Below are 61,766 nucleotides of genomic sequence, written 5' to 3'. Positions count from 1 at the left end.
ATCTGTTGTTCTTGAAGGTGTTATGGGATTACAATTTTGTTCTGCTACTCCACACTAATATGGCTTCCCAGCAAAAACTACCAATAATCCTTTTACTCACAGAGGTGTTTGTAAATCTCTTTGCTTATCAAACTGCAGTTGAATAATGAAGAATACTTTGCAGCCGAGGCATTTAGTCCTGGAAAGATTGATGTTGCAAACAAAGGATTGAAGTATGAGCTCTTGAGAGAGTTGGATATAGTTACAGTCTTTGATCATTCCAAGCAGACTCTGCTTGGACACGAAATGTAATCCCTTTGGTTGGGTTGTTCTTTAGATGTCCTCCAAAGAGGTTCTTCCAGATTCTCCCTTTGAAACCGAAACTATTGAGGCTCACTGTACTGAGGCTACAAACTCACTGTAGACAGATAAGGCGACCATCTGTTCCTTAATCTTATACCTTTGCAGAGGTGGCATGTTTGTGCAGAATATTACTCTAAGGCAGAGGTGTATTTAAATCCTTAAAGCATGTGAAAAATCCTCTAGTCAGAAGTGGATTTCCATGATTGCCTAGTGAAGATCTACTGATGGAATCTGAAGATGTAGGCTTAAGGACTGCCTCCTCCCATATGAACCTACCTGTACACTCTGGTCATCTTTGGAGGCCATGCTTCTGTTGTCCCTGCCATCTGAAGCTAGATCAACGGCAACCCGAGAAAGGGCCTTCTCACCTAGGGCCCCAAAGGTTTGGAACTTCCTTCCCAAGAAGGTTTGTCTGGCTCCTTGTAACAGTGCTTTCGCCAGCTGGTTAAGACTTTTTATTGTTGTTGTTTCATCTGGCATACTGAGTCCACCTGTCAAATCCCAAACAACAGAACATCCAGACAGAGTCGTCTAAGAAGCAGTTTATTTGGGAAGCATAAGGTGGATAGCAGCAACTTACAGGAAAAGGTACGAGGACTCAAGTGGGGGGAAGCGGGCAGGTTGAAACATATACATCAGAAAGGCACCGTTGGATACCAGGCTGAGCCTGGTTCCCATGATAGAAAAATATGAAATCTTAAAGAAATACATTGGGGGGGGGGGTTAAATCTCCCCCCAATAAAAGAGCTTGCACACACAAACAACGCAACTACCTTGATTCTATAGAGTGGGCCGTGGCAGATTCTGGGAGCTGTTTCAGGCCTGGTGGTGGCTGACTCTGGGAGTTCTGGGCCCACATACAGTGGTAGTGGACTCTGGGGGCCACTCCAGGCTCCCAGACACTGCTGCCTCTGCACCTGGGCTCAGAGGTGGGTAGTGAGGTCTGTAGATGTGTTGGGCTTGCCAATGGGGGGTGGGAGATAGGATTCATCCCCTGTGAGTTTCGCAGGGCCCCCCACTTGTATGTGTGTTTGTAAGAGCAAAATCTTCCCACAACGCATAGTTAAATTCTTCACACAACACATACTTAAATTGTGGACCTCCCTGCCCCAGGATGTGGTGATGGCTGCCAACTTGGAACTCTTTAAGAGGGGAGTGGACCTGTTTGTGGAGGAGAGGGGTATTTATTCATGGCTGCTAGTAAAAATGGATACTAGTCGTGATGCACACCTATTCTCTTCAGGATCAGAGGAGCGTGCCTATTATATTAGGTACTGTGGAACACAGGCAAGATAATGCTGCTGCAGTTGTCTTGTTTGTGGGCTTCCTAGAGGCACCTGGTTGGCCACTGTGTGAACAGACTGCTGGACTTGATGGACCTTGGTCTGATCCAGCATGGCCTTTCTTATCTTCTCGAAATGTATATAAGATTGTAAAGAATCTGAAAATCGCATATTTCAACTACGCATAAAAAGAATTTGAGTTCTCCCAACGATTCCTGGCTTATCCATTTCCCATTTATAATAAAACAGTTTAGTAAGGAGTGCCACTGTCTGTATCTGCTTAGACCAAAAACTTAGAGCCCCCAGGATTGGAAGGACTGCATTTTTTAAAAAAGATAATCCTGGATATTTACCAACAGTTCTCAAAACGTCTGTCTTTCTTGTATCTGGATGGTGTCGGATTGTTCACCTCAAGGTGTATATGAGACCTCTGAAGATGTCTTTGTGAGGAAGAGAAAGGTTTGAAGCCACTTGGTGGCAGTAAAAGCTAACACCACCAAAAACATTGGATCTGGGAATAAGGAAACTGCTAGGCTGGAAAGTGTTGGGTTTTTTTCTTTTTTAAAGTCTCTCTCAAGAGAGAATTTTTTTGTTTTTCTTTCCTTTAGGAAAAATAACCTAATAATAATAGATCAAGATGGGTAGCCCGTGTTAATCTCTCAATAGCAGTAGAAAAGAGCAAGAGTCCAGTAGCACCTTAAAGACTAACAAAATTTCTTAGTCTTTAAGGTGCTACTGGACTCTTGCTCTTTACTACTACTACTAATAATAATCTCTGCTTTGGATACAGAATTGCTTGAGGAAGTCAATCTCACCCAGTAGGTGGGTGGAGCTTCAGTGGTGCAGCAAGACAGGAAGGGATATTTATAAAACAGAATAACATACTGAGGTGGTGAGTTCAGTCCTCATGTGGAGTCCACTTTTTAAGGGGATGAGTAATGGAATATCCCAGGTCTTGTATGCAGGAAGTCCGAGCTCAGTCCTTGGCATTGCCGTTTCAAAGATCCCAGGAAGTAGGGGATGGGAAATATATTTTCCCTGCCTGGATCCCTGGAAAGCTACTGCCAATTAAAGTAGATGATATTATGCCAGTGTAGTTTAGTGGTTAGAGTGTTAGATTAGGAACTGGAAGACCCAGGTTCGAATCCCCACTCTGCCGTGGAACCTTGCTTGGTGATCTTGGGCCAGTCAGATACTCTCAGCCTAAACTACCTCACAGGGTCGTTGTGAGGATAAAATAGAGGAGAGGAGATTGAAGCAAGCCATGTTGGGCTCCCGCTGGGGAGGAAAGGGTTATAAATTAAGTAATTATTTACTTCATTACTTAATTTATAACCTTTTTCTCCCCAGGGGGAGCACAACATGGCTTGCTTCAATCTTTTCAATTTCAATTGCTTCAATTTATAATACATTGGATAGACCAAAATAAAGGGGGAGTAGTTATCCAATAATATTTAAAAGGTGATTATTTCTGTCCCAAAAGATGGTGTTTGTTTTGGGTAAGGGAAGAGATGCATCTCGAAGAATGTGTTTAAGAAGAGAGCTATCCCCAGGTGCAATCCACACATTATCTTTTATTAGGACCAAACAAATGACACATAATTGTTATAACAAAAGAGTTAAATCTTCTGGATTGGTCACTCCTTTGGTCTTGCGTTAACTCTCTGCTAAGGCAAGCCCCCACAGTTTTGTGTACTGCAAAGAGGTAGCACTGTAGGGGTTAGAATGCTGGACCAGGAACTAGGAGATCCCTGTTTGAATCTGCACTCTTTCAGGGAAGCTCACTGGGTGACCTTGGGACAATACCATTATCACAGCCAAACCTACCTCACAGGGTTGCTGTAAAGATAAAACAGAAGAGGGGAGAACAATGTTGTATGCAGGTTGGGTCCTTATTAGGGAGAAAAGTGGAGTATAAATATATAAATAAATACATTTGGGTACCAAAAGGATACCCTTATTTCTAAAACTGAGCAATTCCTTGCCCTGCTTCTGCTATGAAGAAATAATTAGATTATCTGTGGTATGTTTAACAATCCACAGTACAGGTAGATCTGGGGCAGCAGCAATATTTTGCTGCACCATTTGGCCACATTTGGACTACTTTCACCCCTGTGTTTTACACATCTGGGCATTGCCATCATAAAAGGCAAAAATGTGCCTTTCTCTCTTTGTCTGTAAATATGGCAAGTTTTAACGTAGCTTTTAAAAAGGTGTATTAACTTAAAGTTTAATTCTCTCATAGATGTCAAGGCAGAGGAATTCCAGGTCAATTGCCAGGAACTTTCATGAATGAAGTGAATGAATGAAGAAACGAACCAAGGAATGAATGAATGAGCAGCGTTATCCACAGCCTCTTCGTCCTGCAGAATCCCCATTTCCCATTCACGCCACAAATCCGTCCTCCAGTTTTAAAAGGGGGACTGCTAGCCCTCTGACCTCCTATTGCCACCCAACTCCGAACCCCTTCCCTATTGGCTTAACAATGAGCCCAAGAGAGAGAACCCAGGGTGCCAAGAGGGAGGGCAGAAAAGGAAAGGGGGGGGGGAGGGAGGGACGGAGGGAGAGTCATGATCTGTTTATTTTCAGGCTTCTGCTCCCTTCCTCACTTGGCTGCCGGTGCCTTAATGGGAAGAAGGCGATCCCCGGCCTGCTCCGCTGCGCATTTCTCCATCACTTCGTCGTCGGAGGGCGGCGCGGGGTAGGGTGGGCTGGAGGGGGGGGGAGTTGCCCGAGCAGAGGGTGGGTGCGGAGAGGGTGGCGAGTTTTGACAGCTCTGGGCCGGGAGGTGCAAGGAGCCAGGAGGACATCAAAGGCGAACCCGAGCGGGCCGCCCAGGTATAAAGCGCCGCTCGACGGGAGGGGAGAGGACCATTGGCGGAGCGCGGCCGGGGAGAGCGAGCGGTCCCCCCCCTCCGCCGCCCCTTCTGCAGCGATGCCCCCCAAGAGGACTCCGTCCGCCCCCGAGCTGCTCTGCTGGACCCTGGCCCTCCTGGAGCTGGCCAGCCCCGAGCCGTCGGGGCTCCTCCGCCGGGCCCCGTCCGCCCCCTCCGGACCTGCCCAGCGCCTCTCGGTGGCCCCGGGACGCCCCCTCCGGTACCCGGTCTACATGATGCAGCTCTACCGTTCCCTCCTGGCCGGGAGCCGTCCGGGAGGCCCCCCCGCCGACGCCCGGGCGCTGCAGGAGTCCGACTCGGTCCTCAGCTTGGAGGCGAAAAGTAAGTGTGGCTTCTCTGCCCCCCCCCCAACCCGGGACCCTTCCTCCTTTCTTGGGACTGAACCCCCCGGGCTGGCCCGTCCCCCCGGGCTGGGGTCTGCGGGGATGTCATTGACAGATGAGGCTTCTCCGTCGCGCCCCCGACCCCTGCTTTAAAGACCCCCCCCTCCCCTCTGGTTTGTGGATTGTGGCCTCAGACGTCTGCGAGGGAGGGAGGGAGGGAGGGAGGGAGGGAGACCCCCCAGGGAGACGCAAATCCACATCGCCGCGCGTTTGAAATCTGCCAGGAACAGGCTGGGGACAAAAAACAGGGGAAAAGAGGGGAAAGCCGGTTGTTCTGGCGTTTATCGAGGGCGATGGATGGAGAAGGGGCGGAAAGGGACCTCGGGCATCCATACCCCGGAGGGATGCAGGGGCTGCCCAGACCCAGGCGCTTGCCCTGGGAGGAATGGCTGGCGGCCTGAAGCGCTCGAGGCCAAAGCGGTACCCAAACTTTCACCGGCCACTCCAAGCCGACGGGGCGGGCTGCCGGCCGAGAAAGGGAAAGCCTGCCTGGCTAGGAGAGATCCGGGTCTTATCCCGCTTTGCCTGCGAGGAATTCAGGGCAGCCTGCGGTCCCTCGCCTCCTGGGGAACGGTTCGGGGACCGGCGCAGGTTCACACGGGGCCAAAACGCATGGGAGGTTTGGCCTTGGATTTGCCACTCTCTAAATGCACATTTTCCCCAGGACTCAAAAATAAGCCCTCATGCAGAGTTTTGAGAATTCAGATGGGGGAAATGTGCATCTACAGAGGGGCAGATCCAAAGCAAAACCTCCCAGGCGCTGAGAAGTTCCTGCGGGGTGGCGGGGAGGGGGGATTTGCTTTGACGCTCTCATCACTCCCCTCCTCTGCAGAGATGCGTTTCTTAAAAAGCGATAGGCAGACCCTGCCTGGAAGTTATACCTAGGCTGCTGCCCCCGATCTCAGATATTCAAGGTAAAGATTATGCAGTGAGGAGGAAATAGTATTTAATGCATACTCAGAGGTTCTCCTTCCTTAAGGCTTTACTCCTCTCAGGTCTGGGCTGTTGACATTCAGAGCAGTTTTTGGACAGGGCTCATCTTTGATGAACTGCCAGATTCTGCACTGGATCCCCCCCCCCCCAAGCTGAAGAGGATTCTCAGATTAGAACTGTGCCATCCTAGGGACTAGCGCCTAAAGAAGCTTTGGCATGCAGCAGCAATCTATTCCACGAGATGTATAAAGCAGGCTCTTCTTCCGAAAGGGCTTGCTGTGATAAACCAGATAGATAGATAATTTATTTACGGCTCTTAGCCAGATAAAACAGAAAACATGGGCTAATAAATTCTTACAAACAAAGAATTACAGTTCGAGTCTTATCACACTTAAAAGAAAATTACAGCTGGGACACATCTGTCAATTGCGCTAAGAGGCTGTTCTATGGCGTCGAATTTTCATTGCTGCCATGCAAAATTTCGCAACCTGAAGAATGATTGAAGGATTATCCCCTTGTAGGAGCATCTCAATCCTTTCTCCTGCCCTGTCAGGTCCCATTCTCGATAAGAGGGGCTCAGTAAACTTCGAACGGGGTAATGTATAAAAATTGCAGTTCAGGAGGGTATGCTCAACAGTTTCTAAGTCCCCTGATTTGCAAGGGCAGAATCTCTCCTCCCAGGATGTCTTCTTAAATTTCCCCTCTAGCATAGCAGAAGGTAAGGCTGCACATCTGGCCAGGGTAAAGGCCCTTCTATAATTATTTATCTCTAAATAGTGGAGATAGGCTGCTGGTGCTAGGATGTATTTAGAATGGAGGGGTGCCATGAATAGAGGCGCCCTTGCTAAATCTGCTTGTCTCTCAATGTCTTTAATCCTTTGGGATATAATTAATTTAGCTTGTTCCCACCCTAACTGAAGTAGTGCTAGGGGTGTAAAACCCAAGTTATTTAATTTGTCTTCTATGGCTATCACCCATTTTGACCTAAAGGTGTCACAAAGTATCAGTGGGAGAAGACCATTAGGGTTGAAGTTAATTTTTAGCCAGAGATAAATCGAGGACAGGACAATCCTTGCCTCCACCTTCACCATGCCAGTTTCTAAACAGATCAAAGCATTTGGAACACATCTTGGCAATTGTAGGGCAGCTCTAAGGAACTTGGATTGCACATGCTCAATGGGAGTAAGACAAGAGAGTGGAGAATCAAGTTGTGTTCCATATAGCATTTGTGCTAGGGTTTTCACCTGATAAAGTTTAAGTGCTGCTGGAATGTAATGTGCCCTTTTGGTCCAGAGGAAATTGATTATTAATCGAGCTGATCGTTCCCCTGCTGTGATAAACCAGTTAGTGTCTGAATTTGCTACTGCCATTTCAAAGCATTTCCCTACTAAATGGGTACTGTACAGATGATTTAATTTTAATTTAGTGGTGTGACTTGTTTTAATCTTTGGTAAACCCCTTTGACCACAGTGAAAAAGCAGGGCGTAAATGTTTTCAATAAATATATAAATGGGTTGTATCTATTTAAAACACGGTGGTGGGGCATCTGCTTGGCATGTAGAAGGTCCCAGTTCAGTCCCCAGCATCTCCAGTGGAAAGGATCAGGCGACGTGAAAGACTTCTACCTGAGACCCTGGAAAGCTGCTGCTGGGCAGACAGTACTGATCTTGATGGACCAATGATCTGACCCAATATAAGGCAGCTTCATGTGATGTCTCACAGTTACTGTGGAAAAGATATCTAAGATGGCTAAAATGCAGCTATTTGTAAGCATGGGTTATATGAAAACCACAAATTGTCATTATAATGGCATTCAGTAGGTAACAAGTCACAAAAGGGCAGACATAGCAACAGTAACCATCCCCATATAATGAATAAGCAAGGAAAATCCTACTGAAAAGGAAACAAATATGGTGCGGAAAATTATCCAAATGCTTGTAGAAATTAATAATATGTTTTCAGCCAAGTCAGTGTTGTGGCTAGTGTGTGGGACTGGGACAAGAACTGGGTTCAAATCGGTGCTCAGCTATGAAGTTCACTGGGAGACCTTAGGCCAGTCACACTCTCACACCTTATCCTACCTCACAGAGCTGTTGTGAGGATAAAATCACAGAGGAGAGAAGCCATGTATGCTATCCTTTGATGAACACAAGGATTTTAATTAGACGAAGAACTATGGTTAAGGCTGCCAACAACGTGGATTAAAAAAATGTCCTCTCATGTTAATGGTGGTTTACTGGAAAGAAATGGGCAGGTGAGGTAAATAACATCACAATAACCCTCTATTAAAGGGACTGAGCATTTGTAGGTAACCCTTCCTAGATACATATTTGGTGCCTGGTAAGTCTCTGTGGAGAAGTGTTTAAAAATAGTGGGTGTCCCCCCCCCCCGGCTTCTTCCTGTCAGATGACCAAAACTAGGGAACATTTGAGTCACAAGGTCAGGCTAATAACCTGCTACCTGCCCTGCTGTTTGAAGTGAAAAGCGTTTTTCAATTAGGTGACAATTGATTAGATTTTTGCCAAAAGAGTTAAAAGTGTTTATAAACAACCTTTTCATAATGTGAGGATCATTTCCTTTGCCACTCCATGTGATGACGTACTCTGTGTGACCCAGAAGCTAGCACGTGCCTTCTGCAGTAGAAGTCAGTCCCGATATAATTTTTGTCTCGTTTTGTTTTTGGTAAGCAGAGTGCAGACATGGGGGGGGGGAGAGAGAGATGTATGAGAAGGGAGATTAATGCCGTTCCTGTCAATGTTCTTCCACCCTGATTTTATTTTATTTTATTTTATTATGGGGGAAATGTATGAGCCTCTGTAATCCCCCCCATGTGAATAGAAGCAGGCTGGTGAAAGGAAAGCAGCATAAGTAGCCATCTCTACATATAGTCCCATCCCATACACATATGAGCTGGGGGGGGGCTTATTGTAATTGTGAAATAATATCAATACACCATTCCGGAGGAGTAGCTGTGTCAGTGTGTTGCAGCAAAATTAAACAGAAGTCCACCTTACAGAAGGGACCTTACAGACTAACAAAATCTATAATTTGTTTTTTTGAGTTAGAGCACCAGATTCATGAGTTGATAATGGGTCTACAATCTGGGTTGCCCCCCCCCTCGACTTGTAGGCCTTTGTAATGAATATCCCCTTGGCTTGGGCCCTGGTACCATTCCCTCCCTTTTAAAGTGCACCCCCCCATCCCATGGCTGCAGTCTGTATTCAAAACCATCAAGAAAATCACATCACTAGATATAACCTGGGCCTCTGTCTTCAGCGACAAGATAGCAGGCAACATTCTGGGTCTGGTAAAATTAGCCATAAATGGCTCACGGACAGGATGAGAGAGTGTGAGGAGATATCAAGGGAGATGCAAGAGAAGGCAACAAGAGAAGGCAACTTCCACAAAATGCTGCCAGCTCCAGCAACGGCTGTGGGTCTCCAGAAGGCCAAAACAACATTTATATGTCCACAATTTGGATTATAGGATTTCCCAGCAGAGGCAGGGAATATGAACGCCTTTACCATATATCCCTGTGAATGTGGATTTGTTCCCTTTTGCTTTCTTTCTCACTGGTGCTGAAAATGATTGTACGTGAACAGTTCCAGCACTTTCCCCGCGGTATCTTGTCAGCACTTCAAAAGCTGCTTAAAAGAACAAAAACAACACAATCTAGGTCTTAATGGGTGTGAACCTTTCCCAAGCATTCTACAAAGGCTTTTATATCAAAGGAATTGGGGTTTTTTAGTAGACCAAAGAACAACGAAATGTAATGAGATTTCAATCCCTCTGGTCTTTTCATCATCCATGATCTAATTAACCAATTAACTAATGGGATGTGTTGGGAAATAGATCTATAGATACTACCATAATGATTGTACGTATTGGGAATCAGTGTGGTTTAGTGGTTAAAGTATCAGACCAGAATCTTGGAGACCCAAGTTCGAATCCCCACTCTGCCATGGAAGCTCACTGGGTGACCTCGGGCCAGTCACACACTCTCAGCCCAACATACCTTACAGGATATTGTCGAAGGCTTTCACGGTCAGAGTTCGTTGGTTCTTGTAGGTTATCCGGCCTGTGTGACCGTGGTCTTGGTATTTTCTTTCCTGACGCTTCGCCAGCAGCTGTGGCAGGCATCTTCAGAGGAGTAACACTGAAGGACAGTGTCTCTCAGTGTTACTCCTCTGAAGATGCCTGCCACAGCTGCTGGCGAAACGTCAGGAAAGAAAATACCAAGACCACGGTCACACAGCCCGGATAACCTACAAGAACCAATACCTTACAGGGTTGTTGTGAAGATAAAACCGAGAGGAAAAGCCGCTTTGTGTCCCCATTGGGGAGAAGCTGTGGTGTAAATGAAGCAATTCATCTGTATACATATAAATTGTTTCTAAGCCACTATAAGGAGGGGCCTCTCTCTCTTTTTTAAGTGCCATGCTCATTGATGGCTCCATAGATATAAATAGTTGCTTGCATGGATAGTGTTGAAGTGATGCTGCCTGTCAGCTACCACTTAATTCATTTTCAAGACTCTGGATTTCTTTTGGCTATAGGTTGCAAAGGCTGTCAATGCCCCTTATTTAGAGAGAAAAGCATAAATGCCATCAAACTCTGTTGATTTCAGTGGGACTTTAACTCCGTTAACTTTTTCGAGCCAGCGTGGTGTAGTGGTTAAGAGTGGTGGTTTGGAGCACTGGACTCGAATCTGGAGAACCAGGTTTGACTCTCCACTCCTCCACATGAGCGGCGGAGGCTAATCTGGTGAACTGGATTTGTTTCCCCACTCCTACACTCGAAGCCAGCTGGGTGACCTTGGGCAAGTTACAGCTCTGTTAGAGCTCTCTCAGCCCCTCTTACCTCACAGGGTGTCTGTTGTGGGGAGGGGAAGGGAAGGTGATTGTAAGCTGTTTTGAGTCTCCCTTAAGTGGTAGAGAAAGTCGGCATATAAAAACCAACTCTTCTTCTTTCCCCCAATGTCCTTTTTCTGCCTTCCAGGTTCTTTCCAGTTTGCCAATCAGTGGGGCTTCTTTTTTGACATGACCTCCATTTCCAGCAACCATGAGGTAAGACTGGCTGAGCTCCGGGTTCACCTGCTGCCCTTCTCTCAGGCCAGAAACGTCACTGTGAGCATCTACCATAGCCATGGGTACAGATGTCATGGGAACCAGACCTGCACAGATAAATTCTTCCTCGGCTCCTTCATCAGCTATACCTCCTTCAGCCCTTCTTCCTGGAAGGTGTTTAACATCACCAGCATGCTCCGCTTCTGGCTCCACCAAGTTGCGAATTCTGGGGATGATAAGGACATTCCAGATGTTCAGGACTGGGAGGAGGGGGACTCCGCTGAGGACGGAACAGGAGCAGCCAGCTTGTTCCAGGGTAACTTTGGGCACAATGACTTCAGCCAGGGACGTATAATGATGACCCATAGTGTGGCCAATAGGGTCTTACTCATCATCTTCTCCAAAGATAAGTTCTCGGCGGCTTCCTCTCCTGGTCCGAGCCTCATCAGGACTGTGGAGATGTCAAAGCACATCATGTCGGACAGCAGCACTTCCAAAGAAATCGGAGGCCGTCGGCACCGGCGGAACAGGAAGCAAAAGCAGAGGATTAAAGATCTGCCCACCGCCAACTTTGGAGAGGAAGGCCGATCTCTGTGCAAGAGAGTGGACATGATGGTGGACTTTGAGCAGACTGGCTGGGGAAGCTGGATTGTGTACCCCAAGAAGTTCAACGCATACCGCTGTGAGGGGGACTGCCCGTCACCCGTGGATGAGACCTTCAAGCCGACCAATCATGCTTATATTCAGGTAGGAAGCAACTACTGTTCAAGGGCTGTTGTTGCTGTTTGTTTGTTTTAGTCCTTGAGACCTGGAAAATGGGTCTGTAAAAGTATAGGGAAGGGGAAACTAATTTCTTTTAGGTGGCTGAGAGTTCAAACCAGACGAAGCACTGGAAGATCCATATTCAGATCTCCCTGGCATTTTAAAAAGGGAAATAGCCGCTATGTAGGACTCGAGGTTGGATCAGGGCCATGATGCTAGGGAGGAGTTTAACTTTTACCAAACACAGTTTTGCCTGATAAAGAAGAAAAAGGGTGCTTTCACACATGCTGAATAATGCACTTTCAATCTACTTTGAATGCACTTTAATGATCGTTTGCAAGTGGATTTTGCTGTTTCACACAGTAAAACCCAGCTGCAAAGTGCATTGAAAGAGGATTGAAAGTGCATTATTCACCATGTGAAAGTGCCCAAAGAGTTCGTTTTTATACCCCGCTTTTCTCTACCTTTAAGGAGTCTCAAACTAGCTTACAATTGCCTTCCCTTCCTCTCCCCACAACAGACACCTTGTGAGGTAGGTGGGGCTGAGAGAGTTCGGAGAGAACTGTGACTAGCCCAAGGTCACCCAGCAGGCTTCATGTATAGGAATGGGTAAACCAACCAGGTTCAAAAGATTAGAGTTCATTGCTCATGTGGAGGAGTGGGGAATCAAACCCACTTCTCCAGATTAAAGTCCACTGCTCTTAACCACTACACCATGCTGACCATTCGGCCCAGATGTGTTATTAAGCCTGGAATGGGGGGAAAAGTCTCATTGGGCACTTTCACAGAGCCCAAATAATGCACTTTCAATCCACTTTCAGTGCACCTTAACGATCGTCTGCAAGTGGATGTTGCCAGTTCACACATTAAAATCCATCTTCAAAGTGCATTGAAAGTGGATTGAAAGCGCAGTATTTGGGCTCTGTGAAAGTGCCCATTGTCTCTTTTCCTGAGCTTTTTCACTTTTGGGTTGATAATGGGTGCATTTTGGTTGGCACTGAAATCACTTAAGGGGAAAGGGTTGTATTTATTCATTTTGTACATTTTTTACTTTGCCCATGATCCATGGAGCTCAGGGTGGCACAAATGGTTCCTTGCCCTTCTCCATTTTATCATCATACCTATGTAAGTGCCATCAAGTTGCAACTGACTTATGGTGACCCCAGCAAGTGAGAAGCAGAGGTGGTTTCCCATTGCTTTCCTCTTCCTCTACAGAGCCTTCCTTGGTGGTCTCCCATCCAAGTACAGACCCTGCTTAGCTTACAAGATTGGGCTATACCATACCATTTCCCAAACCTTTCATCCTTATAACACAGCCCAATTTCTTATGACGTCTGAATGCAGAAACCTGAGCAAGATGGAGTTTCTTTCCTACCCACAAATCAAGATTCTAAACTGGAATTAAGCCACAGTTGTGAATCCCAGTTTCTGGAGAGGAAACACGCCCCAGTTAGTCTTGGTGTGTATATTTGGAAGCCATGGTAAATTAGGGCTTGATTCAAGGCTTCTCAAACCAGAAAGACCCTCAGTCATGCCCCATGCAGGGCAGGTGAGGGAGGGAGAGGATGGATTGCGCAAACACAGTGAGATCTGCTGGAGATGTCTAGATGTGGCACACAGCTAAGACCTGAACACACATTGGTACCTTATACTGTGTCAGACCATTGGTCTCTCAAGATCAATGCTGTCTACTCTGAGTGGCAGGGGCTCTCCAAGAGCTAATGCAGAGGTCTTTCACATCAGGTCTTTCTGTCAGCAATGCCGATTCTATGACCTTAGGCAGTTCATGAGAGGGAGAGCGTCTTGGCCCTCTTCTGGGCATGGAGTAGGGGTCACTGGGTGTGTGTGGGGGAGGTAGTTGTGAGTTTTCTGCATTGGGCAGGGGGTTGGACTAGATGACCCTGGTGATCCCTTCCAACTCTATGATTCTATCACTTCTTACATGATTTTTTAAACTGGAGAGGCAGGTATTGAAGCTGGGACCTTCTGCACACAAAACAAATGCTCTACTACTGAGCCAAGATCCCATCTCCACGTGAAGGTGGGCCTGTCATGTTGTAATCTCTTGATATTTATACTGCTGCTTACAGTCCATGTGCTATTTTCCCTCCCTTTTGTCCCTCCCAGAGTTTGCTGAAGTTGTACCAGCCCGACCGAGTGCCTTGCCCAGCGTGCGCCCCGGTCAAAATGAGCCCGCTCTCCATGTTGTACTATGAGAAAGGGGAGGTGATGCTACATCATCATGAGGACATGATAATAGAGGAATGCGGCTGCAACTGACGTTTAGGGGACCTCCTTGGCTCTCTGATCAATGGAACGTCTAGGAAACAGCTCCCCAAGACCCTCTGGTCTTGCTACAGAGGCTGAGGGCAGGACAGATATCAGTCCAGAGCATCGATTTGACAACAGAGGGGACTCCTCGCCACATGGTGCGCAAGCTGTTTCTCTAGGCCATCTAGGGTTTTCTCCGCAGACTCCGTATCGGGGGAGAAGGCAGAAGGGAAGAGTTGTGGTAGGGACACATCTTTCACCCGAGAGCCTGCCCTTAGGTGGATCCTTCCAGAAATGTGGTCCCATAGGCCATCCACCATAAAGAATAAAATGTCCCTGTTCCAGTGTACAGAGCTTTACGGGGTGTAAATCGACAGAGTTATATTTTGTACATAGCACATAGGCGAACACTTCGTTCTGTGATCACCGTAGGAGTGGCAGTCACATGCAGAACCTCCGGTATAGATAGGGTTGCCAGCTCCGGGTTGGGAAATACCTGGAGATTTTGGGGGTGGAGTCTGAGGAGGGTGGGTTTTGGGGAGGGGCGGGACTTCAGTGGGGTATGATGCCATAGAGCAGCCATTTTCTCCAGGTGAACTGATCTCTGTCACCTGGAGATCAGTTGTAATCCTGGTGTGGGAGATCTTCAGCCACCACCTGGAGGTTGGCCACTCTGGGTATAGACGGGATCCAAGATGCTCAAGATATGGGGCTTACCTATGAGTCCCACAATGGGCTGAGGTTTGTGGCTTTGCTGGGCAGGGAAGTTTGGGATTATGGTGAAGAGGTACATGAATAACACAGTTAAGAAGGAGATAATGTTTGGAGGAGAGGCCATTGGCCTCCTGGTGGTGTCTGAGAAGCAGCAGCAGTATTGTTAAGGTGGCTGCTGGAGTTGTCACAGTTAGGGCCTGTAGGCCCAAGGTGCATAACATGGAAACAAACCTGTTGAGTCCCTTCCTAAGTAGCTGGGATCAGTTCTTTGAAGGAACCAGGAGGATTTTCCTAAATACCCATTACAACAAGGATCACTGACTCATCAGAAGAACCTCCTGGCTTATCAAACCCAACTTCTAGCTAGCAGCAGAAATAGGGTTGCCAAACTCCAAGTACTAGCTGGAGCTCTCCTGCTGTTACAACTGACCTCCAGCCGATAGAGATCAGTTCACCTGGAGAAAATGGCCGCTTTTGGCAATTGGACTCTATGGCACTGAAACCCCTCCCCTCCCCAAACCACGCCCTCCTCAGGCTCCGCCCCAAAACCTCCCACTGGTGACAAAGAGGGACCAGGCAACCTTAAGCAGAAACGCTCGGGAAAGCACCTTAAGTGGAACTAGGCATCTACAAAGATGGAGCTGGACCACAAAAGACCATTTCCACAAAGGATCACAAAGGACCACAAAAGACCATTTCCAGCCGCATGGATGGAAACAAATCCAGCCAAATTGTTGTTGAACTTGCTCTTAAAGACTTTTGGTGGTAAACACCACAACTCCAGACAAACTGTTTCAGTGATAACAGCAGACATTTTCCTGAAAGCATCATAAAGAAAAGCCCTCCAACCAGCTACCAGCTGTAGAGCTAGAAACGCCAACGAGAGTTGATCTTCTCCATGTGTGGATGTATTTCCAGTCTGTTCCTTCGGTGGTAAAGATTCTACCACAAATAGTCAGCTTTTTCTAGGACAAACCTCTTCCTGTGTATTTCGAATGGCCACTGCTGGCCTAGGTCAGTCTCAGATTGGTTAGAACGCAACACAGTTTGGCTGCATTCAAACATCACTTCTGTTTGCTCATGACGGGAAGCATTCAATTTGCCAGGCCATTCTGGTGCTGCAAACTGGAGTTTGTTTCCTCCCCACAAATCAAGATTCAAACCATGGTTTAGTCCCAGTTTGAAATCTCACTGGGTGAGGAAGAAACAAACTTCTGTTAGCTTGGGGGAGGGAGGGTATCACCATTCAGATGTCAGGGCTAATTGGTGTTTGTCTGTAGACCTCTATATGTGACCCGTCCCCTTCCCACATTCAGTCAGTGAGCAGAGAAGGAATGCAGGCACATGTGCACTGGGCCTAATCCCACTGCTTGCCTCTGCTCTGGCTTGTGAGCACAACATCTATGCGTGGAGGAAGTGTACTCACATTACCGGGATGGTGCCTCTGACAATACACTTCCTCTAAGCACTGGCTTCATGCTCACAGGCTGGCAATCGCAAGGGCTGGGCTAGAGCATTTGTGCATGCTCTCCCCCTCTCTGCATTGCCAGAAGGCAAGGAGTGGAGGTGTGCAGAGGGTCTACAGCTTATTAGCGTTCAGTGAGAATGGAATCTCCCTTGCGCAGAGTGAAGAAGGAGATCGGGAGGAGTGTGGAACTCGCCCCCTCAGGGTTTGCGAAAAGGGCCTGCATATTTAAAAGTACCTACAAGGCACAGAGCATACTATATTGCTGATCACTACCTCCTTCGGAGTTTTTTTTTTTTTTTTAAGTACAAGCTTAATTCTTGCAGTCTTTTATGCGTGGTTATTAAGAATTCTGCCCAGTTGAAGTCTGGATGAGAATAAAAGCAATTTTCCAAGGACGTCTGCTGTGCTATTTATTCACATTAAAAAAAACAACCCAAAACTTTGGTAAGCAATTTCTAAACAGTTGATGGGACTTGGATGTTTATCTTCAGCTGAAATGAACACAGCTAAGATGAATGATTGGGATCCAAATGTGAGAAATGAATATTAAAGAGAAGAAATACCATTCAGCCACAATTACAGCGGCTCCTTGATGCTGAGCTTCTCAGAAAACTTGGCAGCAGATCTGGAACCCAGTTAATGAAATCTTGCCACCCAATCTTGTAGTTGGAAGTCAACCCCATGGGGACTTATTGCCAAATAAGTGTACAGAGATCTGTGGCCTTACTCAATAAACCTGCAGAAATTGGCATATGAATCAAATGATATTTCTGGTGAGAATGCTTTGTTTTTAAGCAATGCCTGTATGTCCAACATAGGCCATCTTAAAAGATGAATTCCTCGCAGACTTCATTCTGCATTTCCTGGCATTTCCCCTAATATTGCCTCCCCCCACATCTGTATGTCTCTTTTGCTGGTTGAAAATTCACTCCACACATCGGATGTTGTGAGTTCTATCTCACCAACACTTATGCCACAATAAATCTGAGAGCCAGCATGGTGTAGTGGTTAAGAGTGGTGGTTTGAAGTGGTGGACTCTGATCTGGAGGATAGGGTTTGATTCCCCACTCCTCCACATGAGCGGTGGAGGCTAATCTGGTGAACTGGATTTGTTTCCCCACTCCTCCACATGAAGCCAGCTGGGTGACCTTGGGCAAGTCACAGCTCTGTTAGAGCTCTCTCAGCCTCACCTACCTCACAGGGTGTGTGTTGTGGGGAGGGGAAGGGAAGGCGATTGTAAGCCAGTTTGAGTCTCCCTTAAGTGGTAGAGAAAGTCGGCATATAAAAACCAACCCTTCTTCTTTAAGGTACTACAAGATTCTTAATTTTTTTTTCTGCCACAGACTTGATGGCTATTCCTCTGCCCCTTCCCTTCAACAGTCCTATATCCCACCCAGATTTCAAGTGCCTGACAGTGCACTCTTAACTCAGGATTATTATTTTTTTGCGTGTGTACTGTAACTGTGAAGAAACCCTCACCTCCCTGGGGGGCTGGACATCATCTGAAGTGGGAATTCAGACACCTATCCGTGGCTCAGCTGTGGGTGTTGGGAGGGAGGGGAATACCACTCCAGATCATTCACGCCAGATCATTCACGGTTGTAAACAGTTCCTTTAACATTCTTCCAAGGAGAAGTCAGAGAGTTGAGTTAGGGGTCACTTCACAGGTTGCCACAGGAAGACCCCCTGTAAATGATCCAAGTCCCTAATCACCAGGGAGCATGCATATTTTCTAAATAAAAGTCCAGTGGCACCTTAGAAATGAACACTGTTTATTCCAGGCTAAAGCTTTTGTAAGTCAGAGCTCACTTCATCAGGCACATGAGATGCTCATCCGTTACACTGAAGCATTTATACTCAACGCATATTTTCTGTTACTAGCCCCTAGTAAATCAACCTAGTAAATCAAAGAGTCAGTCAGAAAGGTAAATAAAGAAAAAGAGTTGTTTTTTATATGCCAACTTTCTCTACCACTTAAGGAAGAATCAAACCAGCTGGTGGGACTGAGAGAGCTCTAAGAGAACTATGACTAGCCCAAGGTCGCCCAGCTGGCTTCATGTGTTAGAGTGGGGAAACCAATCCAGTTCACCAGATTAGTGTCTACCCCTCTTGTGGAGGAGTGGGGAATCAAACTCAGTTTTCCAGAACAGAGTCCACCACTCCAAACCACCGCCCTTAACCACTGCACCATATCAATAAAGTTGATAAATAAAGTCAATAAATAAATTAAGTACACATGTTAAATAACCTCTCTTCCATTTATGCCAAGGTGCCTATTCAGGCAGTAAATATTAACGAGCGACTTGTAGCTAGTTTATAATAAACATAACCAGATCCCATGTGAGATTAAAAATGTAATTTACAATGCTTACCTTTTTTAAAAAATGAACTACTATGGTCAGTTTACTAATGTGTGTGTGTGTGTAAAGTGCTGTCAAGTCGCAGCTGACTTATGGCGACCCCTTTTTGGGGTTTTCGTGGCAAGAGACTAACAGAGGTGTTTTGCCAGTGCCTTCCTCTGCACAGCAACCCTGGCATTCCTTGGTGGTCTCCCATCCAAATACTAACCATGGCTGACCCTGCTTAGCTTCTGAGAAGATCAGGCTAGCCTGGGCCATCCAGGTCAGGGCCAGTTTACTAATACACCCATGTCAAAAGCTGTTAGGATAGGCTATTGCACAATAAGAGAATAAAGCATCTGAACCGCAACAGCCTGCTCAGTCCTGGCTTCTAAAGAAGATGGCTCAGTGTTGCATGAAGTTGTGTGCCAAGTGCATTCCCAACAGCATCTTCTTGTCTCTTCCAACAGAAGGATTATTTTATTTACTTACTTCATTTATACCCCACCTTTCTCCCCAATGGGGGCCCAAAGTGGTTTGCATCATTTTCCTCTCTTGCATTTTATCCTCACAACACCCCAGTGAAGTAGGTTAGGCTGAAAGGGTATGACTGACCAAAGGTCACCCAGCAAGCTTCCATGGCGGAGTGGGGATTCCAACCTTTCCGATCCTGATCTGACAGTCTGACAGCTACACCACACTGGTTCTCAATGAGAACTGCTTCAGCTTGTGGTGGTTTTGAATACTAGTTTGGTTTTTATGATGTCACGTGACCCACCTTGGGATCCCTTTCTGAAGAGGAAAAAACAGGGTGGAAATATTTGAAGAAATAAATCACAGAAGCAGTACATAACCTAGCTGTAGCTGTCTCAGCAGGTAAATGGGGATCCTTCTAAAAAAGGATGACATAGGTGCAACTCTAGAATCACCTTTGTTCTTTGGGAGGTTTCATTTGGGCATGTGCAATCCTTTTTTTTTTTTTTTAGGTGGGATGTTTCCTGGGACTTATGTCATCATTACATTTTCTTCTTTCCCCCTTTTTTGTTTCTTTGTCTTAACGACTAGCCAGTTGGGACCAATTCAAATCTTGCTCACTTCTTATGTGACTTTTTACCCAATTGTAATAGCAATAGCATACCGTTACCTTGACCCTTCTGATGTTTTTGCAGAGAAGAATGTGCTGTTACTACAGATGCTGTCAATTTTGTCTTGAACATGTTTGACAGTTGAACATGCTTTGTTCAGTTGTGATGATCAGACACGTGCCAACCATCAGGGCCTGTCAGATACCCCGAAAGCCAGCCAAATGTGTTTGTATCAGTCCCCCTCCCTCCAAAAAAACCTTGCAAATGTGCAAAAATGCCAGCAGATTGGCAGCCATTACCACCACTAAGGATGGTTGCCAATCTGCTGGCATTTTTGCACAGTTGCAAGGTTTTTTCTGATGAACATTTTGGATGAACATACTTAGATGAACATTGAACCATAGGATTTTTTTAAACACAGCATTTATTTATGACAGCTGTATATGATTTGTGACTGACTTAACTATTTAAATGATTGTTTGCTGAGCAGTGCAGTGATGCAGCAGGGCGGGGGGATAGAACTCAAGCAGGTTGAAGGGAAAAGGTGCGTGTATGAAAAGCTGATTGGCTGTACTGAGCCGTGAGGAATGAATACAGTGAAGCAACTTGATGAACAGCCATGAATCAGCTGGCGAACAGCCTCTAAAAAAAAAATGGTCTCCCCGTTTGCCTCAGCTGCAGTTTTAACTGAACTGATTTGCTATAAAAGAGAAATGAGGCGCCTCCATCAAGTAGATTGATAACGAATTGGTTTTCGTTGAGCGACTATTGGAATCTTAAATTTCTCGACCCTTGTACAAGCATATACAAGGTTCTCTTTGCTATGAAAAATAAAAAAAAAGATGACCGGATGAGAATTGGTACCCCGGAATGAAGGGATGGTCTATGTCTCTGTGGCAAAGCAGGCTTGTGCTAAGACGATCCTGTGACAAGCCGCTGTGTAGAAAGGAAGATGCTGTTTCAAGACAATTCCCCCGCCTCCCATCCACCACTGGGCCATTAGTTCCAATCCACATCTAGGCCTGCCGATAAACAAAGCATGTCTGCTTCTCACCCCTGAGGCCTGCCTCTGAGCAAGAGCCTATTCAGCCCACATTTCACACTGTGAGCCATTCAACAATTAAGGAGGGACTAGAAGCTCATTTGTGTATGTGGGGTTGGGGGCAGTTGTTTCCTAAAATGACTTCCCAGAAATAGTATCCCTTTTGCCCCCGAGCAGCATCCCACAGGGCGGACAAAGCTTAAAAAGATGGAAAGTTGTATCCCATCACACCCCAAACATCCCAGGGAAAGTAATGGCCCATCTGTTCCCTCTTTATCTTCATGGTGGAGGTGTCACTTGACAAATAGATCCTTCACAGGGACTGGCCTATGCCCTCCAGATACGCTCCAAAGGTTTCTTGGTCACCACAACAGGGGCGGTTTTCTAGTCCCTCATTGGAACCCCTTCAACGGAGGGCATTTAGGTTCGCCAGGCTGAATGCCCTCCCTTCGGCGGTACTAAATGGCAGGTTTAAAAATATTCCTTTTGAGAAAAGATTATGTGTATGTGGCTCGACTCAACATGATACGCTACAGCCTATAATCATAAATTGTCACCTGCACGACGGTCCTCGTAAAAAAAAATTTAAAAAAAATTCTATCCTTGATTGATAAAATGAAATCTAGCCAAGAATTCTCTGTATGCCGGTTTTTGTTGAATGATATTATTCCTGAAGTCACTTTAAAGTTGGCGGAATTTTTGATGGCAGTTGTCAATAATAAGACTAAAGTCTAAACCATATTTAAATTGAAAATGTATGGACAGCGAATTTTGTGTACTGCTTACGTCATGTTTCTGAGTATATGCCAATAAAGGTCAATTGATTGATTAGTCTTTCATTCTGGCAGACACCCCCCCCCCCATTTTTCGTTATTAGGGATGCTTTGTGACCTGTTTTAGTATAAGGACCAACTGACATGAGGCATTGGAGATCCCTTCTAGGAATTTTTTTAATTTATTTACTTCATTGATACTTTGCCATTCTCTATCAAGGGTGACCCCACAGCAACCTGCAGTCTCCTCCCTTCCATTTTATCCGCACTGTGAGGTACGACCCTCAGCAAGCTTCCATGGCAGAGTAGAGTTCTGAACCTGGGTCTCCCACACCCAACACTAGTCTAACAACCACACAACATTGGCTCAGTCTAAGTCATAGATTGGGTTAATGCTGACCTTTCCTCTCCTCAATTGTTACCAGGTCCATCAGCAACATTATTTGTTTGCCCTGCCGGCCAGATCCATTTTTGTTGTTGTTGTTCCAAAATATTCAGCCATCTCTCTCTTTCTCTCTGTGTGTAAAGTGCCGTCAAGTCGCAGCCGACTTATGGCGACCCCTTTTTTTGGGGGGGTTTCGTGGCAAGAGACTAACAGAGGTGGTTTGCCAGTGCCTTCCTCTGCACAGCAACCCTGGCGTTCCTTGGTGGTCTCCCATCCAAAGACTAACCAGGGCTGACCCTGCTTAGCTTCTGAGATCTGACGAGATGAGGCTAGCCTGGGCCACCCAGGTCAGGGCTCTCTCTTTCTCTCCTTGGTGAAAACCCTGGTTTATGCTCTGGTGACCTTCCACCATGCCTGCTGCAGTGTACTTTTCTCCAGCTTCTTTTCTTTGATACCTCTATGCAAAACTCTGCCCAGACTCCTCTCTTGTGGTCCCCTTCCCTCCGAGTCTTTCACTGGCTTCCTATCCCCTTGCCCATCCAGGCACACACTCTGTGCCCTTCACCTTTGCATCCAGCTCTTACTTCTGTGCCCGTGACTTCTGCTCCTCCAGTAGGATCTGGGCTCCTGCTCTCCATCATAACTCCACCCATTCTCATTTATTTATTTATTCATTGGACTTGTATGCCCCCCTTTCCCGACTTTCAGTCAGGCTCAGAGCGGCAGACAACCTTCGAGCAGAGTTAAAAACCCAACAATTTACAATTTAATAACACAAAATCTCCTTAGAATTTACCAGGTGCCCTAAAACCAATTGCAGTAAAAAATAGTGGGGACCCATTCAAAGGGAATCAGTAAATGCCCTCAGTAAGGGAAGGGATGGGAACTGCATAAATAGGACAGGTAAATAATAATAGGAAGGGGAGGGAGGCCACCCAGATGGAAATGGTCGCCGTCCCCAACCATAGGCCTGGTGGTTTGGAGTGGTGGTTTGGAGCGGTGGACTCTGATCTGGAGAACTGGGTTTGATTCCCCACTCCTCCACATGAGCAGCCAAAGCTAATCTGGTGAACTGAATTTGTTTCCCCACTCCTACACATGAAGCCAGCTGGGTGACCTTGGGCAAGTCACACTCTCTCAGCCCCACCTACCTCACAGGGTGTCTGTTGTGGGGAGGGGAAGGGTTGGCGATTGTAAGTTGTTTTGAGTCTCCCTTAAGTGGTAGAGAAAGTTGGCATATAAAAACCAACTCTTCTTCTTCTTCCCATTGTCTGTTTTAGGCTCAGTGAAGAGCTGCAGACAGGATCTCCACTCCATTTTCCTGTCAAATAGCTTCCAGTGTACATCTGGCACATGGTACAGGTGGTGGTGGTAATCTCCCCCGCTCCGGCACTTATTTTCTAACCTTCAACAGATTAAATTTGGAGGAAAGAGCCTGACTGTATTTTCCCCAGAACAGAAGCAAATAACAGCTCAGCAAGGCCATTTGGGGTTAAAAAAATGGTGCAGGTAATAAAGTTCACCACCTTGCCCCCAGTGCCTCAGTTCTGATGGGGCCATGGCTCAGTGGTAGACCACATGCTTTTCATGCAGAAGGTCCCAGATTCTATGGAAGTATTTCTTCACACAACGCACAGTTAAACTGTGGAACTCCCTGCCCCGGGATGTGGTGATGGCTGCAAACTTGGAAGGCTTTAAGACGGGAGTGGACATGTTCAAGGAGAGGGCTATTCATGGCCTCTAGTCAAAATGGATACTAGTCATGATGCATACCTATACCTATTACATTAGGTGCTGTGGAACACAGGCTGGATGGTGCTGCTGCAGTTGTCTTGTTTGTGGGCTTCCTAGAGGCACCTGGCTGGCCACTGTGTGAACAGACTGCTGGCCCTTGGTCTGATCCAGCATGGCTTTTCTTATGTCCAACACTGTAACCTGACTGGACCACACTGTCAATTGTTTAAAATAATTCTAGAAGTTATTGCTGTTTGTTAAAGATGATATAATACTCTAGAGGTGTGCTGGTGATCGGTCGCTACAGCAAAACACCAGAAATGAGTTTAGAGATGCATGCCATGAAATGCGCTCTGGGCCATGAAAGCTTCCGCCTCAACCTTGAAAGTTCCACAAGCTTCCATTTTTTTTGTTCAAAAACAGTTATTTTAGTAACATGTTTTAGTCATTTGCACAATGCTCTCTCCCCCCCCCCCCCAACTATAGCCTCATTCACATCACAATCAGCTCAAAGTATTTGGCTTTAAATCGGTTTAAACCCTATTGAATCCCAGTAATTCAGCTTACTTAATTTTGTGGATTGGGTTGTTAGGACAGCCCTTGTTTATTGACCCATCCAAGCATAAGTACTGGGAGACATGAATGGAAACAGCACACCAGCTGTCCTTTGATGGAGAAAAATAGTCCCCAAGGGACACCGGAATCCCCATTCTAACCCCTTTCCATATCATTGACTCCTGTGATTCTTAGAACAGTTCTTATCTAGCCTGCCTTCCCCTTCAGAGGAATACTGAGGCAGGACCTTTTCATGGGGCTCGACAGCTCTACATAGCATATTTTCTCAATGGGCAGGGTTGAGGAATCTGCTCAGAAAGGTGCTGGGCCCTTCTGGGCTCTAAGTGATAGGCCGCAGGTACCACAAAAAAGTACGTGGCGTTTGACTGCAGCTCAGGCAAAAGAGATAACAACAGAAGAAGAAGGAGGAGGAGGAGTTGGTTTTTATATGCCAACTTTCTCTACCACTTAAGGGAGACTCAAATCGGCTTACAATCACCTTCCCTTCCCCACAACAGACACCTGGTGAGGTGGGTGAGGCTGAGAGAGCGTGACTTGCCCAAGGTCACCCAGCTGGCTTGGTGTGTAGGAGTGGGAAAACAAATCCATTCCACCAGATTAGCCTCCACCGCTCATGTGGAGGAGTGGGGAATCAAACCCGGTTCTCCAGATCAGACTCCACCGCTCCAAACCACCGCTCTTAACCACTACACCACACTGGCTCTCACAAAGGTGGGAGGTGGATACACAGCACAGGTTTAAGCATGGTGTGAAAACTGATTATGCCCCCCCTCAATACTAAAACGCAGGAAGCACACAATGGCTTGGATTAGGGTTGCCAACCTCCAGGTGGTAGCTGGAGATCTCCTGCTATTACAAGTGAGCTCCAAGCAACAGAGATCAGCTCCCTTGGAGAAAATGGCCACTTTGGCAATTGGACTCTAAGGCATTATATCCCATTGACGTCCCTCCCCTCCTCAAACCCCGCCCTCCTCAGGCACCACCCCCAAAATCTCCAGGTATTTCCCAACCCGGAGCTGGCAACCCTAGCTTGGATCCATCAGAGATTTCCACCAATTGAAGGAATTTCTGCCTGTGAAGCAAGACTTCCCTGTTCCTCCCTTCTGTTGTTACCTCAACCCCCCCCCCCCCAATGCTCTTCCTGGGGAAAGGGGATCTCCTGGACAGCTGGGAGGGAGGGGAGGAGAGGAGATGATGAGAGGGAGGGCATCTTGGCCATCTTCTGGGGATGGAGTAGGGTGTGTGTGTGGGGGGGGTAGTTGTGAATTTCCTGCACTGTGCAGGGTTGGACTAGATTACCCTAGTGGTCCCTTCCAACTCTATTTTATTGGTTCTTGTAGGTTATTCGGGCTGTGTGACCGTGGTCTTGGTATTTTCTTTCCTGACGTTTCGCCAGCAGCTGTGGCAGGCATCTTCAGAGGACTAACACTGAAGGACAGGGTCTCTCTATGATTGTAGCAGGAAGGGGATATCAGCAAGAATGGCCTCCTCTTCCTCTTTGTGGAAGTCCCTTCACTGAATCCAGGCTATTGTATCTCATTAGAAATAGATTCAAGCTGGATCAAACAAAAGATTGCCTCTGAGTTGTACGCAACACCAAATGGATATGGTGCAAGTCACACCCCCTTTAGATGTCTTGAGAAGAAGAACTACAACTAGCCATCAATCTGCAAACAGAAGGCTACTCAGCTGAAATCTGAGATATTCACTTAGAAGTCGGAATGGAGTGTAAGCAGCAGGCGTTTCTTAAAAAAATGGGACAGGCGGTTTACTTGGGGTTTTATTGTTTCTGTGTTGTTGCTGTTTTTAAAAGTTGGAACTGTAAGACTCTTTGAATCACACAGGGAAGGTTGGGTGTAATTTTCATAAAGAAACAAACCTTTGCTGTTGCATTTTATGTGCTTAAAACCAGAAGCCACTGCACATCAGTACTTATCGCACAGTATTTATCACGGACATCGCGTATTTACCACCAAAGGAAGAAAAGCTGTTGATGGGCAATTCAAGGTGGAACAGGCTGCTAAACCCTCCGCTGCTTGTTAACTGCCCACCTTGTCCTCTGTCTGACAGACATGTAAGTGTTAAAATGCTTGAACCTGTCCCTTGAACCTTCAGGGCACTGACGTGCTTGACAAAGAATACACAAAGCAAGGAAGCGTATCTTAAAAGCTCTTTGCAAAGACTGCCCCAGTAGTAATTTATGCCAATTACCAACCAGGAGTGGACTGAAAACAAGAGAAAAGGGTCTGGTTTGTTGAAAGGTTGTAGCCTTTGTGAAAGGGTTCCATGTTGAGGGCTGTTGCTTCAGTATAAATTACTGAAATAGATTCTAGCTGGCTTAATTGCTTTTAGCTTGGTTTCTCATAGTCTAAAGGTAAAGGTAGTCCCCTGTGCAAGCACCGGGCCATTACTGACCCATGGGGTGACACCACATCCCGACATTTACTAGGCAGACTATGTTTACGGGGTGGTTTGCCATTGCCTTCCCCAGTCATCTACACTTTACCCCCAGGAAGCTGGGTACTCATTTTACCACCCTCGGAAGGATGAAGGCTGAGCAGCCTGGTAATTCCCACTCGTGCCATGGGCCACTCGCACATTCTCAGCCTAACCTACCTCACAAGGTTGTTGTGGGGCTAAAATGGAGGAGAGAACAGTGTAAGCTGCTTTGGGTGACCCTTGGGGAGAAAGGCGGAGCAGAAATGAAATAACTAAATAATTTGGCAAGCAGGATACCAGTACTTTGTTTCGGCAAGGCACCTAGATTCAGATTTCTGCCTTTCACCTCTATATGGTTCACTCCATCCAATTCAGAAATATTTTGCTTGATGTGCAAGTGGCCTGTAGAATTTGTCAGAAGCTGCTGAGAACACCAGCATGTCGATAATTTTAATGGGTAGTTTATATAGTTTGCAAAGAGTACAAACAACTTTTTTACTATTTGTATTAACCCGTGGGTAGAGCGTAACACTAAGGGTTTTAATGGTAAATTGTGAAGAACTGTACTGGTCTATGACTGTTTTTTTAAAATAAAGATTGTATTGATTGTATTGCTTGATGTGCAATAACTTCTTGTTGCCAGCTGCTGCAAACTTCACTAAAGAAAGATTTTTTTAAAAAAGGTTAAACAAACATAAGCAGTTCTGTTGGCAGGAAGCATATAGCTTTAAGAACAGTCACAGGTTAACTACAAATGATCCATTGGTATTTTGGTTTGACAAGCAAGATAATTAAGGAATAGGTCCAAAATGTGAATTTATATGCCGGGCATATTGTTATTTTACCGCTCCTAATGGCTAACTGGAGGGTGGAGTGCCTATCAGCTGCAAAGCAAACCCAGCTTATCCACAGGCAAGGTTTATGCATACTTGGAAGGGGGGGGGGGCTCTCCAGGTATGCAGAGTTTGCAAATTATCCAAAAGAAATAAAACCTTCCTAAAAGCAGCCTGATGGAATGCTAACAGATGCTAGTCAGTGAAAGGACAATCAAAGCAAAAGGAAATGGAAAGTTATCCTGCTCAAGCTCCGGAGAACGTACAGAATTCTGGATGGGGAGATTAAGGCATTTGGGTAAGGGAAAATGTCTAAGCTGTTTATCTCTCTCCTCTTTCATGCTCCTCCCAGCTTGAGCTCTTTAATAGCAAAGTTCATAGACAAATGCCTGTCACAAAACAACAAAAGAGGCCCATTTGCAGGCAAAGCTGGTGTTTTAAATGCTTAAGGAATTTCCTAGGCATGCAGAAAATATGAATATGTAAAATACCCCCCTTGCCCACCACATCTAATGAAGACTGAGCATGCTCATTGCCCTTGGAATGTTGAAAGGAGAAAACAAGGTGAGAAATCAGCTTGCTCATACCCCAAAGAGTTTATGGGATCATGTAAGGGGAAAAAAATCCTAATAGTTTAATCTTCCACTCTACAAATCCGTGTGGGACCCTATTTTTATTTTTACTAATTTTAAAATTTCGTATTGTCCTTTCTCACCATCAGTGCCCAAGGCTGCTGACTGGAGTTGATGGTATAAGACAAAGCTAAAAGGTAGAAACAGCAATCTACCCCAGAAAACACCCTGAGCTAAGAGTAATAATCAGGGAGGTAGAGTACGGAGCGCCCTGACCTGGATGGCCCAGGCTAGCCTGATCTCGTCAGATCTCAGAAGCTAAGCAGGGTCATCCCTGGTTAGTATTTGGATGGGAGACCACCAAGGAAGTCCAGGGTTGCTATACAGAGGAAGGCACTGGCAAACCACCTCTGTTAGTCTCTTGCCTTGAAAACCCCATAAGGGGTCGCCATAAATCGGCTGCGACTTGATGGCACTTTACACACACAGAGTAAGGAGCATTGGGGCGCAGAGTGGTAAGCTGCAGTACTGCAGTCAAAAGCTCTGCTCACAGTTCATGTGAGTTCATGAAAAAGACAAAACGCACACTACTCCAAAACTCAGATCAGTTTTAAAAGCATTAAAAAAAGTTTTTTTTTGGTGCAGTGGAGAATGTGTGCATCCCTACTTATCCAGGTGTAACCCCCACCTTTTTAAAGAAAAGTATTACAAGGCTACTAGCTTTCCCACTGCAATGCCCTCCCCATTGAAGAACATTTTTAACCATTTTAACCTTAGTCCACTTTTCTTTGATCAATGTACATCACCCGTTTCCAGCACATTCAAGAGCAAAATTGACCAGAACAACTGATATGAACTACTCAGCCTCATCAGTCCACTGATTGGTACTACAGGAAGGAAATCTGGACACTATACATCAACAGAAGTATAGTGTCCAGATCACGCGAAGTGATGGTATTGCTCTACTCTGCTCTGGTTAGACCTCACCTAGAGTATTGTGTTCAGTTTTGGGCCCCACAATTTAAGAAGGATGCAGACAAGCTGGAATGTGTCCAGAGAAGGGCAACAAAGGTGGTGAGGGGTCTGGAGACCAAGTCCTATGAGGAAAGGTTGAAGGAGCTGGGTATGTTTAGCCTGAAGAGGAGAAGACTGAGAGGCGATATGATAACCATGTTCAAGTACTTGAAGGGCTGTCATATAGAGGATGGTGCTGAGTTGTTTTCTGTTGCCCCAGAAGGTCAGACTAGAACTAAAAGGTTGAAATTAAATCAAAAGAGTTTCCGTCTAAACATTAGGAAGAATTTTCTAACAGTTAGAGTGGTTCCTCAATGGAACAGGCTTCCTCAGGAGGTGGTAAGTGCTCCTTCCCTGGAGGTTTTTAAGCAGAGGCTAGATGGCCATCTGTCAGCAATGCTGATTCTATGACCTAAGGCATTTCATGAGAGGGAGGGCACCTTGGCCATCTTCTGGGCATGTAGGGGGTCACTGGGTGTGTTTGGGGGAGGTAGTTATGAATTTCCTGCATTGTGCAGGAGGGTTGGACTAGATGACCCTGGTGGTCCCTTCCAACTCTATGATTCTATGAAAGTAGAATATATGGCTATAGAAAGTAAACTGGAGAAAAGTTTCTTCTACTCTCAACCATGGTCCCTTCTCAGTAGATATTTTAAACATTTATCAAAGCTACTGATGTTGAATGGGCACTAGAGCCATAGAGATGCACAAGGGAGATGACACTGTATAGGTTTATAAATACTGAGTCAGTACTCGACACTCCTTCCCCATCTCTTGTTAGGTTTGAGATACAGGCCACAGAATGCTTTGCACGTGACATTTATGAACAAGAAGAGACCCACAATTTTAAGTAATCATCCATATTCAGCATGATTTTTATTTCTCTCCTCACATCCAGTCCCTGGCCTTCAGAGCAACGGATACTGATGAACAGACAAAAGGCACAGGGATTCAAGATACAGAAGTTAAAGCATTCCACTCTCTTATGCCGATGGACATCACTGGCAGCACCGCCATCCCGTACAGAGAAACCTGCCACCGTTTTCACTCCTTACGCCACTGGAAATCGCCTTCCCCACTTCCGCGTTAAAAAATAAAAATGAGTGGACCTTCCAGATTGGAAAGCTTTGCAAAGCGTGGACTATTCTACAAGTCTCACTTGTTTTGGAAGCACTGCTGATTCTGCGTTTCCACTGGAGGGGAGAAAAAAAACCTCCTCGTATTCTCCGAACCAAAGCTTTAGATATCCATGTCAAACTGGGCTTCCTCACCTGTGTGAGAAGAAAATGAGAACCGATCAGGTCTGAAGTTCACATGCAGTATTCACTTGATGTGGCTCCTGCGGACATTTTTATTGCCCAAGTCTTTGAAAGCAAGTCAAACAAGTTGGCAGCCTACAATGCAGTCAGGCTATGAGCAAAGAGGGGACCCAAGGTTGGGTGGGAAGAAAGAAATATATAAATAATGAAAATACATAATTTATTAGAAACGCTATGTGAAGATTAAATACTTAAAAATGTTAAAATAGCACAATGGCATTTCCTAAGGTTGATGTCTGTCACCACATGCCAAACACGTTTCGGCCTCTATGGCCTTCCTCAGTGGTCTATTTGAAACCCATTTAAAATATGCACACATTTACAGATATATACATATACAGGCAATATAAAACAGACCAGGCATGTAATAGGTTGCATATATTACAATGTTTGACTAGGTTGTTACCTGCCCACATCTTATATGGGAGACATATACAGCCCAGCATAAAAACTATAGACAATCTTACCAGATGTTGGTGTAACTGATAATATATACAACTTATTACATGTCTAGTCTTTTTTATATTGCCTGTATATGCACATATATATCTGTAAATGTGTGCATGTTTTAAATGGGTTTCAAATAGACCACCGAGGAAGGCCATAGAGGCCGAAACGCGTTTGGCATGTGGTTAAGATATCAACCTTAGGAAATGCCATTGTGCTATTTGAACATTTTAAAATAATTTTAATCTTTACATAGTGCTTCTAATAAATTATATATTTTCATTATTTATATATTTCTTTCTTCCCACCTAACTTTGGGTACCCAACTTCTGTTTTCTAGGTTGGGTTATATTCCCCTCGATTTTTTTAAAAATTGTTTATTTTCCAACATATTATAAAACATACAAAAGGCATACAAACCACATGACGTAACAATTCTGCCTGTCAATACATCTCTAGGACAAGTTACAGAGGGAGCGATCCTGATGCTGTCCCCGAAGTTGCTCTGGGGTCCATACCCACCCCGAAAGTAGCTCTCACCAACCCAAAGGTTAGCTAACTCTGATTTAAACAATAATGCCTAAGGACATAAGGACATAAGAAAAGCCTTGCTGGATCAAGTCCAGCAGACTATTCACACAGTGGCCAACCAGGTGCCTCTAGGAAGCCCACAGTGGCCAACCAGGTGCCTCTAGGAAGTCTACAAACAAGACGACTGCAGCAGCATCCTGCCTTCTGATTAAAAGGATACATCAGAACAGCAATTCACGCAGGGATGTAGTGGGTAGTCTCCTACGGTAGGCAGGTGCTTATAGGATTACACACAAACACACAGAGTATATATAATTTATTTTTCATGGTGTGGTGGGTCTCATTACACACACTGGGAATTGCTTCAATGGAGCTTGGACTCTCCACTGCATGGGTATACCATTTATGGAGGGTGCACTAAGACAGCTGGAGCTGTGTTAATCCACTGATTGTGCGACTTGAGACCATGAGCATTTGGAGAATCAGCCTGCTGCCTTGTAGACAGGACTCTCGGCACATAGCAGAATCTCCTGTAATATTGCTGTGGTTATAGGAGCAACCTCAGCAATAGATACAGGCCCTCCAAGTAAGTCACATTTTAATGCCTCTTTTCCAGGTCAGTACAACTTGGGACCCTCTAAGGCTCGAGAGAACCCCTCAGCCACATATTGGTTTTATAATGATGAGAGCCAGTGTGTAGTGGTTAAGAGCTGTTGACTCTAATCTGGAGAACCGGGTCTGACTCCCCACTCCTCCACATGAAGCCAGCTGGGTGACTTTGGGCTAGTCACAGTTTCTCCGAACTCTCTCAGCCTCACCTACCTCACAAGGGTGTCTGTTGTGGGGAGAAAAAGGGAAGGAGATTATAAGAAGGTTTGATTCTCCTTAAAAGGTAGAGAAAGTCAGCATGTAAAAACCAACTCTTCTTCTGATTGACAATCCCCTGGTTTTGCAATCCCAAGAAGGGTGTTCACAGAAGAAGAAGAAGAGTTGGTTTTTATATGCCGACTTTCTCTACCACTTAAGGAAGACTCAAACCAGCTTACAATCACCTTCCCTTCCCCTCCTCACAACGGACACCCTGTAAGGTAGGTGGGGCTGAGAGAGTGTGACTAGCCCAAGGTCACCCAGCTGGCTTTGTGTGTAGGAGTGGGGAAATAAATCCAGTTCACCAAATTAGCCTCCGCCGCTCATGTAGAGGGAGTGGGGGATCAAACCCGGTTCTCCAGATTAGAGTCCACCGCTCTAAACCACTGCTCTTAACCACTACACCACGCTGGCTCTCAGCCCATCTTGCATGGCTGGTGAGCTACATATGGTCTGATGGGTCATGCACGACTCATGTAGACGGTCTGAACTGCACAATAAAGGCCCGTTTACGGCACGAGCTGCAGGGAACCACTCACCTATGCCTGGTTTCTCCTCCTCGTTGTGGGCATGATTGGTCTCCGATCCGAGTTCCTTTGCACTTGGACTTGTAACGCCTGGAATGTCAGGAAGATGACACGGTGGTGTTTTGGCAACTGGAGAATTGCGACACTCCATTAAAAAATTACGGTCGTAAATGATTCGTGTACCTAGAAGGGAAAACACACCAAAAATCATCACAGGGTTCCCCACCAATTGCCACGGAATGACTGTTTTTAGTCAAGGGTGCATGTCTCCAGTTTTATGCTGGACAGCAACCAACATAGTGCATACGTGCACTTTCTCAAACAGTTGTTGTGCATGAACACTGCCTGCCTCATGTGATCTGCTGCAATTTCTCCCATCAAGGAAGAATGAAGGCGAAACCTTTCGTCTTCCTCTGTAGGTCACAGACTCAACATGGGAGCCAAGGAATCGTGTCCCTGCCTTGTCTCACTTCTCCACTCTGTTGTCAGTAACAGCTTTCCCCCAAAGTTGCAAAAACTCTCAACAGTTAACCAAGAGAATTCTGCTCCAGTGACCAGCGGCAACATTGCCAACTGGGCTGTTCTGAGACCCAGCTGAAGAACACTGACTCTACTTCCATGCCCAGTCCTCCCCCTACTCACTGTTATGCACATGACCACATGAACCTGCCTTCTACTGAATCAGACCCTTGGTCCATCAAAGTCAGTATTGTCTACTCAGACTGACAGCAACTCTTCAAAGTCTCACACATCACTTACTGCCAGATCCTCTTAACTGGAGATGCTGGGGATTGGACCTGGGGCCTCCTGAATGCCATGGGCCCTCCCAGCCTTATACATGCTTCTTAGAAATGGCACCCCATTTAATGATTCACAGAAACAGATGGGAGTTCAAGCAAAAAGGAAATATGTAAGAACATAAGAAAGGCCATGCTGGATCAGACCAATGTCCATCAAGTCCAGCAGTCTGCTCACACAGTGGCCAACCAGATGCCCCCAAGAAGCCCACAAACAAGACGACTGCAGCAGCACCATCCTGCCTGTGTTCCACAGCATCTAAGATAACAGGCATACTCCTCTGATCCTGGAGAGAATAGGTATGCATCATGACTAGCAACCTTTTTTACTAGTAGCCATGAATACCCCTCTCCTTCTGGGAAGCAAAGAGTTCAGTTCAGTTCATCTTTACCACACTTGCCTTTCAAGAGCCCCCCGCCATTATAACTCCCCTTGTCCGTCACGCTAATTGGATGAGGCCACAGCTATGCCTTCAGATGTTGAGCTAGGCGCCACCCATTCCACATCATTAAGCCTTCCTCATGCGGAACACATGAAGCTGCCTTATAGCCGCCAGACCGGTACTGTCTTATCTGACCAATAGCAACTCCCCATGGTGCCAGGAAGAGGTCTGCCATATCACCTCCTACCTGGTCCTTCTCACTCCAGATGCCAGGAACCGAACCTGGGAGCTTTGGCATGCCAAGCAGATGCTCTGCCACTGAGCCAAGGATCCTTGTTGAGGGCTATACAGCAGGGTGCTGCCACAAAAGGTGAGACCGCACACGTGTGCTGTTGCACATAAAGAACTGCACCTGCTAGGCTTCTCCTTCCTTGAGCCAGAATACTGAGCGTCAAAGCACAAAATGAAGCTTTTAGGAGTCAGAACAGATGTAGTGGGAAGTGGGGGGCGGGAGAGAACAAGTTCACAGCGGCCCCTTCGGCCGCAGTGAGCTTGGGTTTCCTCCTAGCTTTGTGATCTGAATGACAGATCAACATATGAATGAATCAAAGGCTGGGTCAGCTACCCATCTTGCCCCTCTTTATGCATTAGGCAAGCTGCAAAATTTGTTTTTTTGGGAGCTCTGTAGGTACATTTATACTTTCATTTTCTGCCGGCATGGTGCAGCAGTTAAGAGTGAAGGACTCTGGAGAACTGGGTTTGATTCCCCACTCCTCCACATGAGCAGCAGACTCTAAACTGGTGAACTGGGTTTGATTCCCCACTCTTCCACATGAGGGGCCGGCTCTAAACTGGTGAACCAGGTTTGATTCACCACTCCTCCACATGAAGCCAGTTGGGTGACCTTGGGCTAGTCACAGCTCTCTTAAGAGCTCTCTCACCCCCATCTACTTCACAAGGTGTCTGTTGTGGGGAAGGGAAAGACATTGTAAACTGCTTCGATTCTCCTTAAAAGGTAGAGAAAACCGGCACATAAAAACCAACTCTTAATTAAAATGGAAACAATACAAAATAGGCTAGCGACTTGGGAGGGAGGGAGAAGATGGAGGCCCCGGATGAGACAGCCAATCAACACCACACAGTCAGGTTCTTTCAAATGACCCTACAGGGAAAACCAAATACATGTTTGGACTGAACACAGCGAAAGCGCTTCCAAATTGCCCCACTCCTCTAAAAACGTCAGATATGTCTGCACCTTTCAACGCATTTGTGGCATCTAAACCGGGCTGCCACACGTTCGGTGTAATTAAACAGCCACAAGTATTCAGGACTCTTTGCCTTCCTTATAGGAACAAATGGTTGTCTTCTGCAGAGAAGAAATTTAAGAGAACGGCAGAGCTGGAGGTTCCTTGAAGGAGGACTTACGAGGAAACCTGTGGCCAAAATCATGCACAAACAACAACACGTAGCTAGGCTGAAATGCAACTGCAGATCAAGCCACCGATCTGATCCAGGAATCTGTTCAAAGAACACTGCTTGTTTTTCATGTGGGCACACCCCGAGCAGGAGAAGGACTGAAAAGCCCTTTACATGGTGCAAATGAATCCCACCTAGACTCAGCAGTCGTTTTCCAAAAGCGTATCTGGAACTGGACTGGAGAAAAGACCCCACCCCTCGAAGGCTGCTGTTTACAAATGAACCCAGCCTGCAACGGGAGGTCTCCCTGCAGTGCTTAAATGTTAACATCTGCTAATAAACAAGGCGCTTGACTAGACAGACCACTGGTCTCTGATCGGGCTTAGGCGGTCCTAGGTACTCAACCACTGATGCTGCAGTGGCTAGATGCCTCAGATGTAAAAACCCTGGATTCGAGTCCTGACTGGTAGCCTAACCACACTCCAATAGATGGCAGTAAGGGTAAACAAACCTTGGACACATGAACACATGAAGCTGCCTTATACTGAATCAGACCCTCAGTGCATCAAAGTCAGTACTGTCTACTCAGACTGGCAGTGGCGCTCCAGGGTCTCAGGCTGTGGTCTCTCACATCACCTACTTGCCTAGTCCCGTGTTGGCGAACCTTCGTCATGCGTGCTGGACATGGCACACTGAGCCCTCTCTGTGGGCACGGCCCCCCCTTCCCTGGACTTTGAAAGCCCCCCTTTCAAAGCCCCCACCCTTCCCTGGACTCCTCGCCACCCAGCTTAGGGGCTTTGAACAAACATTAATTGTTCAAAAGCATGCCAAATACAAACAACTTTTTATTGAAAGGTAAAAGTTTGCATCATTGAAAGCTCTGTTATTGTGTTTTTCTTTCAAGGCAAAATATGTTAATGTATGTGTTGTTTTTTCTAAACTAAAACCTCAGTATTCAGGTTAAATTGCCATGTTGGCACTTTGCGATAAATAAGTGGGTTTTGGGTTGCAGTTTGGGCACTCGGTCTCTAAAAGGTTCGCCATCACTGGCCTAGTCCCTTTAAACTGGACATGCCGGGGATTGAACCTGGGACCTTCTGCATGCCAAACAGATGCTATTCCACTGAGCCACAGCCCCTCCCCATTCTGTTCCCCAAAGGAGCAGAGAGGTTACAGGTGGATCTTTGAACCTGCTGATCTGCCACATTAATCACATTATATTATATACATTCCATTGAGATAGGCAAGGAGCCCTTTTTTGCCCATTTAACAATCTTTTCAAGCAAGGCAAGAGAATCTACCATGAGGCTGTTTGCTTGCAGGAGACTTTTGGGGGTGGGTGGGGAGAAGAGAGAAACCCCACTCTCTCTAGAGCATTTGTAGTGCTTCACCACGTGCTCCCACCACCGGACACCTTGTTTTGAAGACTCTCTCTGCTAAATTAGTTTGCAACACACATAAATCCTTTCAAAACTGGCTAATCTGCACAGATCAAGGGGCGGGGGAGAGAGAAAGCTAGAGTTTAAACTGGCGGAGGCGCCCCTTCAAACCTACGCCCAAAGTTAAGAGCAGCTAATCAGCGTTTGGAGGCGACATGCCCTGTCGGTGGTTACAGATGCCAACTGTTTGCAAAACAAGGCCGGCTAGAAGTGTTGTCAGCATATCAGTTATTTACAAGGGCGTTTCATCACAGGGTCACCAGAGGACTGCGTTCCTGGCTTTACATTCAGGCGCCCACAGCTGCGTATCCAGAGACCCAGATGACTTACGTCAAACACTTAACGCCAGGGTACAACTGGGTGGGTTAGCACTTAAAACATTCCTGAAAATGTTTCCATGTTTTCTATCCCCCGCCCAATAACAAATGCAGTAGATTGCTGCTTTTAAGAGTGAATGTAAAAAAACCGAGTGCTTGATATTTAATTTGCTTGGCAATACCTAGAATCATAGAGTTGGAAGGGACCGCCAGGGTCATCTAGTCCAACCCCCTGCACTATGCAGGAAATTCCAAACTACCCCCCACACCCCCAGTGACCCCTACTCCGTGCCCTGAAGATGGCCAAAGTGCCCTCCCTCTCATCATCTGCCTAAGACATAGAATCAGCACTGCTGACAGATGGCCATCTAACCTCTTCTTAAAAACTTCCAGGGAAGGAGAGCTTACCACCTCCCAAGGAAGGAGCTTAACTATTGCTTAACTATACAAGCATATTTTATTCAGGGTAACACTCGGGGGGGGGGGAACAGTAAATGATGGAGCACACTTGTAAATAGCGTAGTGTCTGGACCAGAGAAACCTCCGTTCAAATCTCAACCACAGAGCTCATTGGATGACCTTCGACCCGTCACTGTCTCCCAACCCAGCCTCCCTCACTAAGCTGTCGTAATGAAAAAGGGGAGGAGGAAGCATGTCTCAAGTTCTTTAGAGAAAGTGCGGAATTAAAATGTAATCAGTAGAGAATAAAAAGGGGTCGGGAGGGGACTCCATGGGTTGTGTCATAACAACGATGGTATTTGTCTGGGGGGGAAAGATGGGAAGTTAGTTTTCTTCAGTAAATAGTTGCCCAAGAGTGTTTGATTCCCAGAAAAACCAAAAAAGCTACTTATGCATGACAACAGGGCTGGGCATACCCAGTTTTTTTTTTTTAAAAAAAATTCTCTGAACAGCCCACACAAACACACCATAATGTTTGCTTTTGATAACGGCCCTCAGTTTCAAAAGCAGGTTGCCACACAGTCTTAGGTGCTTAGGCATGGGAAAAAAATAATTGTGCAGTTTGAATCCCCACCTGACCCTTCACATCACGGGCAGGGATATATTCCAAGGAGTACAAGGCGTGTTGCAGTTACATTTGCAAAAGCAGGCAGTCCCCAGTCCCCAAGGAGAATACAATCAACAGGAAAACAGGGAGAGGGGAAGAAGAGGTTGGTTTTTATATGCCAACTTTCTCTACCACTTAAGGGAGACTCAAACCGGCTTACAATCGCCTTCCCTTCCCCTCCTCACAACGGACACCCTGTGAGGTAGGTGGGGCTGAGAGAGTGTGACTTGCCCAAGGTCACCCAGCTGGCTTCGTGTGTAGAAGCGGGGAAACAGATCCAGTTCACCAGATTAGCCTCCGCCGCTCATGTGGAGGAGTGGGGAATCAAACCCGGTTCTCCAAATCAGAGTCCACCACTCCAAACCACCACTCTTAACCACTACACCACGCTGGCTCTCTAACGTAAGCTCCAGATAGCTATGAAGGCTTGCTGAGAAGCTGGCATGGCAGAGACACTATGATCTTGGCCTTTGGCCAGGGAGATCTCAACTTATTTAATTCATGTTTTCATTTGTATCCCGCCTTGCTCCCCAATGAAGACCAATTATTCTCAGCCACTCAGGTTTATCCTCACCACAACTGGTCACCAGCTCTTGTTCCAGAGCAGCCGGCCTGCTCACCCATTCTCTTGGTTAATTAAATGCTGCACAAAACAAGGCAGCTTTGCATGTCTTACGGAAACCTAATAGATCCCACAGGGCACGAACGTTTTTGGGGAGCTGGTTCCAGAGGGCAGGGGCTGCCAACCAAGAAGGCCCTGGCCCTAGCAGATGACAAACAGGCTACTCACGGACCAGGCACCTAGTAGGCACTGTGATGAAGACCGAAGTGGATGAGGGGGGGTCATATCGGGAGAGGCGGTCCCAAAAGTATGAGGTTTTTGGCTTGGCTTCATGGAACATGAGACAATTATTGACTCCAGTGCAATAACATGCAGTTAGTTGATGAGTCACTGGGCTGGAACAGCAATCCTACAATGTTCCCTTAACAATGGACATTCTTGCATAGCCGTATTTAAAGGGAGATCCATGCAACATCCATGTAAATTATCTACAAGAGATAAGTTTTGCCCCTGACCTGAATGCAGGAGGATTCTTACTTAGCACTTTAAACCTATTCCCATGATTAAAAGGTATATGGTTAGCAGGTATATGGTGCAAAGGAGAGAAGCCATGCACGCATGGCCTCATCTCCTAGTTCCTTCAGCCCAGAACAGCCAGTTGCGCCCCTCTACCGTCACATGCAGGAAGTGACTTTTGGGGTGTGCTGTACCATTCTGCTTTCCAAGAATTTGCAACGGCTTGCCCAAAGCCAAACGCTCTGCATCTCCCCCAGAATGCACCATGCACAGAAGCGCTGGCTCTCACTGCAGTTAGCGCTTGTGCAAGACCATGGATCACACTGGCAAACTTCATGACAGCAACCTGAGACCGCTGAAAACAAACCACAAATAGGACCGGGTGACCAACCGCCCAACTCCGCCTCTCAGTCTGAGGTGCTGTCAGTAAGGTTATTTTCTCCTCCTGATGGACCGATGCCCGTTTATGCGTGGCACCACCTGCAGAAGTGTTGCAAGTGAAGCCTCTGAATCCCTGTCGGCAGGGGTTCGGCCACAACTAGCTTACACAATCACCGCTTACAGAGCCAAGTAACTGTTTTTCCTTATCGGGCAAGAATCAAGGGAGTGTCCTGCGGCTCGCTCTCACTTCCCCATGCAACCGTCTCGATAAGGCTCTTCCCAGAAAGACAACAGGCTGAAGCTGCTGACACCACCGTGAAGGGAATGTGGAAGACCCCTTATCTCTCCCCTACCGGATATGGGAGAGTGTGGGTCAGTGTCACACCTCTTTGTTGGGCTGTGAACAAAACTTCCACTGGGGGCTTAATAGAGAATCAGATCACTGAAGACCACATGAACACATGCCTTACACTGAATCAGACCCTTGGTCCATCAAAATCAGTATTGTCTACTCAGACCGGCAGCAGTTCTCCAGGGTCTCAGGCAGAGGTCTTTCACATCACCTACCTGCCAAGTCCCTTTAACTGGAGATGCTGGAAATTGAACCTGAGACCTTCTGCATGCCAAGCAGATACTCTGTCACTGAGCCACAGCCCCTCCTCTAAGAAGAAGAGTTGGTTTTTATATGCCAACTTTCTCTACCACTTAAGGAAGAATCAAACTGGCTTACAGTTACCTTCTCTTCTCCTCCCCACAATAGACAGTCACCTTCTCTTCTCCTACCCCACAATACCTTGTGAGGCAGGTGAGGCTGAGAGAGTTCTGAGAGAACTGTGACTAACCCAAGGTCACCCAGCTGGCTTCATGTGGAGGAGTGGGGAAACCAACCCGCTTCACCAGATTAGCATCTGCCGCACATGTGGAGGAATGGGGGATCAAACCCGATTCTCCAGATCAGGGTCCGCTGCTCCAAACCACCGCTCTTAATCACTGCACCATGCTGGCTCCTACACCATGCTGAACAGTTACTCACCCCAAGACCTCCTTTGCAGACCACCTCCAGCCCTCCCCTCAATGCTGTTGCTTTCACCTATAATAGAATTTTCATCCATATCTTACGCCGGCTCAGAGATCTGGTCCATCGCAATAGCGTCTGCACTGAGTGAGACTCTGCAGAGCTGCTGGTTTGGAGCGGTGCAGTCTGATCTGGAGAACCGGGTTTGATTCCGCACTCCTCTACATGAGCGGCGGAGGCTAATCAGGTGAACTGGATCTGTTTCCCCGCTCCTACACACGAAGCCAGCTGGGTGACCTTGGGCAAGTCACACTCTCTCAGCCCCACCTACCTCACAGGGTGTCTGTTGTGGGGAGGGGAAGGGAAGGTGATGTAAGCCGGTTTGATTCTCCCTTAAGTGGCAGAGAAAGTAGGCATATAAAAACCAACTCTTCTTCTTCTTCCCCAACAACTGCAACCATTGAGGTACTGGGGACTGCAATCAGTTTTTAGCAAAGACCTCTTGGGACCTGCACTTATTTTTTTTTATATAATTCATTTATACCCCTCCTTACCCAAAGAGACTTACCTCGTTCTCTTCTCCTCCATGTTATCCTCACAACAACCCTGTGAAGTAGGTTAGGCCGAGAGAGTATGACTGGCCCAAGGTCACCCAGCGAGTTTCCACAGCATGAGTAGGGATTCAAACCTGGGTCCTCAAGGTACTAACCTGACGCTCTTAACCACTACACCGCACTGGCTGAAATGTTACTGCGAATGCAGTGAAGACGCTGAACACATGGAGCTGCCTTATACTGAATCAGACCCCTGGTCCGTCAAAGTCAGTATTGTCTACTCAGACTGGCAGCAGCTTTCCAGGGTCTCAGGCAGAGGTCTTTCACATCACCTACTTGCCTAGTCCCTTTAACGGGATATGCTAGGGATTGAACCTGGGACGTTCTGCATGCCAAGCAGAGGCTCTACCACTGAGCCACAGCCTCTCCCCTGTTGCTTCACTGGCCTTGGTTATGAATCCCCAATAACCTTCTCCTGTCCTATATTAGATAAGAAGTTCTCTGGCTATATGGTAGCAAGACTCAAAACCGGAACTTGACGGTCAGAAGCCTCGCATCAATTCTCCGCAGCCTGTCGATTTAGCTGTGGCGTCCCGTGCTGGAAATGCGTTTGAATCCAAGGTAACAACCTTCATAAACGTTTAGGAAGTATATTGCTTGCTGGCTCAAAGAAAACAAAAGGACACCCAGGACAGTGAAATGGTTAGAGCGTCAGACAGGGGCCTGGGAGACCCAGATTCAAATCCCCACTCGGCCATGGGAACAGATTCTCACTGGGGGGGAACCTCGGGCCAGTCACAGATTCTCAACCTAACCTACCTCACAGGGCTGTTGTGAGGATAAAATGGAGGAGAGGAGAATGATGAAAGCTGCTCTGGGTCTCCACTGGGGAGAAAAGGAGGGTAAAAATGATGGAAATAAACAAACTCTTCCAGCTTTCTCCTCCCAGAACATTTTCTTACTAGCTACGGTTGTGGCATGGCAGACACAGTTCCCTCGCTGAAAGAGGAACTAATCATCTGACTCCTCCCAAACACCCAACAACCACTGGCATCTTCCTAGGGAAGATCTCACAACATGAGACACAACTATCCAGTTTTGGATTTAACTGAATTTATACCTGGTGCGTCCCCTTAAATTTATCTCCCACATGGTTAAGACAATGACAATCAAGTAATTCCTTCGCTCCTGCCCTACAAGGGATCTCGGAATCTCGCTTGGTGTCAGAGTGGTACAAGGAAAGTTGCGGGCCTTTGTAATTTCAATGGAGAGACCCCATTTGCTGCTTCTCGCTCACGGAAATCAGGGCACAACCTGGCCTGCGCACATGCTCCGCTGCAAAGCTTGGAAGATTGTGCTGCTGCCAATCTCCACTGCTGTGAATGACTGTGCTTATCCCTTACGTACATTTAAGATATGCTTAGCAGTGTTACAGGCAGTACCACTTGTTATTTCATGGCCTTTGGGCCCCACCGTTTACCATTTCTCTCTCTTTTGTGTACATACGTCTCTGGCAATGGAGGATAACATTCATCCTGCATAGAAGAGCGCATGAACCTGCCGCCTACTGAGTCAGACCACAGTTCTATCAACGCCAGCATGATCTACTGTGACTGTCAGGGGACCACTGAGGTCTGAGACAGAGGTCATTTGCACAACATGCTACCAGATCCTTTAACCAGAAACATTAGGGATTTGCATCTGGGATCTCCTCCATGCAGAGCATGTGCTCTGCTCTGAGCCATGCGCCCTCCCATGGTCTTAGGCCATACACGTTCATGCCACAATACATCAGTATGTCTTTAAGGTACCACATGGCTCTTGTTACGGCTGCAACAAGATAGCTACCCTTCTGGTATTCATCTATCCCACAAAGATAATTGTTCATAGACTGCTGGCTGCAAGCCAGTCTCCCAAGTACAGCTGCAAGCAACAGACTACTGGGGTAAACTCCAATCCTCCTCTTTCAAGGCAGAATTGGGGGAGGGAGGACTAATCTATACTGTAGCAAAGGCCACAACAAGCCAAAGCATGTACGAACTCCACGCCCCTCAGATAGACACCCTGCAAACTTAATCACCAACGGGAGCACAGTGTATATCATCCTGGCCCCGTGACACCTTCTGAATACAAGGCAGCAGAACACGCTTTCCGGGCGGAAGGAGAAACAGCCCACCTTGTTCACTGCCTTGGATCAACTCATGGAAGATAAAAAGCAATGAGATCAGAAGAATCCAAAGGATATCAAAGGACTTTGATCTCCTTTGGATTCTTCTGATCTTCTTTGGATTGCTGTTTATCTTCCACACTCACCTGATCGTTTTGGTGTTCTTCTTTGCTGAAGTTCTCCCATGGAGTTCACCACATTCTGCTGGACTTATTTCTTGCCTTGTGGTGGGGTTGGGTTGTAGTTTTTGTATGTATCTAGGTGATTTATATAGATTGTTGTATGCTTCGCAATTTTTGATGTTAGTTTTTTTATAAACTGTTTAGATTCTTTAGCCTGGTGTTGTGTTTCTATTGTACATCAGTTTCTATTGTACATCGTTTTCTACAACACTATATATTTTGCTTTTGATTGCTTTTGGATCAACTCATGGCTTTTCTCCCTCTCATAATACTAGAACGCAGGGTCATTGCTGAAGATGGAGGGTGAGAGATTCAAAACGGATAAAAGGAAGTATTTCTTCACGCGACGCGTAGTTAAATTGTGGAACTCCCTGCCCCATGATGTGGTGATGGCTGCCAACTTGGAAGGCTTTAAGAGGGGAGTGGACATGTACATGGAGGAGAGAGCTATTCATGGCTACTAGTCAAAATCAATACTAGTCATGCTGCATGCCTATTCTCTCCAGGATCAGAGGACCATGCCTATTGTATTAGGTGCTTTGGAACACGGATAGGACAATGCTGCTGCTGTAGTCGTCTTGTTTGTGGGCTTCCTAGAGGCACCTGGTTGGCCACTGTGTGAACAAATTGCTGGACTTGATGGGCCTTGGTCTGATCCAGCATGGCTTTCCTTATGTTCTTAATTCCTTCTTAATTCCAGGCAGAGCTGCACCCTTCTAACAGTGCAATCCTATGCAGAGTTACTCCAGTCTAAGCTGAATGAAAGGAAGGAGCTTAGACTGGAGTAACTCTCCCTACAACTGCAGTGTAAGCCCATTGAAGTCCAAGACCTTAGAAGGGTGCAACTCTCTTGAGGATTGACTGTCAATATTCGCCAGGCTTGGGTGCCATCTCCTCAATCACCTCCAGGGAGCCAGAGAAAGAACGAGAAACTTTCTCTCCCTTTCCAGGTTTTTTTTTTGCTTCTGCAGTCCTGTAGCTATAGAGCCAGCGTGGTGTAGTGGTTAAGAGCGGTGCTTTGGAGCGGTGGAGTCTGATCTGGAGAACCGGGTTCGATTCCCCACTCCTCCACATGAGCAGCGGAGGCTAATCTGGTGAACTGGATTTGTTTCCCCATTCCTACACACGAAGCCAGCTGGGTGACCGTGGGCTAGTCACAGCTCTCTCAGCCCAACCTACCTCACAGGGTGTCTGTTGTGGGGAGGGAAAGGGAAGGTGATTGTAAGCCGGCTTGATTCTCCCTTAAGCGGTAGAGAAAGTCGGCATATAAAAACCAACTCTTCTTCTTCTGTTTTTTGCCCCTATAGTTTATGTGAGCCACAGACTGGGTACCACTGATAGGGCGCATGCACCACTTTACATAAATGCTATCCCACACCTACCAAAGGATTACCATCTAGGGAAGACCACCAAGGAGCTAATACATTGAGAGAGAGGAAGAAGTTAATGTACACTGCAAACCACTCTGAAGGTCTCATAGAAAAAAGCAGGATATACATTGAAAAAATAATACTAAAAGCTATACCTATCAGACTGCCAAAAAAAACCCCCAGCCAAGCTATTTCTCAGTTACGCAAACTCCAGGAAATATTTAACTAATCAATGTTTGCCTATAGCTTTCTTGTGCCAGAAACCACGCAGAAGAAATCATCACAAGACCCACGGTGAACGCTTTGTTTTGGCAAAGGTCCCTCTCGCCTTCCTTGAATCCTATTAAGTTGCTTCTAAGAATCAAGGCCCTACAGTTCGGCTCCAAGCTTTACAAATTGCTTTGACGGCGGGTTGAATGCTTTGACAGTTGTCCTATCATCTTGATAGTTGTCCTATCAAGACTATTTAATCTGCACTACTGCGAAATACAGATTTAAATGCATCCTCCCCCTGCTCCTGGAGCCACGCCAGCATTCCAGGAAAGGCCTAGACACGCCACCAAAGGAGAGGGCCTTTACAAGTTAGTTCATCTTCACAGAAGGTAGATCCCGGTATAAAAAGCCTCTGCACAGACAGAAAACCTGCACCTGATACAACAAACAATGAAAAAAACCTATTTGGGCCTTCTCAGAGGATGTATAATTATGCTGCCTTAACAGATGTATCTTAATTTTTGCTATCTGTATTGCAGGAAACAATAAACGTTGAAATGAGAAACGAAAATTTGTTGTCAACAAAAGAAAGAGTGAACAGAAACTCTCCCAGAGTCACAGCAGGACCAGCAGCACATTGGGATTTCGGCAGAAATTTCATAAAACCTTTATATCATTGACAAGCTGAACTCTTTCATAGCATATTATTGTCAAAACCATTGTAGCATTCTAACTGTTGCCAAAGCTATTCATGCTTAAAACAATAATAAACATACATATCATTGAAAATATACTGTAGATATGCCTATTCACAGCATATACCTCTCTAATGCTGCTGATTGTCTTACATAAAAGTTCCCACACTGCCCATTTTGAGCAACCAAAACCTTGTTTGGAAAACTATTACACTTATTCCCCAAAATAAATTTTTTGATAGAGTTTTTTTTAATTGGTTCTTGTAGGTTATCCGGGCTGTGTAACCATGGTCTTGGTATTTTCTTTCCTGACATTTCGCCAGCAGCTGTGGCAGGCATCTTCAGAGGAGTAACACTGAAGGACAGTGTCTCTCAGTGTCAAGTATGTAGGGAGAGTAATATATAGTCAGAAAGGGGTTGGGTTTGAGCTGAATCATTGTCCTGCAAAAAGTTTTTTTTAAGTTGTCCCTCAAATTTGCTATTTTTTTCTTCACAACCGCAAAAAAAAAAAAAAAAACCTGACGAAAAAAACAAGGAAAACACTCCCCCCCCATTCATATCTCTGTACAAAACAACCAGAATGCATGGCTTCAAAACTGTTTTTACTTATACACCAGCTAATCACTCAAGTAAACCTCATACAATTAACAGACAAGGGTTGCGTTAATCATGTGAGATCTCTATAATATTTGCACACAGGAAGGTTGGGTCTCTACATGGACTGGGGTAACTATAATGTGTGTGTGTAAAGTGCTGTCAAGTCGCAGCCGACTTATGGTGACCCCTTTTTGGGGTTTTCATGGCAAGAGACTAACAGAGGTGGTGTGCCAGTGCCTTTCTCTGCACAGCAACCCTGGTATTCCTTGGTGGTCTCCCATCCAAATACTAACCAGGGCTGACCCTGCTTAGCTTCTGAGATCTGACGAGATCAGGCTAGCCTGGGACCCCAGACCTTATAGGGCCAAAGGGCTCATCCCGGCTCTTACAAACATGCACCGGCATATTATTTCATAGGTCTACTTTGTTTTTGCCCGTTTTGAACATTGCCTTTTCAATCCTGCTCTTCCTCCACAGAGCACATGGCAGAGTACACAATTCTCTTCTCTATGTTACCCTCACACACCAGCCCAGTGAGGGAAGCTCAGCAGACTGGGCCATGGTTATCCACAGCGCCCTGGGGCACATTTGAACCTGGGTCTCCTCAGCCTTACTTCAACCACTAGACTGCCTTTTGCATGTTTTTAGCTCGCTTGAGCTTCAAAAGAGGAACCATTTCCAAGCGCTCTCGTGCTAACAACTGTTGTGGCTGGCTGCCTTGTCCTATCAACCTCTGCAGTTCATGAGGAGGGAGGAGAGGGGAGAGAAATCACACCACCGGGCTTATTCTGCACATTCTGCCGTTTCAGCTATTGTGTGTGTTCTTCTGCCTGCGGCTGGGGATAGGAAGCTTTCAACCCGTTTCCCCATGCAGAAGGCCCAGCCTTATAAATCACACGTAACCCGTTTTGCAAACAACTTTCAAGCAAGCAGGTGCTTGACAGAGTTCGCCAACGGAGAAACTCCCCGGAACCATCAAGGAACTGAAGTTTTCAGTTACAGCTGTTTTACTACGAGTTTCAAGTGTGCAAACCTAGGAGTGAAATCACACATAGCAAAACCCGCTGTGATCCACACAACAGCTCATCCCTAAAGCCGTTCCGCTGCAGTGGCAGCTTCCGTGAACAGGGTTTTCCACCCTCCCGGTGAGAGGTTTTATGCAAGCTTCTCAGCTGTTCCACTGCTCATGTGAGAAAGGGCACCTGTTATTTCTGCATCTCAGAATCTACTCATGACTGATGGATCGGCTCGCGAGACGCCTGCCATTTCCTTCGTTTGTCACCGCACACTATAAAAACACTTTGTTATGAAGCTCGCTGGGTGCGCGCCAGTGAATCATACTTGACTCAGAACAAACAGAGCCAGGCATACCTCTTTGACTGGGTAGTGCACATAGCAGATGTGAGGCAGTGCAGGCAGAAAGGATATGGGCCAATGAAACCTGCGGCTACACTGTGCCCTCAGTTCGCTGGCCATGTTCTCTGCTTTTCCAAAGTTTGCTTAACAGAACAAAACAAAGAGCGCAGAAAGCGCCCCTGTGAGTCTATAATAACCAGGCTAACCCTGGCTTCTTCCGCTGAATATTCCATTTATTTATTTTGCTTTCGAATCACAACTGACTTATGGCAACCCCGTAGGGTTTCAAAGCCAGAGATGTTCAGAGGTGGTTTGCCATTGCCTGCCTCTGCATAGCAGCCCTGGTGTTCCCTGGTGATCTCCCATCCAAATGCTAACCATGGCTGATCCTGCTTAGCTTCCAAGATATGATGAGATTAGGCTATTCAGGTCAGGGCTAAATATTCCATAGCCAGACCCAATTCTACTCCATCCCTTCATAATATAACTCCCAAACACAAAGACATGTCCAAAAACTTGACTTTTCTGCTTGCCATACATTTTAAACTTGGTGCAAGCAACGGTTAACACAGAGAGAGAGGGAGAAGGAGAGAGAGAAAGAGAGAAACAACCTTTAACAGAAACGTTCGTTGCAAGAGAGCAACAGTGCAATCCTAAACAGAGTTATTCCAGTCTATGCCTATTGAAATGAATGGGCTTAAACTGGAATAACGTTCTTTAGGATTGCACTGTAAAACAGTCTTTTCACATTGGCAATGGTTCTGTTCTCTGCGTGGACACAGTCAGAAACACACCAAAAATGCCAGACACACCAGTCCAATAAAAATATCTGCTTGGCCTACAAGGAGCTAGTGTAACATCGTGGCTAAGGGAAGCAGTTGTGACTCAGGCAGTCCCAGGTTCAAATTTTGCCTCTCTCATAGAACAGGCAAGCTACTTTCATTCAGCCTCAACCCTCCACTCACAATACTGGGATGATGACGGCCTACTGAACAGGACTGCTTGAATGATAGGAAGATAACATGTACAAATGAAAGTACTATAAAAGTAAAGTACTATATAACTGCTACGTCTCGTTACTATTGCTAAGGACACCATCGTAGGTCTTGTTTCCTTAGCCTAAAGCAACAATACATGCTATTGAACAGTTAACTATGAACAAACGCTCTTATTATTATAACGTGATTATTTATAATGAAACATTCACCAACTCAGTAGGAGCTCCTTGATTGCTATTCCAAGAGATTATATAACTTGTTTATTTTCCATAAACGCTACAGAGCACAGAATATCTGAAACTGAACAGAATGGCCAGGGGGGTAATGGAGGTGAGGCTGTTCCTCTCTCCAATCTAGGATGAAGTTGCTGTACACAGAGATATTTTGGAAAGTTTGCACGCATGACCACTCCCAGGATTAAACCTCTTCCTTCCTGCAGTCGCCCAGCCTCCTTCAGCATCACTGCCCTGCGATGACAGAATCATTCACCTCTTAATTCCTGCTGTCCTGTCCAGGAAAGCCATCAGCAGATGGCCCAACAGCTCCGGATGCAGTCTAATCTTCCCAGTTTCCCAGGCGGATCCCATTCCAAGACGCTAAAAGGCACATGCCTTTCAGAAGACACGCATTCTGCACCATCAAGAGAAATCCGTCTTTCTACCACCCTCCGAGCAAAAGGATGGAGAAAGCCTACAACCTAAGCATACTTCCTTGGAAGTAAGCACCATGAGTCTCTGTGGGACATAGCTCCCAAGTAAACAGATTTTGAGTCAGACCGCAAGCAAGCACATGGGATGTCTTACAAATCCCAGGGCGTTCTCCAGCATTAACAGCCTTCCTATTCCTGCACAATTCCAGGGGCTTTGCTGTGCTCACCAGCTGCAGCAAATAAATAAATAAATTCGTAGTACCCTTGAGACTACGGGGGTTACCGCACTTTGTATTCCCAGCGATGTATTAAGAGTTTGAAAACATTATAAAAAACATCGCTTTAAAAGGGTTTTTGGTCACCACGGCTTATAAATGGTTGGAAGATGTCTTCACAGCTAAAGGGGCCAAACAATGTGCGAACAGCATTTTTTATAACGTTTTCAAACTCTTAATACATCGCTGGGAATACATAGAAAGTGCGAACAGTATTTTTTATAACATTTTCAAATTCTTAATACATCGGTGGGAATACAAGTGTGATAACCCCCTACCACATTTATGGCAAGCGCAAGTGTTCCTGTGCTTGAGCCGATTTCATCAGAGGCAGCCAAGTGTGCACCAAGTCCCACAACTATAAAATGTGTGCATCACTCTCTTCAACGCCCCTGCAAGGATTCACCCGGCAACACCTGCTTATCTGCAACCATTAACTACCCCAGAATCTGCACTCATGTTCCAACCCAATACATCACCCCCTGCCCTTGGGGCCTAGAGCCTTCCGCACACACCCCACACATTCTGTCATCCCTGGCACCTCTCTCTCAACTCCACTGTTACCTATCCTATATCTCTAAACTGAAGGCCGTTTTTGGGTATCCCCTAAGCGGATTCTGCCCCACCTGCAGTCTCTGGTTTTAGTTATTTCTTTCCATACTGAAGGCACCAACAGGCAGCTTCCAACCAGTTGCCTATCTGGTTTTTTAAAAGCACAGGATTTTCGGAGTGTGTGTGTTTCTCTACACACTCAACCGAGTCACTGTTTCAGATGTTCCTCCTTGATCCCTGGTGTCGGGAAACCGCCTTATCCCTCCCAGCTAAAATCAGGAATGTTCTCCTCGCTGTATAAACTCAGAAGCACTCCAGTGTTTATTATATAAAAACGAAGGTGAGGGGGGGGGGTCATGTATGTCTGTAGCACACTTCCCTAACCAGGAATCAACCCTTACCGATAAATACTTAGAGCTGAATTACCCTGAAGTACGTATGGCATATTAGCACAATTGATGCAAAGGATGTATAGTTCACAACAAGGAAAAAACAGCTCAACGGTGTCCAAGTATTTCTCAAATAAAAACAATGCTCTGGGCTTAGCCCTGCCTCAAATGAGCCTCAATATCTGCCTGCTTGAACAATGGGTCACCTCCTCTTAAGAAGCGCAAGCAACACACCAAGTACTTAACAGCTAAAAGGAGAAATGCCAGGGCAAAACCCTCCTCTCCAATTTTGTAGCTGAGACTGCATGTTCAGACAAGGCAGCGCTCTGGACATGCTCAAAAGCATGCCTGACCAACGCCCCTGGAGTGGAGGAAAAAATAAATAAAATACAAGTTGCTGACTCAAAGGAACCCCAATGTCTGTTCCACCCCCATGTCTGGACTCTCAGGGCGCCCTCCTAACCCCATATGTGGGGCACCAGTCATGACTCAGAAGAGTTGGGGGGAAAAAAACTCCTGCACGTGCTCAAAGGCACTCTGCACATGTTCCAAACGCACATACTGAAAGCACGCCACACTGCTCTTCTTCTTTTTTTTATTAAAGATTTTTAATAAATTTTCAAACAGAAAGAGAAAAAAAACAAAATAAAAACAACAAAGGAAATAAAAAAGAGGGGAAAAATTAACAGTATAGATAGCTACATAATAAGAATGGTATATCTATAAAGAAATTCACAAAAACTAACCAAACACATAGTTATTACATTCTTATTACAGTGTGGCGTGCTTTCAGCATGTGCGCTTGGAACATGCGCAGAGTGCCTTTGGCCCTTTGAGCACGTGCAGGAGTTCTTTCCCCCCAACTCTTCTGAGTCGTAACTGGTGCCCCACATATGGGCTTAGAACATGTGCAGAGTGCCTTTGCGGGGGGGGGAGGGTTTAACTCGCCAACATTTGCACGCGCCCAAAGGCTGTTCCTGCAGAGACCCCGGGCGGGAGGGGACTCCTCGGCAGCACTCTGCACACGCCCAGAGGCTTGCAGGCTCGCGCCGCGAGAAACGCCCCCCCACCCCCCCCTCCAGGTCTGCGCGCGGCCTGGCTGGCTCACCCCCGGGCGTGGTCCCGAAGAGCGTCCCCCCCGGCGTGGTGCTGTAGCCCCCGGGCAGGAGCGGGACCCCCTCGGGGAGGCTGGGCCGCTTGGCGGGGCCGGGGATGTCCCTGCCCAGCGTCGGCCCCTGCGAGGGGGGCGGTCGGCAACAGCTGGCGGCCGACATGGAGGGCGGCTGGGCGGACAGGGAACTCCGCGCGCCGCCGCCCGCCCGCCGCCGCCGCACACAGCCTCCCCGGCGCGCCAGCCACGCCCCCGCCGCCCGCAAAGCCCGCCGGGAAGTGTAGTCCTCGGAGGGCGGCGCGCGGGCCACGCCCCCGCCGCGGCGCGCGCTTCCCCTGGAGCAGCGTGCGCAGGGCCGGGCTTGGTCGCTTTTGCGCCCTAGGCGAGGCTCGCTGCTTGCGCCCGCCCCCCATTGCTAACCAATATTCAAAAACAGAAAGAAAAAAATAAAAGCACAAAATTTTTTCTAACATGCTGTTGTAGAAAAGCGCAAGAGTCCAGTAGCGCCTTGAAGACTAACAAAAATATTTTCCAGTAGAAAAGAGCAAGAGTCCAGTAGCGCCTTGAAGACTAACAAAAATATTTTCCAGTAGAAAAGAGCAAGAGTCCAGTAGCGCCTTGAAGACTAACAAAAATATTTTCCAGTAGAAAAGAGCAAGAGTCCAGTAGCGCCTTGAAGACTAACAAAAATATTTTCCAGTAGAAAAGCGCAAGAGTCCAGTAGCGCCTTGAAGACTAACAAAAATATTTTCTAGTAGAAAAGCGCAAGAGTCCAGTAGCGCCTTGAAGACTAACAAAAATATTTTCCAGTAGAAAAGAGCAAGAGTCCAGTAGCGCCTTAAAGACTAACAAAAATATTGTTGAAGGCTTTCACGGTCAGAGTTCATCGGTTCTTGTAGGTTATCCGGGCTGTGTAACCGTGGTCTTGGTATTTTCTTTCCTGACGTTTCGCCAGCAGCTGTGGCAGGCATCTTCAGAGGAGTAACACTGAAGGACAGTGTCTCTGTCCTTCAGTGTTACTCCTCTGAAGATGCCTGCCACAGCTGCTGGCGAAACGTCAGGAAAGAAAATACCAAGACCACGGTTACACAGCCTGGATAACCTACAAGAACCAACTAACGAAAATATTTTCTAGTAGAAAAGAGCAAGAGTCCAGTAGCGCCTTGAAGACTAACAAAAATATTTTCTAGTAGAAAAGAGCAAGAGTCCAGTAGCACCTTAAAGACTAACAAAAATATTTTCTGGCAGGGTATGAGCTTTCGTGAGCCACAGTTCACTTCTTCAGATACAGCTAAAATGTGAATCCATCTGTCTTTAAGTAGAGGAGAGTGAATTCAGACAGACATTAGTATGTAAATGTTAACAGTATGTAAATGTGAATAGCAGGCGTCTCCTCTACTTAAAGACAGATGGATTCACATTCTAGCTGTATCTGAAGAAGTGAGCTGTGGCTCACGAAAGCTCATACCCTGCCAGAAAATATTTTTGTTAGTCTTTAAGGTGCTACTGGACTCTTGCTCTTTTCTACTACTGCAGACAGACTAACACGGCTACCCACTGTGGATTATCTAGGATATCAGATCTTGGAAAAACAGAAGCTTTATAATAAAAAAGCATATCAAAGAGGTTGATTATGATAACATATCTTTCTGTGCTCGTCGCGTGTGCTCATCTCAGTTTTTCAGAATACCACCAAGTGGCTTGCCTGCCTATACTTATTACTTGACAGTCCCTCGTCTCTCTAGAGCCTTCTTTCTAGCCAGATCAAATGCCAACCCTTCTATGGTAATGTAAGGCAGAATTTTGAATTTACCATATTCAGAAAGGACTTACCCCTGTGCTTCCGGCTCTATAGACTCATTTGCTCATGTCATTTCTATGAGGATCTTAGATCACGTTATATTCCTCCTCTTTTAATACATAAATCCAATGCCTCTGTGTCTGATATCATGCCTTTTTAATTAAGTGATAGGGATCCCAAGGCTATATTGGCAGTGGCAAGATTTATCTCAGTCCTTATATCCCTCAAACAGTCGATTTAAAACTACTCTGCTCAAGATCAATGGATCAAGGAGCTTCTAAGGAATAAAGGAAAGGTAAGAAATTTAAGTTACCCCCTGCTATTGTTTTCCATAGCCTGTAAACCCCATTGCTCACGATTTCTCCCCCCACCCATCTGCTGCCTTTGGGTGTCTGAGATGCATTCGACCCATGTGATGAAACCCATAGAATCTTTCATTTATTTTGCTATTTATACCTTGATTTTCTTCCCAGCGGGGTCCAAAAGGGTCTTGCAACATTGTTCTCTCCCACTCCCCTCCCCTATTCATAACAACAACCTTGTGAGGTAGATGAGGGTGAGAAAGACTGGCTGGCTAAAAGTCACCCAGTGAGCTTCCATGGCAGAATGGGGTTTTTAATGTGGGTCTCCCAGATCCTAAGCTAACCCTAACCAGTATACCACACTGGCTCTGTGCAATAAATCAGGGATTTTTGTTTTGTTTTCACAGAGTGTTCTTCTGTGGATTAATGATCTAAACACTTACAAAGGTACTAATAATGATATCACCTCTTGATCTCCTTTCTCCCTCTTTTCAAGTTGCAAATGCCTCTGCTTCTCCAAATGGGGGTCAGCGAATAGTTTCTCAGTCAGTCCTTGCTGGTGGTTCAGTTGGCACTCGGGTCCAGGACTTTCCTCTCATCTTTGTGGACCAGCTTTCCCTGTGTGGCCCTGAGAAGATGCCGGATCTCAGGGTGGTCTCCTCTCGGCGGCCTTCAGAACCACTTGTGAAATTTGTGCCGTGTGAGATTTGGCAGCCTTCTCTTCCTCTTCCCCCTTTCTCTCCTCCTGGAGGTTGGGTAGAAACAAGAACTTTTGGTAAGTGACCTTGCATTTGTGAGAGATGTTCACCTGTTGAGGTGACAGCAGGAGGTGCAGAACAATCAAAGCAACTAATGATGGCCCATTCCCAGTATCTCCATCAGGGTCTGTGCCTGAAAAACGCCAACAACAAAGGATCACCCGTGGGCTTCCATCTGTCTGCTCATCTTCCGCCAAAGCGTTGGCATCTTTATTGCTAGCATTCACACAGAATTTGACCTTTAGTTGGACCACCCAACAATTTCAATGCAACCTTTCTCAGTGACACAGAACTCTTCCTCAGGCCAACGACAATCCAGACGTAGAGTAAGCTCCTTTTCTCCTTGAACCTCACTTTCTCCTTGGACCTCTTCCTGCTGACTGTAGAGTAAAATGCCTGGCATTATCAAAATTGGAGAGGGAGGTGCCCGAGCCAGGAAAACCATCCACCGTTTCTCACCGTTGGAAATGGTTTGATATTTCGATGGTTATGGTTCTCAAGTGCTCTCGAAAGAGCATGTCGATCAACATTTGCACCTAACTACAGAGCCTGAAGAGAAAGGACAGGGTGGACTCCAAGAGGTGGATTGTTTGGTGAAAGGGCAAAGGAGTCCGTTGTCAGCAGCATCCCAGATTAATGCCCAAATGACAGCAGAATGTTGCTGCGGCTGCTTTACAATAGTTTATAATACTTATGATGTTTAGTATTTATTTATTTTTCAAATATCCATATCTGAATAAATTAAAACATACAAATGATGTGAATTATGTCTCACATTTTGGAAAATACATGTAGGGTCGAACCCCATCTCAATACTTATTATTTCAAAACCTAATCAAGATGGTCTGTCTTTCGTTTAAAGTACTGAGAGAAAGAGGACAAGGGGGGAAAAAAAGTGCCGGTTCCTCCAATTCAAATGTTTATCCATCCTGAATGAGCTTACTGTTCATAATTTCAATATACCTTACATTATATTCATAAGCATTACCATACCCCTTCACTTCCTCCTTACTGAGAAATTCCTTTCCCAAAGGTAAAAACTGTATTACTATTATACATTTTTTAAAAAGATGGCCTATCTTTCAACACATTTTCCTGTATACACATCAGTTTCAGGCAGCACAATCTGAAGCAGAGGTACAGCCTTCTAAGTCCATTGGAACCCAACTTGCTCCCCTCTTCTACTTGATCCTCACAACAGCCCTGGGAGGTAGGTTAGGTTGAGAGAATGACTGGCCCAAGGCCACCCAGTGAGTTTCATGGTGAGCGGGGACTTGAACCTGGCTCTCTTAGTTCCTAGTCTGACACTCTAACCACTATGCCACAAAGGTGTTTTGCTTGGAGGGGACCTCCCATTATCAGGATATAATTGGGGTGCAGACTGGGAGAAAAGCATGAAAATGCTTGTGACGAGAGAGGCCAAGAAGAACAGCCAGAATGAATGGTAATCTGTGCTATGAAACACTGGTCACAAGACTTGCTATGGCTTGCAAATAAAAACACTGATACAAGACTTGGAGGGATTTCAGATTTTTCTCAACATCAGGAGTCATTCATATGGTAGGCACAAGGCAGGGCCTGTTCCTTCCCTCTAGTTTGAGCAATGAATAGGGTTGCCAGGTCCCTCTTCACTACCGGTGGGAGTTTCTTGCTCCACAGGCATTCGCAGCTACCTCTGAATATCAGCGCACGCTCACCAGCGCCTTTCTGCAAGACAATTAATTTCCTCCATTTAATTTCCTTCCCTTTAGACAGTCTTTTAAGCTGAACACACTCTGAAGCACTTCAGTTTACAGCTGAGATAGTTAATCTTGATAACTGCATCACATTGGGATGTGAGAACATCACAAGCCATCTGTACGTATGTGTAAAGTGCCCTCAAGTCCCAGCTGACTGACGGTGACCCCAGCAAGGGGCTTTCAAGGCAAGTGAGAAGCAGGGTTGGTTTGCCATTCCCTTCCTCTGCAGAGTCGTCTTTGGTGGTCTCCCTTCTAAGTACCAACTTCCGAGATCTGATGAGATTGGACTATACCATGCTACCTTCCCTCCCTCCCCAAGCCATCTAGGAACCTTTTATTTACAAAATCCTTCCTAAAAATCCAGGGCAAAGCTGGTGCGATCAACAACAAAACTGATATCTTATTCTTCCTTGTTTTCTACCCAAACTCCTCCTGTGCCATTTAGATGAAAAGCAGCCTCTGTGTACTCCTAAAAGCAGAGCCTGTCTTGCTGACTCTCCATCCTGCAGAGAGGAGCGTGCCAAAAAGCTACAATAATGCACAGTGATGAAAAATGCATGAAGACACAACATGTGGATTTGGGTAAAAGCCAGCATCCCCACCCCACCTCAGTTAATCCCTACTATGAATATTTATTTAATTTACCTAATTAGGTATGTATACCCTGCCTTTCTCCCCAGTGAATCAAAGCAGTTTACATCATTCTCCCCTCTTCCATTTTACCCTCACAACAACCCTGTAAGGTAGATTAGCCTCAGTGTATGACTGGCCCATGATTATATGGCCCAGAGTGTATGACTGGTCACACTGCCTTCCATGGCAGAACGGGAATTTGAAACTAAGGGCTCTTTCACACATCCTGAGTAATGCACTTTTAAGTTCACTTTCAAAGCACTTTAATGATAGTTTGCAAGCGGATTTTGCCATTTTGGACAGTAAAATCCAGCTGCAAGGTGCATTGAAAGTGGGTTGAAAGTGCATTGCTTGACATGTGTGAAAATGCTCTAATTAAGTCTCCCAGATTCTTGTTCAACCCTCTACCCACCACACCCTGCTGGCTCTCTTGATTTGGTACATTTTGATCCAACCTGTCCTCCAAGGAGTTCAGGATGGCCAACATGGTTCCCCACCCCTGTTTATTGTCACAACAGCCCTTTCAGGTTGGTGAGGCTGTGAAAGAATGACTGTCTCAAGGCCATCCAGGAAGTTTTACTGCAAGCAGGGATTTGCTCTGAGGGATCTCTGGGCCACAATGCTGCTCTGGGATTCCAGAGTACTTGCATTTGGTTACTGATATTTATTTGGTTACTGAGTTTATTTCAGATGTTTGTGCCTTGCTTTATCTTGCAGTAAACACACCCACCCACGCCTGCATCTTCAAGCCAAACCGTGAAATGCCTGTCAGCGGTTAGCCAAGAATTAAAATACATTGAGCTGCACAGTCATTCCGATGTAAACCACACATCCATCCTCCAGAAAAGAGTGTCAAAGAAGAAAATGATGTATAAAGTTTCCGTAACAGGAACTAGGTGCAGAAATATCTACGTGGTACAATAGTGCCCTCTAGTGACCTTATAGTCCAAGTGCTCATTCTCACAAGGGAAAATTTTCAACCTAATTTTCGGTTTTCAGCCACTGAAATGGATAGGTTTTGTTCACGAACTTTGAGTCTTACAATGCCAATTAATTAATTACAATGCCAATTAACTCAGAAGGGTGTAACTCTGTTCAGGATTGCACTGTTATTAAGCAACTTGTAGGCATTAGGTTGGGAGGGAAGGTGAAATGGTATAGCCTGATCTCTCGTCAGATCTCAGAAGCTAAGCAGGGTAGATACTTGGATGGAAGACCATCAAGGAAAACTCTGCAGAGTAAGGTAATGGCAGACCACCTCTGCTTCTCACTTGCTGGGATTGCCACAAGTCAGTTGTGACTTGACAGCACTTATGTATGTATGTAGGCATTAGGTTATTGGCATACCTGTACCTCTGAGAATCCACAGATCTTCACATGGAGCAGCAAGCTATGAGCACACAACAGCATGCAAACATCTCTGTAAGCTCACTTCTAGAGTACTTAATTGATGCTGGGGTAACCCTTGTTAGTCTAAAAAGGTCCAGGTTAGTGACCACAGGATCATGGATGCCCCATTCAAAACCTGAAAACACTTAAACAAGTAACATTTTTTGAAAGGGAGGGAAACAATAAAGTCAGACCAGGAGTTTGAAACAAAATAGTGTACATAAAAATTATATGAATCAGTCCCAATGTCAGTGTGAAAAGAGAAGGAAGTCTCTTTAGACTCTGGGTTCTGACTCACAAACTGCAGACAGGTTGTGTTCTCCTCACAGTCACTGAGAAACCTCTTTTCCTCAGTCACAGCAGAAGTCCTAGTAACATTCAGGATGGAAGGGTCGTGCCAGAATATGGCCGCTCTTCTGCCAGCTGCCTTTCTCCATCTCCCCTGTCTGTTTTTCTCAGGAGCTTCTTCTTCTTAAATTCGCCACAACATCAGGAGGAAAAAAATGCCTCAGCTTCTGCAGCGTGGTGTAGTAATTAAGAGTGGTGGACTTTAATCTGGAGAACCGGGTTGGTTTCCCCACTCCTCCACATGAAGCCAGCTGGGTGACCTTGGGCTAGTCACAGTTCTCTTAGAGCTCTCTGAGCCCCATCTACTTCACAAGGTGTCTGTTGTGGGGAGGGGAAGGGAAGGAGATTGTAAGCCACTTTGATTCTCCTTAAAAGGTAGAGAAAATCGTCATATAAAAACCAACTCTTCTTCTTCCTCCTCTAGCTGCTTCTCCCTCTTGGAGTCCCCCCCCTCCTTTCATTCCCTGTTGCCAGGGTGTTTCACTCACCCTGCCTCCCCTGTAAGAAGCACCTTCCTCTAGAGGGCTGTGTTTCCAGGTGAGTGTTTCACAACTATGCAGGTGAAACCAGGCAATACACTTTTCAACAATAAATGCATTTTTTACAAGGCTTACCCTGGGTAGAAAGTTAAAAAAAAAGAAGGGGGGAAGAGACACACATTGCAAACACACTGACCAACTTACCAATGGAATACTTGGCCTCACTGCTTGGCCAAGAACTAGTAGGGTTGCCAATGTTAAATTGACTATCATAAGCTTTGATGTGCTAGAGTCCATGATGATGTTACATCTGGAGTGTAACATCAGTTTTTACACACGTACACAATGCACACACACACAAAAGGGAATAATGATGCACATGAAATGCAAGAGGTATTGTTTGTGGCACAATCTGAGGTATCGTCATCGACTGCGCCTCTTAGAAAACATTGAGCTCAACCCAGACAGCTTTTTCATTCAATCTCACCCATTCCCCCCTATACTACAGCCCCCATCCCACATGGCTTTTGTACCTGTAGGTCCTGTGATTTACAGCATAGTCTTTCTGGGTTGTCAAAGGGGACGGCTCCTTCCCTTTTCATAGGGTTGCCAGCTCCAGGTTGTGAAATACCAGGAGATTTTGGGGTGGAACTTGAGAGGGGAGGGGTTTGGGGAGGGGAGGGACTTCAATGCCATGGAGTCCAATTGCCAAAGTGGCCGCTGTCTCCAGGTGATCTGACCTCTATCAGCTGGAGATCAGTTATAATAGCAAGAGATGTCCAGCTAGTACCTGGAGGTTTGATGGACTGGTAGGAAAGAACACCTTAGCTGTAAACTATGTAGCTGACAAAATGAACAGCAAGGACCCAACTCTATTCAAAAACTTGCTCTATATACTACAAAATGCTATATACAATTACAACTTAATAACTAAGTGCTACCACCTGTAACCAAGTGGATACAAACAAACAGTTTTACATGACATATAGGACAACATATACATATATCAAATTTTTAAAGCACAAAATGTTTTTCCAAAATCGGAATAGAGTTCTCAAACACTTAATAAAGTCTAGAAGATGGAAATCAAAGTTCTTGAACGAATAGTGCCTCCAAATGAAATTTCTTCTTAGTGCCTTGCGGCTTGCATAACAAAGACGTGGTATCACGCCGAAATCTTCACAGCCAGAATGTATGTTCAAAAAGGAACATTTTCTGGATAATTTTAAAACGTTTTCACCCACCGCTAGGGGGCTTCTTCAGCCTGGAATTCTTGTTAGCGTTTTCTTTCATATAGCCTAATAGGCTTTGTATTGCAGCAAGCCTCTAAGGGCTGTGGTTTTTCTTGCAGATAGAGTCTTATTACAAGGATTGCCATGTTCTTCCTCTGCTCCTGGCCTTCTAAGAGATATGGATGTCTTGTCCGGTGTAACAGAGATGCTTGATTAATGGGATGCTTCCAGCGTTTACTTCTTCTTCCCAGAAAGCCGAGGAAGCAAGAGAACCATTTTAAATTGCTCAGCATTTCACACAAGATGCTTGCAAGCTGAATCTGTAGGACCATGGCCTGAGAACCCCCTCTCCCTTTAAAACTTCCAGCCTGGCAAAGAATTCTGGAAAACAAAGAAAACCCTCGATCCCTGGTTTGGTTGTTTGGGTTGGGACTAATAAAAGGTATTACAGGGGTGTTGATTTTGGGTATTTTGCTTTGGACCAGCATGGCTACCTGCAACTTTATTTGCATAACAGTTAACTAACAGTGCAATCTGGAGCTGAGCTCTGCTCTTGGTAGCCCGTTAACTCTGTTTAGTATTTCACGGGTAGTCTATGCATGCGTCACATGGTGTGTTCTGTGTCTTGCTTATCCACGATGTAAAATACCACCTCCGGTCCTGGCTTAAGTGTTGATTAAATCTTTTAATAGGAAAAGTGCAAACAGAGCCTCCGAGGTCATTATCTATTCCTAACGCTTTATTAAGATTCCAGTCAACATTGCTTTCAGGATAGCAGCTTGGGGAAGATACGAGATCTTTGCCAACGCCGCTCCGCACAGATGCCAGCCTCAGTCTCAGGGAAGCGTGGATCAACCTGTGTCATTTGCATGGCCGCGAGTGCCCCAGGACGACGGGGATGGGAAGGCCATTTGTTCTCTGTGCTTGCGCACGTAACGGAGCCGTGGAGAGGGCATCCTCATGCTCGCTCTCCAGCTCAGTAGCTATAATAACTGAAAGAGCACACTAAGACTTTGCAAAGCTGAGATTTAATAATGATAATGTCGAACCATGAGCGACGTCTGAAGGTCCTGTGTTATTTCCCAGTGTCTTGAGGGAGGCGAAGGAGTGATACGAGGGTTCTTATCACGCACGTAGGCCCAGGAATGTTCGCCAAATTGTCCGTGCCACTTAATGAAGTAATTCCTCGCACAATGTATGGAAAACGAATCTGTAGGTCTGAGCCAGAACTGAGACGGGATCATTCTCCCTGACGCTTTTGCAAACTGTGATAGACGCCCTTCCGTTTGGGTGATTTCTCAAAGGGCCCTACAAGAAGGGGGGCACAATGGATACCTGTTGTGGAGTAGCAGGCTCTGAATAGTTAGTGACTTGCTCGGGTAACTCAGATCCAGACTAGACCCAAAATGCCCCCAAGGGGTATTATTTGGCCCATTGGCAGGACTACATGTGCAGTGTTCAGTGCATGGGCAGCAGCAGCCCC

General features: G+C 46.1%; 2 protein-coding genes across 2 annotated transcripts; one reads left to right on the top strand and one right to left on the bottom strand.

Moving 5' to 3' along the window:
- The first annotated feature begins 4,560 nt into the window (after positions 1-4,560).
- NODAL (nodal growth differentiation factor) lies at positions 4,561-13,946 on the top strand. Its single transcript, XM_056860898.1, has 3 exons — positions 4,561-4,843; positions 10,837-11,651; positions 13,794-13,946. The coding sequence occupies exons 1-3, from the start codon at positions 4,561-4,563 to the stop codon at positions 13,944-13,946; spliced, it is 1,251 nt and encodes a 416-aa protein (XP_056716876.1).
- A 15,972-nt stretch (positions 13,947-29,918) lies between these two features.
- Positions 29,919-51,765, bottom strand: EIF4EBP1 (eukaryotic translation initiation factor 4E binding protein 1). Its single transcript, XM_056860656.1, has 3 exons — positions 51,600-51,765; positions 32,615-32,785; positions 29,919-30,182 (listed from the first exon to the last, which is right to left on the bottom strand). The coding sequence occupies exons 1-3, from the start codon at positions 51,763-51,765 to the stop codon at positions 30,151-30,153; spliced, it is 369 nt and encodes a 122-aa protein (XP_056716634.1). The 3' UTR covers positions 29,919-30,150.
- Between the last annotated feature and the right edge of the window lie 10,001 nt (positions 51,766-61,766).

Source organism: Euleptes europaea, chromosome 14, assembly GCF_029931775.1.
Source record: "Euleptes europaea isolate rEulEur1 chromosome 14, rEulEur1.hap1, whole genome shotgun sequence".
Taxonomy (NCBI): domain Eukaryota; kingdom Metazoa; phylum Chordata; class Lepidosauria; order Squamata; family Sphaerodactylidae; genus Euleptes; species Euleptes europaea.
Note: the sequence above shows the minus strand (reverse complement) of the source record. Positions and strands in the feature narration are given on the sequence as shown.

Excerpts from the sequence above, each read along its gene's own strand:
- EIF4EBP1 (XM_056860656.1), bottom strand. The coding sequence starts at position 51,765 with ATGTCGGCCGCCAGCTGTTGCCGACCGCCCCCCTCGCAGGGGCCGACG. Across the intron at positions 32,786-51,599 it reads CTTCGGGACCACGCCCGGGG|GTACACGAATCATTTACGAC; the intron begins GTGAGCCAGCCA and ends TTTCCCTTCTAG. Across the intron at positions 30,183-32,614 it reads GGAGGAGAAACCAGGCATAG|GTGAGGAAGCCCAGTTTGAC; the intron begins GTGAGTGGTTCC and ends CTTCTCACACAG.
- NODAL (XM_056860898.1), top strand. The coding sequence starts at position 4,561 with ATGCCCCCCAAGAGGACTCCGTCCGCCCCCGAGCTGCTCTGCTGGACC. Across the intron at positions 4,844-10,836 it reads CCTCAGCTTGGAGGCGAAAA|GTTCTTTCCAGTTTGCCAAT; the intron begins GTAAGTGTGGCT and ends TCTGCCTTCCAG. Across the intron at positions 11,652-13,793 it reads CCAATCATGCTTATATTCAG|AGTTTGCTGAAGTTGTACCA; the intron begins GTAGGAAGCAAC and ends TGTCCCTCCCAG.